This window comes from Moschus berezovskii, chromosome 1 (assembly GCF_049115385.1).
Source record: "Moschus berezovskii isolate FMDL1 chromosome 1, NW_MosBer_1.0, whole genome shotgun sequence".
NCBI lineage: Eukaryota > Metazoa > Chordata > Mammalia > Artiodactyla > Moschidae > Moschus > Moschus berezovskii.
In genome coordinates, this window is record NC_142460.1 from 62,964,667 (window position 1) to 63,036,755 (window position 72,089).

Sequence of the window (72,089 nt, forward strand, 5' to 3'; positions counted from 1 at the left end):
CTTCGCATCAGGTGACCAAAGTATTGGAGTTTCAGCTTCAACATTAATCCTTCCAATGAAGACCCAGGACTGATCTCCTTTAGGATGGACTGGTTGGATCTCCTTGCCGTCCAAGGGACTCTCAAGAGTCTTCTCCAGCACCACAGTTCAAAAGCATCAATTCTTCGCTGTTCAGCTTTCTTTATAGTACAACTCTCACATCCATACATGACCACTGAAAAAATCACAGCATTGACTAAGCATACAAGATGTTAGTATCTAATAAGTTCCTTTAAACAACTTCATATTTTAATTATTTGTGTCACACCTAAAAAATTAGAGCAGAAAACAAGAATGAAAAAATTTTACAGGCGTATATGTTGTTCAATGTGACTCTATAAATACAATCAGTTGTAAAATAGTGCAGGCCCTGTGAACAGGACTTGATTATGATATCTTTGCTATTTCTACAGCCATGTAGCCTGGAAACTCAAACCAAATTTAACTTTGTATGGAGGTGGGTTCGTATTTGGAGTGAACAGAAGTAATTCCCAGGAATTTTGCTAGCAATCAAAAGGCCTATTATTCCACATTATCTGAGGTATGGTAAATTTCACTTCTTGTGGGGATAAACTCCATACCACACAGAGAAATAAAGAGAAATGAGAAAACAATGAGGAAAAAATGGTATGGGAGCTAAGACAATGAAGATAGAGCTACAGTGTTAAAAGATCCTCTTACCTTAATATGTTTCTTAGAGAAAGGGAAAGAGGTGAGTTGCCTCTTAACTGTATATGATTCTTCTATATGTCCTTTCTAGGTATGTCTGTATGTTATAGATCAACCTGAGAAACTTCACTAATTCAGAAAGCTAAGAGATTAGACTGATAATTTAAATTGGATAGACATAAAGAATAAGAGAAATGGCAGAACAGGAGAAAAATTGTCAAAAACTTCTTGCAAACAAAAATCCAGGAATGAACAGCTTCACTGGGAAGTTTTACCAAACATACAAAGAACTTATTTCAAAAGATGGAAAGGGAGAAAACATTCACAAATTTATTATGTTAATGTTTACCACCATTAAATTGATACTCAAACCAAAGACATTATTTAAAAAAAATTACAGTGCAATAACTTTGAATGATGTAGATGCAAATCAAACTCAACACTACCGAAAAGTATCATACACCATAATGAAGCTGGATTCATTCCAGGGTCAAGGATAATTCAACATATGCAAATCAAAAAACACCATATCAACAAAAGGAAAGAAAAAAAACACATGATCATCTCAGTAGATTTAGAAAAAGACATTTGATAAAATTCAACATCCATTCATGAATTAGCTATCACCAAAGTAGATATAAAGGGAATATATCTCAATATCAGATCAGTTCAGTTCAGTCACTCAGTCTTGTCTGACCCTTTGTGACCCCATGAACCGCAGCACACCAGGCCTCCCTGTTCATCACCAACCCCCGGAGTCCACCCAAACCCATGTCCATTGTGTTAGTGATGTGCCATCTTCTTTCCCAGCATCAGGGTCTTTTCAAATCAGTCACCTCTCCTCATCAGGTGGCCAAAGTATTGTAGTTTCAGCTTCAACATCATCAGTCCCTCCAATGAACACCCAGGACTGATCTCCTTTAGGATGGACTGGTTGCATCTCCTTGCAATCCAAGGGACTCTCAAGAGTCTTCTCCAGCACCACAGTTCCAAAGCATCAAGTCTTCAGTGCTCAGCTTTCTTTATAGTCCAACTCTCACAACCATACGTGACTACTGGAAAAACCATGGCCTTGACTAGATGGACCTTTGTTGGCAAAGTAATGCCTCTGCTTTTTAATATGCTGTCTAGGTTGGCCATAGCTTTCTTTCCAAGGAGTAAGCATCTTTTAATCAAGGCTCCAATCACCATCTGCAGTGATTTTGGAACCCAGAAAAATAAAGTCAGCCACTGTTTCCACTGTTTCCCCATCTATTTGCCATTAGTGATGGGACCAGATGCCATGATCTTAGTTTTCTGAATGTTGAGCTTTAAGCCAACTTTTTCACTCTCCTCCTTTACTTTCTTCAAGAGGCTTTTTAGTTCTTCTTTACTTTCTGCCATAAGAGTAGTGTCATCTGCATATCTGTGGTTATTGATATTTCTCCCAGTAATCTTAATATACAAAAAGCCATTTACAACAAACCCACAACCAATACAATACTCAATGGTGAAGAGCTGAAATTTAGGAAAGAAACAAAGATGCTCACTCTTACCATTTCTATTCAATATCATATTGGAAGTCTTAGTCACAGAAACCAGACAAGAAAAAGAAATGAAAGGTATTCAAATTGTAAAGGGAAATATGAAACTGTCACTATTTGCAGATGAGATAATACTCTATATAAAGAAGTACCAAGACTCCATCCAAAACCTATTAGAACTAATAAATTAATTCAGCAAGGTATCAGGATACAAGATTAATATACAGAAATCAGTTGCATTTCTTTACACTAATAATGAAATATCAGAAAAGGAAAATAGAAAACAATTCCATTTAAAACTGCATCAAAAAATAACCAGGAATAAACTTAACCAAGCAAGTGAAAGACCTATATACAAAACTTTATAAAACTGAAAATGACGTAAAGAATTGGAAAGATATCTCATGCTCTTGGATTGGAAGAATTAATTATGCTAAAGTGGCCATAGTACACAAAGCAATCAGTGCATTTAGTGCAATCCCTATCAAAATATCCAGGATACTTTTCACAGATAGAACAAATAACCTAAAGTTTTTATGGAACAGTGAGACTCCAGATTGCCAAATTTGTCTTGGGGAAAACATAATAGCAAAGTTTTATATATATTTGGCTTTACTGACTATGCCAAAGCCTTTGACTGTGTGGATCACAATAAACTGTGGAAAATTCTGAAAGAGATGGGAATACCAGACCACCTGACCTGCCTCTTGAGGAACCTGTATGCAGGTCAGGAAGCAACAGTTAGAACTGGACGTGGAACGCTGGGCTGGAAGAAGCACCAGCTGGAATCAAGATTGCCGGGAGAAATATCAATAACCTCAGATATGCAGATGACATATCACCCTTATGGCAGAAAGTGAAGAGGAACTCAAAAGCCTCTTGATAAAAGTGAAAGAGGAGAGTGAAAAGGTTGGCTTGAAGCTCAATATTCAGAAAACGAAGATCATGGAATGTGGTCCCATCACTTCATGGGAAATAAATGGGGAAACAGTGGAAACAGTGTCAGACTTTATTTTTGGGGGCTCCAAAATCACTGCTGATGCTGATTGCAGCCATGAAATTAAAAGATGTTTATCCTTGGAAGGAAAGTTATGACCAACCTAGATAGTATATTAAAAAGCAGAGACATTACTCTGCCAACAAAGGTCCGTCTAGTCCAGGCTATGGTTTTTCCCGTGGTCATGTATGGATGTGAGAGTTGGACTGTGAAGAAAGCTGATTGCCGAAGAATTGATGCTTTTGAACTGTGGTGCTGGAGAAGACTCTTGAGAGTCCCTTGGACTGCAAGGAGATCCAACCAGTCCATTCTAAAGGAGTTCAATCCTGGGTGTTCATTGGAAGGACTGATGCTGAGGCTGAAGCTCCAATACTTTGGCCACGTCATGCGACGAGTTGACTCACTGGAAAAGACTCTGATGCTGGGATAGATTGGGGGCAGGAGGAGAAGGGGACGACAGAGAATGAGATAGCTGGATGGCATCACCGACTCTATGGACATGAGGTTGAGTGAATTCCGGGAGTTGGTGATGGACAGGGAGGCCTGGCGAGCTGTGATTCATGGGGTCACAAAGAGTCAGACATGACTGAGCGACTGAACTGAACTGAACTGATATATATACATATAACCGTTCTATATTTCAGACAATATGACAAAGCCACAGTAATCAAAAGAGAATGTTTTGAGCAAAAAAAGAAAAAAGACATATAGAACAATGGATCAGACTGCATATAAGTTATATGATTGATGAGTTATCAATCAATTTTTAATGAAAATCTATCCAGTCAACTAAATGACTCCTCTGTTCTTCACTGATTACCCACCTTCACATCAAATATGTCACAAAATTGGTTACTCTACATTGTGAATTCTTTTGCATTCTCTTCACTCTCCTCTCAGAGTCATTTTAGCCAGGACCAGGTGGCTAGTGGTAAAGAACCCACTTGCCAATGCAGAAAACATAAGAGCAGGTTCAGTCCCCAAGTCGGGAACATCCCCTGGAGGAGGAGAAGGCAACCCGTTCCAGTATTCTTGCCTTGAGAATCCCATGGACAGAGGAGCCTGGTGGGCTACAGTCCATTGGGTCACAGTCAGACACAACTAAAGCAACTTAGCACACATGCAGGCATATTTCATCCAAATAGTTCTCATCTGTTATAGAGGTAATAAGAGGGTATTCTGATATGCATGATTTATTCAACTCTCATTCCCATTTACTCATTTTGAAAATTCTTTGTGTCTTTATTTCTGGTTTACTCCATTTCATTTCAGGTAACACTCAGTGAGGACATGGAAAAGGAAACTGCAACGTTGCTGACAGAATTCATTCTCACAGGACTCACATATCAGCCAGAAGGGAAAATTCCCCTGTTCTTTCTGTTCTTGGTGATCTATCTCCTCACCATCATGGGAAAATTTGGCCTGATTGCTCTCATCTGCAATAATCCTCACCTTCACAACCCCATGTACTTATTCCTTGAGAATTTGGCCGTGGTGAATGCCTGGATATCATCCATAGTGACACCCCAGTTGCTGGTCAGTTTCTTTGCAAAGAGCAAAATGATGTCTCTCACTGAATGTAAGATATGATTATTTTCCTTTGGAACCAGCATAACCACTGAATGCTTTTTGCTGGCAACAGTGGCATATGATTGCTATGTGGCCATTTGCAAACCATTTTATCCAGTTATTATGACCAATAGACTGTGCATTCAGCTATTAGTTTCATCAATTTTAGGTGGCCTTTTCCATGCCATACTTCATAATATAACTTCTATTAAGATTGACCTTCTGTAATTCTAACATAATACATTACTTTTACTGTGAATTCGTACCACTCTTTAAGATTTCCTGTACTGACCCTTCCGTTAATTTTCTGATGGTATTTATTTTCTCTTGGTCAATACAGGTGTTCAGCATTCTTACTATTCTCATCTCTTATATGCTTATTCTTTTTACAGTCTTAAAAAAGAAGTTGGTACAAGGCGTAAATAAGGCCTCTCCACAAGTGGGGCTCACCTCCTATCTGTTTATTTATACTGTGGGCCTCATCTTGTCATGTGTATATACTCTAGGTCTGCAAAAGCAGATGATCGAAATATGATGGACTCTCTGTTTTACATGATCATAATTCCTTTCTTAAATCCGAACATCTATAGCTTGAGAAATAATAAAGTCACAGATTCACTGGCAAAAGTGTTGAAGAGGAATGCTTAGATTTCATATTCATATCAGTTTACTTTTTACCAAAATAGTCATAGAGTGTGCAGATTAGATGTTACTACTGTTGACCAGGGTTCAAAGTTTTTGCAGTTATCATTACCCTAGTGTTTTAAAGAATTAAGCTGAGAGTACTAATAAGCATCTGAAACTCTGTGTACATGTTACTCAAAAAAGTAGATAAAATTCTAATCAAGTGTTCATGTTATACCAAAAAAAATTAAAGATGAAAACAAATTAAAATCTTCTGCACATATCTTCTCAATATGGCTTCATAAATGCATTAAGCACTATGATAGTGTATTCACTCTGAAAAGGATTGAAATATGATGTCTTTGATATTAAGAAACCTGCACAGCCTTAAGAATCATATCATGTTTAACTCCCCAGTAGTGACAGGCCAGTGTTTGAATAAGCAGAGGGCAAATTTCAGGAATTCTGCTAGCCATCAAAAAGTCTTCCATTTCACTCTATGTGGGACATAGTAAATTTCACTTTTTTGTAGAGTTTCAACTCTCTGAGCCCCAATTGTGCCCAGTTGTTCAATTGTGTCTCACTCTTTGAAACCTTATGGATTGTAGCCTACCAGGCTCCTCTGTACATGGGATTTCCCAGGCAAGAATACTGAGTGGGTTGCCATTTCTTCCAACCCAAGGAATGAGCCTGGATCTTCTGCATTGGCAGGCAGGTTCTTTACCACTGAGCCACCTGGGAAGCCGTGCAACTCTCTAATCACACAAAAAAGGTGACAGAAATGAGTAATTAATAAAAATGAAAAATGAGAAAGGAGTTAAAGCAGGGAAAATCAGGTCAAACTGCAAGAGGATAGTCTTAGCTCAACGTGTGTCTATGTCTAACAAGAAGAGGGAGGGTGTCTCTCACTATCTTTCCTCTTGAATGATTCTGTCCAGTTTGAGGGTATGTTGTAAGGTAATCTGAAAAGCTTTACTGATTGAGAAAGCTAAACAATGAGACTGAAGATTTAACTGGGATGGGCATAGAAAGGGAAAAAAAGAAGTGGCAGAATACGAAGGAAATGGTCTCAACTTTCATACAATTTTGAGAAATACGAAACTATTCAGAAAAAAAGAAATAATATGTATAGATTATTAGCATGTGTTGTTAACAAGAGGCTTCAAGCGCATATTACCAAAGTACAAATAACATTAAAATGATCTATCAGAGTTCAATGAGTAGCTGGGAAAGACCTGAAAATGAGCAAAACTTTGCATGATTTGTGCCCCTACAATCCTTAAATGTTAGCTTTTGTCACAATCCATACTCTAAGAATAATGAGTGATTCATCTTCAGGTCGATCCCTGACCTTCCAGTCTCACCACTGATTCCATACACATTCCTACTAACTCCACTGATGCCCTCACTCTAAAACTACTCACATCTGTCATTTTCAACATTCTTGATACTTCTACTATTTGCTTATGTTCCAAACATTGTTGTCAGATTATTTGTTATGAAAAGAACTCTGATTAATATTTCTCTTCAATAATTTTTAATGAATTGTATTGCTATCAGACTATGTATATATATTGTATACCCATCTAGAAATCTCTATATGCATATGTATATGTTTATTTGTTTACATGTATCAATGTATTGAATAATTTATAAACATATCCATCCCTAACTATAACTTACCCTGCATTTGTTCATGCTGGCATTATATGGGGTCTTTCCCCATGAAAATCTTGATTTAACTCCAAATTCTCTTCTTCCACAATTCTCCTAATGGACCCAATGCTATAACCAAAATGAATTACTGAAACTCTTCTGGACAAATCTTCATCTCAGGTACATGTTTTTTTTCATACAGGTCTCTCAACTGGAACATTCTCCCCAAGTATGTCTATCTTCATTTGAAATTATAACAGTCCTTCCTTCAAGGTCTATCTTAAATGTTATATTTTCCACAACACATTTGCAGAACACCTCAAAGAGAAAAAGAATGCTCCCTCATTTTGAAACACTGAATAGTTTATTTATACTCTTAGGCCATGGATAACATTGTGTAATTCTTATTTTGGGCCTATAAGCTATATCTAGGTTACAGTTTAGAAATCTCGCTATTCTCTCATTCATTCCTATGTGGTGCTTAGCACAGTTGCTTACACACATGAGGTCCTAAATAGATATTTATGCAATATATGTAAACTTGAAATGATTCTGACAGCACAAATATTTCAAATGAAGTATGAATGCATCACTTACTTTTCAGTCTGGCAATGAGCCCACAGATATTACTAGGCCCGGGATGGCTACTCTATGTCAATGTACCATCATGTGTTTCTTTCAAGATGATCACAAGCATCACACACCTAAAGTGAATTAATCTTATTCTTCTTAGAAAGAGGATCAGCTCCAGTGATAGCGTATGACAAAATATCAGGGTGAAGCTCTTTATTTAGACATTTGGGTTAAAGATACAAGCCATATAAATATTTACGACAAATAACATTGATACATATTTTTGGAGGTACAGGTCACAAGATTAGAACAGGTGATCTGTTTTCCTTTTGTTTTTTTTTTTTTTCTTATGACTTTGCTTCTTGTTCTTTTTTTTTGTAATTAATTTATTTTTTATTGGAGGCAAATTGTTTTACAATATTATATTGGTTGGTTTTGCCATATATTGACATGAATTCACCCCGGGTTTACATAAGTTCCCCCTCCTGAAACCCCCTCACCTCCCTCCTCCCTTTATCCTCCCTCTGGGTCATCCCTGCACGCCAGCCCCGGCATACACACCGAGGAAACCAAAATTGAAAGAGACACATGTACTCCAATATTCATTGCAGCACTGTTTACAATAGCCAGGACATGGAAGCAACCTAGATGTCCATCTGGAGACGAATGGATAAGAAAGCTTTGGTACATATACACAATGGAGTATTATTCAGCCATTGAAAAGAATACATTTGAATCAGTTCTAATGAGGTGGATGAAACTGAAGCCTATTATACAGAGTGAAGTAAGCCAGAAAGAAAAACACCAATACAGTATACTAATGCATATATATGGAATTTAGGAAGATGCAAATGATAACCCTGTATACGAGACAGCAAAAGAGACACAGATGTATAGAACAGTCCTTTTGTTTCTTGAGGGACATCACCAAACCCCAGAAAGCAAGTGAAAGGATAACAGTCATGATGCTTTCATTATTTTTCACTAGGATAGATCTATAATACATTCATTTTGTTGCTGTATAATATTCCCATTGTTCTGATTTTTTCCTGTAATTTAAAGTTTTGCTTTTTCATACACATATAGTTATGACCCAAAGACTACACTGCTAATATAAGCAAATGATATATGTGTTTTATAATCATAAAGGTTTGTTTCCCTAATTGGCCTTTTGTTTGAATGAAAAGGTTGACAACAAGCTATGAGTATATGAGCATGGTTTGTTACCTGTCAAGTCCTTCTTTAGGTTGGGTGGGTATGAAGAAGGCACTGGGGGTCTCTCAGAAACTCAGGCTTCCTATGTAGCCTTCTGTTGAACATGTCTAATCTAGAGATTCTACTGCTCTGATGTGTCTTTCAAAAAAGATCTTAATTATTTTATGCTTTCCAGAAATTCACCAAATCTCCTCACTGGTGTTTTCCCATTCTCACTTCTATTAAACATGTTTTTCATTTTTGTATATCATATATGTCATTTCAGTACCATGTTGGAAAAGATGTCAAGCATGAACTTGAACAAAGTTCACATTTTAGAAGATATTCTGCAGATTCCTTCAATAAAGAAACATGTATATTATTTAATGGTATTTAGATGCAACGAACTGTCACATTGCTTATCACAATGCTAAGTTCATCCAATTGTCTGGAACACTACTTTTACTGGATTAAACTACACATTGGAGATTCTAATAACAGAAAACATAAATACTCTTTATTATGAAGCTGTATTGATTTTCTGAACCTAGAGATTTAAAAGACTCCACAGTTCCTCTCTCTTTATGTACATTTATAAACATTTTTTCTCATAATTTTACAGTATTTTATGCTGTTGAGAAGTTTTACAATATTATCCTATACAGTGTTCAAATAGGGTTTCCCAGGCTGTCCAGTGGTTAAGACTCCACCTTGCAACGCAGGGGATACCAGTTCAATCTCTGGTCTGGGAAGATCCCACATATGTGTTTTTTTGGAATTCCCTTCCTTTTCTATGATCCAGCGTATGTTGGCAATTTGATCTCTGGTTCCTTGGACTTTTCTAAACCAAGCTTGGACATGTGGAAGTTCTCAGTTCATGAACTGCTGAAGTCTAGCTTGAAGGATTTTGAGCATAACCTTACTAGCATGGGAGATGAGTATAACTGTCCATTAGCCTAAACATTCTTTAGTACTGCTCTTCTTGGGAATTGGGATGAGGACTGACCTTTTGTAGTCCTGTGGCCACTTCTGGGTGTTAAATTTGCTGACATATTAAGTGCAGCACTGTAATAGTATCATCTTTTAGGATTTTAAATAGCTGGAATTCTGTCACCTCCACTAGCTTTATTGGCAGCAGTGATTCCTAAGGCCCACTTGACTTCACACTCCAGAATGTCTGGCTCTGGGTGAGTGACCACACCATTGTGGTTATCTGGGTCATTAAGATCTATTCTGTATTTTTTTTTTATCTCTTCAAGAAGAGATCTTTCTAGTCTTTTCCATTCTGTTGTTTTCCTCTATTTCTTTGCACTGTTCATTGAAGAAGGCCTTCTTGTCTCTCCTGGTTATTCTCTGGAACTCTGCATTTAGTTGAGTGTAGCTTTCCCTTTCTCCCTTGCTTTTGGCTTCTCTTTCCTCAGTTATTTGTAAAGCTTCCTCAGAAAACCACTTTGGCTTCTTGCATTTTTCTTTGGGATGTCTTTGCTCACTGACTCCTGTACAATATTATGAACCCCTGTCCATAGTTCTTCAGGCACTCTGTTTACTAGACCTAATCTCTTGAATCTATTTGTCACCTCCACTGTGTATTTAGAGAGGATTTGATTTAAGTCATAGCTGCCTGGCCTAGTGGTTTTCCCCACTGTCTTTAGTTTAAACCTGAATTTTGCTACAAAGAGCCCCACAGTCAGCTCCAGGTCTTGTTTTTTTTCTGACTGCATACAGCTTCTCCATTTTCAGCTACAAAGAATGTGATCAATTTGATTTCAGTTTTGACCATTTGGTGATGTCCATACTTAAAGTCATCTCTTGCGTTGTTGAAAAAGGGTGTTCACTATGATCAGTGGGTTCTCTTGGTAGAATTCTGTTAGCCTTTGCCTTGCTTCATTTTGTACTCCAAGGCCAAATCTGCCTGTTAATCCAGGTATCTCTTTACTTCCTACTTTTGCATTCCAATCCCCTAAGAATAGGACATACATCTTTTCTCGGTGTGAATTCTAGGAAGTCTTATAGATCTTCAAGTGTACCCACTGTCAACTTGGCACCCATAAACACTTTTTTAAAACTGTAATTAAACTTCAAATAAGGATAACAGTAAGGCATAATTCTACCAAAAACGATGCAATTGTGCTGTGTACAATCAAAAATGCATCAAAAAGGGGCTTCCCTGGCAGTCCAGTGGTTAAGAATCTGCCGCCCAATGCAAGGGACATGGGTTCAATATCCCTTTTCAGGAAGACTCCATGTGCCACGAGACAACTAAGCCTGTGTGCCACAACTACTAAGCCTGTGCTCTAGAGACTGCGACCCACAACTACTGAAGCCAGTGCACTCTGGTGCCTGAGCTGCACAACAAGAGAAGTCACCACAATAAAAAGCTCATGCACCTCAAGGAAGAGTATTCCCTGTTTGCCGCAACTAGAGAAAGCCTGCACAGAAAGTCTCCAGCAATGAAGACCCAGTGCAGCCAAAAATAAGTAAATAAAATAAGAAAATAAATTATTTTAAAAGGCCACGACTGAGTGACTGAACTGAACTGAACTGAAGGGGGAAAATATTTACTCTTTAATATCTGGTAACTTAAATATAATGATGTTAATTTGACAATGATTAATCATAAGATATTTACTCAATACATCTTATGATAAGGGAATAATAGTGTAAGGAAAAGTAAGACATTTGTTGTACACAAGCACACACACATATACCACTTATCAAAGTAAGGGAGAAATACTCAAGGCATTTTGTAACTGGTAACTGATCTCATGGTATTTATAATTACCTTCTTCCACTTCCAAATCCATTTTCCCTTTACTTTCATAAAGTACTGCAGTTAGTCACTATTCTTTATCTGGTGGGGTGACCCAAATCATCATTCTCAAAAAGTCTAGAAAATTCGAAGTTCTGCTCAATTAAAACAAAAATTATTGGGGGCGTCCTTGATGGCTCAGCTGTAAAGAAGACATCTGCCAATGAAGGAAATGAGGGCTCAATCCCTGGGTTGGGAAGATCCCTCAGAAAAGAAAATGGCAACCTTCTCCAGTATTCTTACTTGGGAAATCCCATGGACAGAGGAATCTGGTCGGCTACAGTCCATGGGGTTGCAAAAGAGTCAGACATGACTTAGCAATACAACAATAACAGTAGCTAATTTACAATATTATGTTAGTGTCTGCAGTACAGCAAACTGAGTTAGTTATACATATATCCACTCTTTTAAAGATTATTTTCCAGTATAGGTCATTACAGAGTATTGAATAGTTCTCTGTGCTATACAGTTGGTCCTTATTAGTTATCTGTTTCATACCATATGGTAGTATGTATGTGTCAATCCCAATCTTCCAATTTATTCCTTTCCTCTTACCCTCTAGTAACTATAAGCTTTTTTCTCAATCTGTAAATCTATTTCTGTTTTATAGATAAATTAATGTGTGGGCTTTTTCAAGATTCTACATATAAGTGATATAATTGTCCTTCTCTGTCTGACTTACTTTATTCAGGATGACAATCTCGAGATCTATTCATGTTGCTTAAGTTTGCCATTGAAATAAGTTTCAGAGACTAGTACTTTTAAGAGATGCTCGGAGGGATTTTCTTTTTTCAGACACGATTTTCTTTATCCCGTTATGGAGCAGTAGTCCAATTTCCTTTGGTAGTCAGGATCAGTCACTTCTGGTGACTTAGACTTCCTTGCCTGATGATTCAGAGGAATGAGGAGCCCAAAGTGGCCCAGTAGCTCTCTTAAGATCCTACTCAATGGAATCACTGCTGTGTGTGCTGGTGGAAGTATTCTTCCCTCTGGCTATAAGGGCTCTCAACCTCTGAGCATAGTATCTTGGAAAATGAAGTTAATTTGTCTAGTGGATCTCTAGGTGTACTACTGAGTGGTGCCATTTCCATTTCTACTTCTTGATTTTTGACCTATGAATCCTAGCTATCTGAGAAACAGTACTGTGTATTAGATGCTGATTTAAAAAGCGCACAGCCTTCTGAAGGACCTTGATCACCTATGGTACTGTCCCTCCAGGAAGGACTGTAACTGCATTATAAAAGGCCATTCTGACATTCTCTCAATCTAACAGCTTCAGAAAGAAGGGGAACCGGGTAAAACAAGAGAGCTCAACAGTAACAGGGCCACCACCACATTTCATTTGCTGTTGAAGTAAGATGATCAGTAGATAAGTAATCTTGTAAGTCCACAGATAGTTGTTTTGGCAGAAACATTGTCTGCAGGGAAAGAAAATTAGTAGCTAGAGTCAGTATCTATTCTAGTAAGGACAAAACACTGAACCTTCCACAGTGGAAAATTGCCCGGCATAATCAGTCTGTCACCAGGAAGCTAGCAGATCACCTCGATAAACAGTACACTATCAAGGACTCGTTATTGGTCTCTGCTGGCAGACTGGGCACTAAGACGTGGCCATGGCCAGGCTGGCCATGGTGAGTAGAAGGCCATGTTGCTGATCCCACAAGTAAACTTTATTCCTGCTACCATGGTCCCCTTTGAGTACATTTGGTGATGACCAGGGTGGCTGAAGAAAAATGTTGACTGGTATCCGTGACTGGGTCATCCTGTCCACTTAATTATTAAAGTCCTCCACTGCTAAAGTCATCCTTCAGTGAGCATTCACATCGGACACAAATATCTTTATGATTTTTCCCATCTAGAGGGAAATATCCACAAATTCTTCCTCAGATATCCTTGCCATCAATTTTCCAGTATTATTGCTTCAAAGTCCCTTACCATCCAGCCAAACTATTGGTTAAAGCCCACGAATCACTATATAATCACATACCTGGCCATTTATCTTTACGGGCAAGTAAGTTATCAGGTATCCAAGGTCTGTCCATTGGGAAGATAGTCCATCACACTGTCTGCCAGGGAAGTCACAGAGCGGGAGTAGTGCTAGAATAGTCTACTTTGGGATGGTGTCTGCATATGATACAGAACCAATGGTAAACCAGAACCAGATCCAGGTCTTCTATTCCTCTGTTAATTATGGACAACCCCCACCCTTCCTATTAGGCCACAAATGCAGGCTGAAATAGAGAATCTAGTGCAGCAGGCATGGGAACCATGGGCATTTGGGTTGCTTCTTCATAGACATGACTGGTACCTTCAAGGCTTGCTCAAGCTAGAACATGTACATATCACTTGCATTTAATAATGATGTGACAGTGTACTCCCAATTTAATGGCCTGGCAATCATACAACACCCAATTCAGGAAAGGTAGCTCAGATGCCATGTAAAACTGATGACCCATGGTTAAGCATTCAGTCTCTAATAAGGCACAGTTCAGTTTAGTTCAGTTCAGTCGCTCAGTCGTGTCTGACTCTTTGTGACCCCATGAATCACAGCACGCCAGGCCTCCCTGTCCATCACCAACTCCCGGAGTTCACTCAAACTCATGTCCATCAAGTTGGTGATGCCACCCAGCCATCTCATCCTCTGTCATCCCCTTCTCCTCCCACCCCCAATTACCTCCCAGCATCAGAGTCTTTTCCAATGAGTCAACTATTCGCATGAGGTGGCCAAAGTATTGGAGTTTCAGCTTTAGCATCAGTCCTTCCAATGAACACCCGGGACTGATCTCCTTTAGAATGGACTGGTTGGATCTCCTTGCAGTCCAAGGGACTCTCAAGAGTCTTCTCCAGCACCACAGTTCAAAAGCATCAATTCGGCGCTCAGCTTTCTTCACAGTCCAATTCTCACATCCATACATGACCACTGGAAAAACCATAGCCTTGACTAGACGGACTTTTGTTGGCAAAGTAATGTCACTGCTTTTTAATATGCTATCTAGGTTGATCATAACTTTCCTTCCAAGGAGTAAGCCTCTTTTAATTTCATGACTGCAATCACCATCTGCAGTGATTTTGGAGCCCAAAAATATAAAGTCTGACACTGTTTCCACTGTTTCCCCATCTATTTCCTATGAAGTGATGGGACCAGATGCCATGATCTTAGTTTTCTGAATGTTGAGATTTAGCCAACTTTTTCACTCTCCTCTTCTACTTTAATCAAGAGGCTTTTTAGTTCCTCTTCATTTTCTGCCATAAGGGCACAGGGCAAGCTAATAGCTGTTCTTCACATGCTGCTGTTCAGTCATTTCATCACATCCAACTCTTTGCAACCCTATGGCCTGCAGCATGTCAGGTTTGCCTGTCCTTCACTGTATCCAGGAGTTTGTTTAAACTCATGTCCATTGAGTTAATGATGCCAGCTAACCATCTCACCCTGTCACCCCATTTTTCTCATGCCTTCAATCTTTCCCAGCATCAGGGTCTTTTTTAATGTGTCAGCACTTCGCATCAGGTGCCCAAAGTATTGGAGCTTCAACTTCAGCATCAGTCCTTCCAATGAATATTCAAGGTTGATTTCTTTTAGGATTAACTGGTTTGATTGACTTGCTGGCCAAGGGAATCTCAAGAGCCCTCTCTAGCATTAAATTTTGAAAGCATTTAATCAGTTCTTTGGTGCTCAGCCTTCTTTATGGTCCAACTCTCATGTCTGTACATGACTACTGGAAAAACCATAGCTTTGACTATACAATGGTTCTATGACGATCTACAAGATCTTCTAAAACTAACACAATAAAAGCTGTCCTTTTCATCATAGGGGACTGGATTGCAAAAATAGGAAGTCAAGAGATATCTGGAGTTACAGGCAAATTTGGCCATTGAGTACAAAATGAAGCAGGGGAAAGGTTAACAGAGTTTTGCCAAGAGAATGCATTGGTTGTAGCAAACAGCTTCTTCCCACAACACAAGAGATAACTCTACACATGGACATCATCAGATGGTTAATACTAAAATCAGATTGATTATATTCTTGGCAGCCAAAGACAGAGAAGCTCTATACAGTCAGAAAAAACAAAACTGGCATCTGACTGTGGCTCAGATCATTAACTCCTTCCTTATTGCCAAATTCAGATTTAAATCGAAGAAAGTAGGGAAAACCACTAGACCATTCAAGTATGACCTAAATCAAATCCCTTATAATTATACAGTAGAAGTTACAAATAGATTCAAAGGATTGGATCTGACAAGCAGAGTACCTGAAGAACTATGGACGGAGGTTCATGACATTGTACAGGAGGCAGTGATCAAGACCATGCTCAAGAAAATGAAATGCAAAAAGACAAATGGTTGTCTGAGGAGGCCTTAAATAGCTGAGAAAAGAAGAGAAGCAAAAGGCAAAGAGAAAAGGAAACATTTACCCATTTGATTGCAGAGTTCCAAAGAACAGCAAGGAGAGAAAAGAAAGCCTTCCTCAGTGATCAATTCAAAGAAATAGAAACAAACAAACAAAAAAATAGAATGGGAGAGACTAGAGTTCTCTTCAAGAAAATTAGAGATATCAAAGGAAAATTTCATGCAAAGATGGGCACAATAAAGGACAAAAACAGTATGGACCTAAGAAACATAAAATATTAAGAAGAGGTGGCAAGAATATAGAGAAGAACTATACAGAAAATATCTTCATGACCCAGATAACCATGATGGTGTGATCACTCACCTAGAGCCAGATATCCTGGAATGTGAAGTCAAGTGGGCCTTAGGAAGCATCACCACAAATGAAAATAGTGGAGGTGATGGGATTCCAGTTGAGCTATTTCAAATCCTGAAAGATGATGCTGTGAAAGTGCTGCACTCGATATGCCAGCAAATTTGGAAAACTCAGCAGAGGCCACAGGACTCTAAAAGGTCAGTTTTCATTCCAAGCCCCAAAAAGGCAATGCCAAAGAATGTTCAAACTACTGCACACAATCGCACTCATCTCTCACATTAGCAAAGGAACACTCCAATTCTCCAAGCAAGGTTACAAGAGTATATGAACAATGACTTCCATTTGTTCAAGCTGGATTTAGAAAAGGCAGAGGAACCACAGATCAAATTGCCAACATCCGTTGGATCCTTGAAAAAGCAAGAGAGTTCCAGAAAAACATCTATTCTGCATTATTGACTATGCCAAAGCCTTTGACTGTGTGGATCACAATAAACTGTGGAAAATTCTTAAAGAGATAGGCATACTAGATCATCTTACCTGCCTCCTGAGAAATCTGTATGCAGGTCAAGAAGCAACAGTTAGAACTGGACATGAAACAATGGACTGGTTCCAAATTGGGAAAGGTGTACATCAAGGCTGTGTATTGTCACCGTGCTTATTAAAGTTATATGCAGAGTACATCATGAGAAATGCTGGGCTGAATGAAACACAAGCTGGAATCAAGACTGCTGGGAGAAATATCAATAACCTCAGATATGCAGATGACACCACCCTTATGGCAGAAAGTGAAGAAGAACTAAAGAGCCTCTTGATGAAAGTGAATGAGCAGATGAAAAAGTTGGCTTAAAATTCAACATTCAGAAAGCTAAGATCATGGCATCCAGTCCCATCACTTCACATCAAACAGAGGCGAAAACAATGGAAAGTAGTGCGAGACTTTATATTTGGCGGGGGGGGGGCTCCAAAATCACTGCAGATGGTGACTGCAGCCATGAAATTAAAAGACACTTGCTCCTTGGAAGAAAAGCTATGACAAACCTAGAGAGCATATTAAAAAGTAGAGAATACTATGCTGACAAAGGTCTGCATTGTCATATTTATGATTTTTCCAATAGTCATATATGGATGTGAGAGTTGGACCATAAAGAAAGTTGAGCACCGAAGAATTGATGCCTTTGAATTGTGGTGTTGGAGAAGACTCTTGAGAGTCCCTTGGACTTCAAGGAGATCCAACCAGTTAGTCCTATAGGAAATCATTCCTGAATATTCATTGGAAGGACTGATGATAAAGCTGAAACTCCAATACTTTGGCTACCTGATGTGAAGAACTGACTCATTGGAAAGGACTCTGATGCTGGGAAAGATTGAAGGCAGGAGGAAAAAGGGGTGACAGAGTATGAGATGGTTGGATGGCATCACTGACTTGATGGACATGAGTTTGAGCAAGCTCTGGGAGTTGGTGATGGACAGGGAAGCCTGGTCTGCTGCAGTCCAAGGGGTCACAAAATGTCAAACACGACTGAGCGACTAAACTGAACTGAAATTTGCTATATAGACCTTTGTTGGCAATGTAATTTCTCTGCTTTCAATACACTCTCTAGCTTCGTCATAGCTTTTCTTCTAAGGAGCAAGCATCTTCTAACTTTATGGCTGCAATCACCATCCGCAGTGATTTTAGAGTCCAAGAAAATGAAATCTGTTACTGTTTCCATTTTTTCCCCATCTATTTGCCATGAAGTTATGGTTCCTCCCATGGAGAGTATTTATCTGCAACAGATCTGAGGCCTTTGTTCCAAACCTAAGGTTTAGCACTTATCTTGACCTGCCAAAGGCTCCAAAGATCATCCGTATCTTCCCCTACCACTTCAATCACCTGTTTCTGCTGGATCATATAGTCCAAGTGGCACCACAGCTTGGAGAGAAGGCTAGACCTTTTTATCGGGGACCAGCCTCGATATGGCCCAGGGTATCCTCGGGATGAACAGCGTCGGCGTCAGAGAGAGAGAGAGAAAGAGAGAGAGAGAGAGAGAGAGACGGGGCTGATGATTCCTTGGTTTACACGGGAAACCAATAAAACCCCAGCACGGGGTTTGCTCTGTTTACGTAGGCCGCAGGCGCCCTCTCGAATCACTGGAAGTAACCCACCAGGGCACCCCCTCGAGTGGGTCTTAGAAGCCCAGGCAGATAAGTAAACTCAGAGGGCCCAGCGCTCCAAGGATCTCAACCAGAAAAAGGAGAATAGAGAAAAGGACGGAAAAAGAGAAAGAACGACACGGGGAGACCAAGCTTCAGTGAGCAAGGCCCAAAACTTTATTTTCCAGTGCTGCTTTTATACCCTAAGTTGTGCACATAAAAAATAGAGAAAGAGAGGTATAGAGTCACGCCAAAATCACGCGGGGTCAGCAGTCTTGACCCTTATCAGGATCAGGGCTCATTTTTGTATGTCTTATGATATACAAAAGTTTTGGGTGGTTTACATCATCTTCTGGCCAGGTGGCCTGCTAACAGTTTATGGCCCTCTCTCCTAACAAAGGTTAGTTAGCTAGAAAAAGTCTTATATTCTTTTAAGATGATTTTCCTAAAGTCAGGTGCTAGACACATGACAAAGTTACATTCCTATAAGGCACAGGTGTAGTGAGCTATAAGAAAGGAATTTATTAACTTAAGATCTGAAGTGGTTAAATCAAAGGCTACTACTTATATTCTCTATATGTGATTAATGTATTTCCAAGGATACAATAGATAGAGGAAACTTTGCAGCAAGCATTGATTCAACAATGAAATCTTTTTTAGTACTATTCTAATGATTTTAACTTCTTCAACAGATTCCTGTATTTTAGAATATTAGGCTTTCTGTCCTTGCATGGCTGGGAGGCTATAAACAGTCACATTCGTAGTTGTAAGAGCCCGGACAAACTTGTCATGCAAGTTAGAAAGCTATCAGAGGGGCTTGGATTGGAACACTCCTATTAAGCAAAGGAGAACTTCTAAACTACAGCTCTGAATTAATGTTTTCAGAGAAAGGTGGTTGGGGGAAGCCCCCGTAAGTATGAGAGGACTTGATAAGAGGCGTAAGATAGTAAGGCAGACTCTGGTTTTCTTTGGAGTAGGTGCTCAGGTAAGTCCAGGGGGTTCTTCGAGTCCTTATTAGCCTTTGCCCGTCAGGCCTCTTCCCCAATTGACCTTTGCCACGGGTAGGATTTCCCTCGCTGGCTCCCGGCACCTTTTGCAAATCCTTCACCTGTTCCGAGCCATGTCCAAATCAAGCAGTTTTTCTGGTCCCTTGGTAAAGTGGTTGTCTTAATGTACTCAATAAGGATAATGTTCCTTCTAAAATCAATAGTAGCCTACTAAGGGTTCTGTTTCCTTTTCCTTGCAGGATGGGCTAGATGCAACAATGCATCTATATCTATGAAGGTATAATTCCACATGACCCACATAACTGAATCTCAAGAACTTCACTAAGTTAAGTGGACCCTGAAAGGTTTTGGATTTATTTCTCATCTTCTAGCAGGCAAATGTATACCAATAAGTCTAAAGCAGTTGTTATTTCTTGCTCCCTAGGTCCAGTCAGCATAATGGACCAGTGGGATATCTTGTAGAAAGAAAAGAAATAAAAATCCCTAGAGAAAAAAATTGTAAATCATGTATGTGGATTTATCTCTGGGCTTTCTATTTTGTTCCATTGATCTATATTTCTGTCTTTATGCCAGTACCATACTGTCTTGATGACTGTGGCTTTGTAGTAGAGCCTGAAGTCTGGCAGGTTAATTCCCCCAGTTCCATTCTTCTTCCTCAAGATTGCTTTGGCTATTCGAGGTTTTTTCTATTTCCATACAAATTGTGAGATTATTTGTTCTAGTTATGTGAAAAATATCGTTGGTAGCTTGATAGGGATTGCATTGAATGTATATGGACACCTTATCTTTGACAAAGGAGGCAAGAATATAAAATGGAGAAAAGACAGTCTCTTTAACAAGTGGTGCTGGGAAAACTGGTCAGCCACTTGTAAAAGAATGAAACTAGAACACTTCCTAACATCATACACCAAAATAAACTCAAAATGGATTAGAGAGCTAAATGTAAGACCAGATTCTATAAAACTCCTAGAAGGGAACGTAGGCAAAACACTCTCTGACAGAAATCACAGCAGGATCCTCCAAGACCCACCTCCCAGAATATTGGAAATAAAAGCAAAAATAAACAAATGGGACTTAATTAAAATCAAAAGCTTCTGCAGAGCAAAGGAAACTATAAGCAAGGTGAAAAGAAAGCCTTCAGAATGGGAGAAAATAATAGCAAATGAAGCAACTGATAAAGGATTAATCTCCAAAATATACAAGCAGCTCCTGCAGCTCAATTCCAGAAAAATAAAGGACCCAATCAAAAAATGGGCCAAAGAACTAAACAGACATTTCTCCAAAGAAGACAAACAGATGGCTAACAAACACATGAAAAAATGCTCAATATCCCTCATAATCAGAGAAATGCAAATCAAAACCACAATGAGATACCATTTCACACCAGTCAGAATGGCTGCTATCCAAAAGTCTACATGCAGTAAATGCTGGAGAGGGTGTGGAGAGAAGGGAACCCTCTTACACTGTTGGTGGGAACGCAAACTAGTACAGCCACTATGGAGAACAGTGTGGAGATTCCTCAAAAAACTGGAAATAGAACTGCCATATGATCCAGCAATCGCACTCCTGGGCATACACACCGAGGAAACCAGAATTGAAAGAGACACATGTACTCCAATGTTCATAGCATCACTGTTTATAATAGCCAGGACATGGAAGCAACCAAGATGTCCATCTGCAGACGAATGGATAAGAAAGCTTTGGTACATATACACAATGGAGTATTCAGTTCCGTTCAGTTCAGTTGCTCAGTCGTGTCCGACTCTTTGCGATCCCATGAATCACAGCACGCCAGGTCTCCCTGTCCATCACCAACTCCCGGAGTTCACTCAAACTCATGTCCATCGAGTCGGTGATGCCATCCATCCATCTCATTCTCTGTTGTCCCCGTCTCCTCCCACCCCCAATCCCTCCTAGCATCAGACTCTTTTCCAGTGAGTCAACTCGTCGCATGAGGTGGCCAAAGTATTGGAGTTTCAGCTTTAGCATCAGTCCTTCCAATGAACACCCAGGATTGATCTCCTCTAAAATGGACTGGTTGGATCTCCTTGCAGTCCAAGGGACTCTCAAGAGTCTTCTCCAGCACCACAGTTCAAAAGCATCAATTCTTCGGCAATCAGCTTTCTTCACAGTCCAACTCTCACATCCATACATGACCACGGGAAAAACCATAGCCTTGACTAGATGGACCTTGGTTGGCAAAGTAATGTCTCTGCTTTTTAACATGCTATCTAGGTTAGTCATAACTTTCCTTCCAAGGAGTAAGCGTCTTTTAATTTCATGGCTGCAATCAGCATCTGCAGTGATTTTTGAGCCCCCCAAAATAAAGTCTGACACTGTTTCCACTGTTTCCCCATCTATTTCCCATGAAGTGATGGGACCAGCTGCCATGATCTTCGTTTTCTGAATGTTGAGCTTCAAGCCAACCTTTTCACTCTCCTCTTTCACTTTCATCAAGAGGCTTTTGAGTTCCTCTTCACTTTCTGCCATAAGGGTAGTGTCATCTGCATATCTGAGGTTATTGATATTTCTCCCAGCAATCTTGATTCCAGCTGGTGCTTCTTCCAGCCCAGCATTCCTCATGATGTACTCTGCATATAAGTTAAATAAGCAGGGTGACAATATACAGCCTTGACGCACTCCTTTTCCTGTTTGGAACCAGTCTGTTGTTCCATGGTCAGTTCTGACTGTTGCTTCCTGACCTGCATACAGGTTTCTCAAGAGGCAGGTCAGGTGTTCTGGTATTCCCATCTCTTTCAGAATGTTCCACAGTTTATTGTGATCGACACAGTCAAAGGCTTTGGCATAGTCAATGAAGCAGAAATAGATGTTTTTCTGGAACTCTCTTGCTTTCTCCATGATCCAGCAGATGTTGTCAATTTGATCTCTGGTTCCTCTGCCTTTTCTAAAACCAACTTGAACATCTGGAAGTTCACGGTTCACATGTTGCTGAAGCCTGGCTTGGAGAATTTGGAGCATGACTTTACTAGCATGTGAGATGAGTGCAATGGAGTATTACTCAGCCATTAAAAAGAATGCATTTGAATCAGTTCTAATGAGGTGCATGAAACTGGAGTCTATTATACAGAGTGAAGTAAGCCAGAAAGAAAAACACCAATACAGTATACTAACGCATATATATGGAATTTAGAAAGATGGAAATGATAACCCTGTATGCGAGACAGCAAAAGACACACAGATGTATAGAACAGTCTTTGGGACTCTGTGGGAGAGGGTGAGGGTGGGATGATTTGGGACAATGGCATTGAAACATGTATATTGTCATATTTGAAAAGACTCACCAGTTCAGGGTCAATGCATGTTACAGGATGCTCGGAGCTGGTGTGCAGGGATGACCCAGAGGGAGGACAAAGGGAGGAGGGAGGTGGGAGGGGGGTTCAGGAGGGGGAATTCATGTACACCCGGGGCGAATTCATGTCAATGTATGGCAAAACCAACCAATATAATATTGTAAAATAATTAGCCTCCAATAAAAAAAAATAAAATAAATTTTAAAAAATCATGTGTGATAAAAGCCTTGTATACTGAATATACGAAAAATTCTCAAAACCTAGTAATAAGAAAACATATAGCTCCATTAAAAAGGACAAATGTTTAAACAGACAGGTCACTAAACTAAATGTATATATGTCAAATAAGAACACAAAAACATGTTCCATACCATTGTTCTTGGGGATATGTACTGAAGACCACAATGAGATACCATGACCCAACTATTAATTAAAATTGAAAAGACTATTCCTATTGGAAGTAGTGATACAGACTTTTGTACTAATAACTAGGCAACAAAAAGATTTTAAAGGTAATTACATGAAATTGAAGAGGGCTGTGTGTTTTAGTCAGGTGTGGGTTAGGTTGAAGCTACCAATGCACATTATACTGCTTACTCCATCCTCTTATATTGCTGAGTTCTCACAGTGACTTCTCCTTTATCTATGAGTTTTTCACCTCTTTTTAAGGTTTCACTGGCACAATTCTAAGAAATACTATAATTGATTAATGAATCTACCAAAATATATGCTTCTTTTTTCCCCTAGCTGCCAATCAAGTCCCAAGTCAAGGTTAAACATTTTCTGTTCTTCAGATATCAAATTACAATATTACTATTTTCATATTATGTTCTTTTGACATAAATAATGTTATTTTTCTAAATGAATTCTGTATGCCAAGTACTCTGTTAATAATTAGAGGCAAATCTGAACATGTAACCATCCTGTTCAAAATCCCTCAATAGTTTTCCTTTGAGATAAAGATAAAAGTCCCCAGCCTAGTCTCCCATGCTGTGAGTCAACCCATGCTGGCCTGCAGTGTCCATTCTGGCTCCTCTTGGCTTCCCTCTTTTGCATGTCAGCTCCATCTGCCTTTTTTTCCCCCATTCCCCCCCACCCCATCCTCAGCTTCACTAATGGTCTAGTTCTCTGATAAGCTAGGCCTGCCAATGATGGAAAACCCTGAAGATGCTAAATGTCTAGAGGCACCACCTTGGTAGAAATGAAGACCCTCAGGACCCAGCCCTGACCTATTGAAACAGAATATGCATTTTCAGAAAATCACCAGGAGATTCACAGGGATTAAAGTTGGAGAAGCACTGATCTAGGCCACTTCCCACTGTGATCCTTTGTTTTGTTTTATCTTTGCTCCTTCCCCTGACCTATGTCTAATAAAATTTTTCTCCAAAAATTTCACTGTAGAGTGGGGAGTTATTTGCAGATCTGGAATGTGAGCTATCGTTTGCACGAGGAGGACAACTTTCTTATAGTTGGCTCCTAAAGGGAGTCTAGAATTTTGTCCTCATTGAATTCATGTATAATCAGCTCAGAAAACGAGGAGGACAACTTTCTTATAGTTGGCTCCTAAAGGGAGTCTAGAATTTTGTCCTCATTGAATTCATGTATAATCAGCTCAGAAAAGACCATACTAATCAAAGCACTCAGAGCATCAAAATTTGTGGATGAATTGAAGTTTGCATAAACATGCCAGAAGTGTCATCTATTGTGGAAGGTAGTGACATAAAATACAATTTCAATTGTTAAAACTAGAATTGTCTACAATGACTTGATGTTTATGATTTTAGAGTCTGTAATGACTCACTGGAAAAGACTAATGCTGGGAAAGGTTGGGGGCGGGAGGAGAAGGGGACGACCGAGAATGAAATGGCTGGATGGCATCACCGACTCTGTGGACATGAGTTTGAGTGAACTCCGGGAGTTGGTGATGGACAGGGAGACCTGGCGTGCTGTGATTCATGGGGTCGCGGAGAGTCGGACACGACTGAGCGACTGAACTGAACTGAACTGAATGCCCTGTGGAGCAACCTGGACTTTTCCTACAGGTTCAAATCTATAATGCCCAGAGGAACAACTTAGTTTTGTCCTAAAGGGAATCAATGCATGATGTTAGGAAGTTTTAGTGCTTCATTCCTTCCTCTTCTGTTTAAAAAGAACACTTTCACATAATTGGTTGACTCTTCTGTTCAAAGCTAATTTACATAAACAAAATTTTCCTGACCTTGGGAAATGAATGTGCAAGGAATCGTGGCCTGTGTCATTATCATTCCAGTGATGTTGCATTATTTTCTACTTAAAAAGCCTACCTCTTTGAAAGGATCACCACAATTTCTTACAAGATATGGGTAAAAGAGAAATAACTTCTGTAAGGTACATTATTGTTAGGTAAAACAGTCAGAATACTGTAAAATCTATAATTTTAGATTGATTTACTAGATGCCAAAAAAGCATGTGAAAAAAATTAACAATTAGTGAAATATCTATATATCATATTTTTGTGACTAAATCTAGATAAGCAAAATAACTAAGACTGAATTGTCCGTCAAAGATAATTCATTATCTTTCTAACATAATTATAAAGACTTCATAAGTTTTGGTGAACTAGAATCTTAAAGAATTTAAGATTTTAAGAATTTTAAGAATTTAAGGCTTTAAATATAAGTCACATGCTTCCTACATAAGAAATTTTTCTGGGTATTCTGATTAAAAGTTTAATTCTTCTTAATAAATCACAGTTGCTGACTAAACTTTTAAGGTAAGTCACTTACATATTAATTTCTCTATTCTCTCACCTACTTCTGAGAATGCTTTTATTCAGTATTTTAATATATATTGTAAGAAATATGCATAAAATGTTCTCCTGTTGCTCCTTCCAAGTTTATACTTAATAAAGACCCACACACATATTGAATTTGAGCATTTTCAATTATCCTTTAATTTGGAATTGCAAGGAAGGGAGTCTATTCCAAATTAAATACACCTGACAACTAGAATTACTGGCATTGGTTGTTTATATCACTTGAATTAGGCTCCAGTCTCTGGCTCAATTTTATTTTACTAGAAAAACTGGTGGAGAAGAAAGTGCTCTCAAATAAACGCAGTAGGATTTCTAGAGAAAATCTGCTCTTATCACTCTAATAAGACATATAAATCAATTTTTAATTAATTATGGAAAGAACTTTCCAGCAATGCTAACATATTTAAAAACAGTCAAAGTTTCTAAGGTAAAATTTAAAATTAAATCCTCTGTGTCACACACAGTTCCCTAGGAAGATAATCTTTGAATTTTGAAGAAAAGAATACAGAAAGAGTCCCAGTGTTGACAGCATTTAATGAAAACCAGGGTTAAGACAAATATTACCTGCAAATTTTCCCCATATTTCCTTCTTGGTGTTTATCTGATACTACCTGTCTTCATTGTCTTGTCTTTCCTACAGATTTCTGTCCGTTTCTCTGTTCTGCTTTTTATATTTCTCCACTTGTTATTTTTAATAACTCACCCAATTGCTCCTTTCTACTTCTACCCTTTCTCTTCTTGGTGCCTTCCTCTCTTCAGAAAGTGTGAAAGAAAGTGAAAGTGTTAGTCCCTCAGTCGTGTCTGACTCTTTGCAATCCCACGTACTGTAGACCTCCAGGCTCCTCTGTCCATGGAGTTTTCCAGGCAAAAATACTGGAATGGGTTGCCATTCCCTTCTCCAGGGGATCTTCCCAACCCAGGGATTGAACCCAGGTTTACTGCACTGCAGGCAGATTCTTTACCATCTGAGCCACCAGGGAAGGTTGAGAAAATATGTATCTAAACACTTTAGAAAATATGTATTTAAATATGCTACAGGAAAATAAAAAGCTTTTGTCTCTAGGAAGTAGAAAAATTATAATTGTTATCCATTTTTTTCTTGGTGTTCTCAAAAACATTCTCCTTATGTGTGATGCTTCCCGTTCATTTCTTACTATTCTCTGGCCTCAACTCTATCATAAATTGGAAATTCCTCACTAAAGACACTGAAAATCTCTCATTTCCCAGGTTCAGTGATTGTTCACATCTTGTTCTACGCGAGCATTCATTTTGCCAATCAGCGTTGCACTTCATTATGTCCTTGAGTCGTTTTTCTCTTTATGTTTACAACACTCAACTCTCCAGTTCTTCCTTCTGCTTCTCTGATTACCCTGCTCAGTATATCTTTTTGGTCTTTCCCTTATCTCTCTTTGGCTAAAGCTAGGGCACTTGTTTGTAACAGAAAATTAGTTAGCTGAATGGAAATTGACTATTACATAGAAATTCCAGGGAAATTGGAGGAATCTGCTGATAAATGGGCAGGAACAGAAGAAAACAATACAATGAGACAGCAGCCCAAATCAAATCTCCACACTTGCTCAGTAGGAGCTCCTATCACAGCTGCTGAATTGTAGAAGCCACAGCTCACACTGACAATGCGGCTGGTGCAGATGCAAGAAGTATTTCCTAGGGTCTTGATATGGCTGCCTTGGCTGACTTTGCAACCCAAATTCGTTTTTTTTTTTCCTGTCCCTTTGCTCCAAGCTCAATGTTACAAATCCAGTGTTAGTACGTTTGACTATTCAAGCCTAGAGCAAGTCCCCTTACTCTAGCTGCAAGGGGATGGAAAAGTGAGTTTCTGGCTCCTTTGACTTCTAAAGTAAGTGGTAGCCTTTGCCTGATACCAAGACTCATGTAGTAGAAAAGAGGATCATTTTCAGCTATCTAAAATGATATGTATCTATTTCAAAACTTCTTTAATAAAATTTGGTGAAGTTTTTTTTTTCCTATACCCTCCTCTTTTTTCCTTACACACACTTTCTAATGGTTAGCTCATTCATAAGTATGCCTTCAGTTACCCAAATACTCCGAAGTCATTGATTATATTAAGAGCTAACAAACTCATACTACTAAGCCATCCCACCTGGATATTCAGAAGATGCTTTCTCCACAAAGTGGCCCAAACATCTGAATTCTCAAATTCAGTTGTGATGACCATCTATCCAACTCTGTCTCCTTTCTTCTTCACTGACCACCTCCTTCACATCTAAGTTACTGAGTCTTAGTGACTCTACTTTCGGATTTATTTCTATCTTTTTTTCCCTCCTTATCATGGGTGACCCCATGGACTGTAGCCCCCCAGCTCCTCTGTGGGATTTCCCAAACAAGAATACTGGAATGGGTGTGCTAGGAGTAAATTACACCAGAGAGACTAGAGCTTCACATGAATTTGAATCAACTGGAGGGAATTTTTGAAATGCAGATTGTTGAGTTTCATTCTTGCCCTCTCGAACATACATTTACAATAATACTGCATAATCTATATTTTGTACCAATATTTTACCAATTTTGATGTGTATTCTGATTTGAGAACAATTCGATAAGAGTATTAGCTCCCTAATTAGTATTCCTGACACTAGTTTCCCTTCCCTACAGAGTATTTCTACACTACCAAATATTTATTTTAAAAAATATAATGTGGCTCCTTGTATTAAAAGTTCCCAGTGCATGCCTGCTGTCTGACAAAGTTCAATATCTTTCACATGGCATCCAAATCATTTTGTAATAGTTCAAATTTCTTTTCCCTGGAATCTCATCCATATCCTAGACAGAATGCCCCTCACACATTCAGTTATCTCCATAAATTTAGCTAATGTTTAGAGTCTTTTACTTTTTTTAAATTTTTTATTGGAGGCTAATTATTTTAAAATATTATATTGGTTTGTTTTGCCATACATTGACATGAATCCGCCCCGGGTGTACATGAGTTCAATCTTTTCATTCTCCCACATTTTTAATGCAATAATTGCATTTTCCACTACACCAATTTCCAAAATTAGTTTCCATTGCTATTTGTTGTTGTTGTTTAGTCTTTATGTCGTGTCCAACACTTTGTGACCCCATGGACTGTAGCCTGCCAGGCTTCTCTGTGGGATTACCCAAGTAAGAATACTAGAGTGGGTATGCTGCTGCTACTGCTGCTAAGTCACTTCAGTCGTGTCCGACTGTGTGACCCCATAGACGGCAGCCCACCAGGCTCCCCCATCCCTGGGATTCTCCAGGCAAGAACACTGGAGTGGGTTGCCATTTCCTTCTCCAATGTGTGAAAGTGAAGTCGCTCAGTCATGTCCGACCCTTAGCGACCCCACGGACTGCAGCCTACAAGGCTCCTCCATCCATGGGATTTTCTAGGCAAGAGTACTGGAGTGGCTTGCCATTGCCTTCTCCGAGAGTGGGCATGGACTGTACCACCCCAGCCTTTTTCATGGGGATTCTCCAGGTAAGAATACTGGAGTGGTAATACTAGCTCAGATATTAAAGAATCCACCAGCAATGTGGGAGACCTGGGTTCAATCCCTGAGTTGGGAAGGTCCCCTGGAGGTGGGCACGGCAACCCACTCCAGTATTCTTACCTGGAGAATCCCCATGAAAAAGCCTGGGGTGATACAGTCCATGGGGTCATTTACATCTGCTTACATCTTACATTTACTGCATTTCATTTCAGGGAGCATGGATACTAAAAATGCAACACTGCTGTCAACGTTTGTTCTCACCGGACTTCCCTATCAACTGGAGTGGCAAATCCCCCTATTCTTGTTCTTCTTGGTAATATACCTCATCACAACTGTGGGAAACCTTGGACTAATTTATCTTATCTACAATGACCCTCACCTTCACATCCCCATGTACTTATTCCTTGGGAGTTTAGCCTTTGTGGATTCTTGGATATCATCCACAGTGACCCCAAAGATGTTAGTCAATTTTTTTGCCAGGAGTAAAATGATATCTCTCTCTGAATGCATGTTACAACTTCTTTCCTTTGCATTTGGTGGAACCACGGAATGCTTTTTGCTTGCAACAATGGCATATGATCGTTATGTGGCCATATGCAAACCATTACTGTATCCAGTGATTATGACCAACAGACTATGCATCCAGCTGTTAGTCTCATCATTTGTAGCAGGGCTTATTCATTCCATGATTCATGTAGGTGCTTTATTCAGGTTAACCTTCTGTAAGTCTAACATAATACATCACTTTTTCTGTGACATCATGCCATTGTTTAGGATTTCTTGTACTGACCCTTCAATTAATGTCCTAATGGTATTTATTTTCTCTGGGTCAATACATGTGCTTAGCATTATGACTATTCTTGTCTCTTATACACTTGTTCTATACACAGTTTTGAAAAATAAGTCTGTACAAGGCATAAGAAAGGCCTTCTTCACCTGTGGAGCCCACCTCCTATCTGTCTCTTTATACTATGGGCCTCTTCTCTTCATGTATGTGCACCCTGTATCCACTCAGGCAGATGATCAAGATATGATGGACTCTCTATTTTACACTATCATAATTCCCTTGTTAAATCCAATCATCTACAGCCTGAGAAATAAGAAAGTCATAGATTCACTGACAAAAGTATTAAAGAAAAATGCTTAGATCTCATACTATTATCAGTTCTTTTTTTTACTGATATAGTCACAAAATTGTGCAGATTACGTGTGGTTCAGATTGGGTTAGGGTTCAAGGTTTTTTTCAGTTATAATTACTCTAGTGTTTTGTTGTTAGTACTAACATACTCCTTAAGATATTCATGTATACTGTTCAAAAAACAAGGAATTCTCAACAATTTTCATGTCACATTAGAATAATTGAAGCAGGAAACAAAATATTTTACATACTTGTGTATTCTATAATGTAGATTTATAAAATGATTAGGCACTGAAATAGTAATGTTCCTTTAATAGGATTTGACTCTGTTGTCTTTGATAGTAATATAGCTGCACAGCCTGGAGACTTAACTGCATATAAATCCACAATGGATGCAATGTTTGTGTTTGAATGAAATGACGCAAATCACAAGAATTCTGCTGCAGACCAAAAGGTCTTTCAGTCCACTTTATTTGGGACATGGTGAATTCCCCCATCACCATGGGGATTCAACAGTCATATATCAGAGAGAAATAAAAAGGGAAAAGCAAAGAAGGAAAAATGAGAAGCAAGTTAAGGCAGTGAAGGGAGAGTCAAATTTTAAGAGGATGCTCTTAGTCCAGTCATTGTCCATGAGCAACAGGAAGAGGGAATTGGCTCTCACTGCCTATGATGTCACTTTCCAGTTGAGCCTGTATTTTGTAGGATAATCTGAAAACCTTCACTAATTAGAAAGCTAGATGAGACTGCAGAATTTAATTGGGATGGGCTTAAAGAAAAAGAAAAGTGGCAGAATAGGAAGGAAATGGTCAATCTTGCTAGATTTTTTAAAGGGGAACTTTTAAAATAAATCAGTAATATATAAGCCTTTCTGGCATGCAGTGTTTACATGATTTTGAATTCATATTACAAAAATTCAAATAATGTTAACTTGATATAATGTCATAGTGCCAGTGGGTGGCTGGAAAAGACAAAAAAAAAAAATGAGCAAGATTTTGGATATTTTGTGTCCTCAAGTCCTTTAACACTAGTTTTCATCTCACTCTATACTCTAAGTACAATGAGAGACCTATCTTTGGGTCCACTCCTGCCTCTCCTTTTACAACACTGAAACTCCATACACCTACTTACTGATGCACTGAGGACTTTATCCTACAAGCTATCTGCCTCTGTGTTTTGCAAAACTCTCCTTTTATCGCGTTGGTACTCAAAAGTCTTAAACATAGTTGCCAGGTTATTCTTCATAGACAGAACTATGATTAAATCATATCCCTTTTCAATAACTTTTAAAGGATTGACACTGTTGATAAATAATGTACAAATACAGTATTTGTACTTAGCTCTGTAGATGCAGTCATGCATATATTTATTTGTTCATGTGTATGTACAGATTACATGAAATACATATACATACATTCATAGACATCTGTATCTATATCCACACCTCCCTGTATTACATCTTTCTAACTTACTATATCATTATTGCATATCTTTCTATCTCTACCTCAACCTCCATTTCTATCCTCCTGATTACTCCCTGATTTTCTCACCATCTATTATATGGTCCTTTCAAATAATACCTTGATTTAACTCAGAAGTCACTGACCCCGCAATTCTTCTAAGGGACCTTGTCTTATACCCAAAATGAGTTGCAGAAAGCTTTCCAGACACCCTGAAGTAACACAGATACATGCATTTGCTAATACAAGTCTGTCCACAGAGAATATACACTGTCTATTGACAACACATTCATCTTTATTTACAACTCAAAGGGTGTCCTTTCTCCAAAGCTTTTCTCATATATTATAGCATTCATAATGCATTCCCATATTATACTGAAGAAGATAGTAATGTTTAGTCAGTTCATTCCTATTTCTTGGGTCACATTTGCTCTTCTGTTCAGTTCAGTTCAGTTCATTTCAGTCGCTCAGTCGTGTCCGACTCTCCGCGACCCCATGAATCACAGCACGCCAGGCCTCCCTGTCTATCACCAATTCCCAGAGTTCACTCAAACTCATGTCCATACAGTCGGTGATGCCATCCAGCCATCTCATTCTCTGTCGTCCCCTTCTTCTCCCACCCCCAACCTTTCCCAGCATCAGAGTCTTTTCCAGTGAGTCAACTCGTCGCATGAGGTGGCCAAAGTATTGCAGTTTCAGCTTCAGCATCAGTCCCTCCAATGAACACCCAGGATCAATCTCCCTTAGAATGGACTGGTTGGATCTCCTTGCGGCCAAAAAGTTTGGGTTTTTCAATAACACCTTAGAGACAAACCCAAACAAACTTTTTGGCCAACCCAATATAATACTTATCTGGGGATCACAAGCTTTTTTAAAAAAAAATATAAATTAGATGCCTTAATCTCTATCTTTTGCAGCAATGAGCATAACTTTGCAACACTGCAGCTTACACACATGAGGTCTGGAATAAGTATCTGTGAAATATTTATAAAATTGAGCTGAATCTGAGAGCTGAACACATAGAGTGCAGTAAGAATATATCACTCATTTTTAATCTTGCAATGAGCCCCAGGAGACATTGGGGTTTGCATGGCTACAATACACAGCTCACCTTAAGGTTCTTTTATGATAATTGCAAGCATTATACACCTAAAGTTACCTATTCTTGTTCTTTTTATGATGATAATTGGATCCTGGGATAGACTATAACATATATCAAGGAGAAGCTATTCAATTGGATGCTTGGTTTAAACACCTGTTTAGTTTAAACATTTGTTCAAAATATACAAGCATTCAAAATATAATTATCCTATAGTTTGAAGGTCCACTTCACAAGGCTAGACTGGGGCATCTGCCCTTCTTTTGTTCCCATGAGGGATATTCCCAAGTCCTTGGAAAGAGAATAGAAATGGATCATAATTTAGCTGCTTTTACTTTTTTCCTTAGAAGATCTATGTTATTGCATATATCTATATTTTTAAAAAATTTGTTGTTGTATAACAGTCTCAGTATGTATACTGATCATTCATTATTACAATCCCAAAACTAGATTGATAATACAAAAGTTATTATCTTCTGCCATCACAATGATCTGGTTCTCTAATTGACCTTCCTTTGAATCAGTAGTCTGATGTCACACTATGGCCATATGAACAAAGTCTGTCACTTGTCAAGACTTACCTTGGGTTGGGTGAGTATGGAACAGACAGTTGGGGTCCTCTCAGAAGCTCAGAATTCCTGTGAAGACTTCTTTTTTATATGCCTAATCTATAGATTCCTCTGCTAGGGCTTATCTTTTAGTGCAATCTCAAATGTTTTACTTTATGCCTTCTACAAATTCACCAAAATCCCTAGTTCATAGATGTGATCTAATTCTCACTTTTGTTATAGACATTTCTCATCTTTGAACTTCATTTCTGTCACTTTAGTAGCATGTTGAACTCCCCAGGTTGGTAGGTGCCCAATATGCTACTGCATAAGCATGGAGAAATAACTCCAGAAAGAAAGAAGAGGCTGAACTAAAGTGAAAACAATGCCCAGGTGTAGATGTGACTGGTGATGGAAGTAAAGACCGATGCTGTAAAGGACAATATTGCATAGGAACCTGGAAGGTTAGGTTCATGAATCGAGATAAATTGAAAGTGGTCAAATAGAAGATGGCAAGAGTGAACATCAACAATATAGGAATCAGTGAACTAAAATGGACCAGAATGGGAGAATTTAATTCAGATGACCATTATATCTACTACTCTAGGCAAAATTTCCTTAGAAGAAATGGAATAACTCTCATAGTCAATAAAGGAGTCCAAAATACAATACTTGGGTGCAGTCTCAAAAATGACACAATGATCTGTTTGTTTCCAAGGAAAACCATTCAATATCACAGTAATCCAAGTCTATGCCCCAACCACTAATGCCAAAGAAGTTGAAGTAGACTGGTTCAATGATGACCTACAGACCTTCTGGAACTAACACGAAAAAAGATGTCCTTTTCATCATAGGGGACAGGAAGTCAAGAGTTACCTGGAGTAACAGGCAAATTTGGCCTACAAAATGAAGCAGGGCAAAAGCTAACAGCTTTGTCAAGATAATGCACTAGTCATAGAAACACCCTCTTCCAACAACACAAGAGATGACTTTACACATAGACATCACTGGATGCTCAATATCAAAATCAGATTGATTATACTATTAGCAGTCAAAGATGGAGAAGCTCTATACAGTCAGAAAAAAACAAGACCAGGAGCTGACTGTGGCTAACCATGAGTCCCTTATTGAAACATTCAGACTTAAATTGAAAAAAGTACAGAAAACCACTAGACCATTTAGGTGTGACCTAAATAAAATCCCTTATGATTATACAGTGGAAGTGACAAATAGATGCAAGGGATTAGATCTGATAGACAGAGTGCCTGAAGAACTATGAATGGATGTTCATGACATTGTACAGGAGACAGTGATCAAGACCATCCCTAAGAACAAGAAATGCAAAAAGGCAAAATGGCTGTCTGAGGAGGCCTTACAAATAGCTGTGAAAAGAAGAGAAGGGAAAAGCAAAGGAGAAAAGGAAAGAGATAAGCATCTGAATGCAGAGTTCCAAAGAATAGCAAGGAGAGATAAGAAAGCCTTCCTCAGTGATCAGTGCAAAGATATAGAGGAAAATAATAGAATGGGAAAGACTAGAAATCTCTTCAAGAAAATTAGAGGTACCAAAGGAACATTTCATGCAAAGATGGGCATAAAAGGACAGAAACAGTATGGATCTAACAGAAGCAGAAGATATTTTTAAAAGGTGGCATAATACACAGAAGAACTATACAAAAAACTTCTTAATGACCCAGATAATCACGATGGTCTGATCACTCACCTAGAGCCAAACATCCTGGAATGCGAAGTTAAGTGGGCCTTAGGAAGCATCACTAAGAACAAAGCTAGTGGATGTGATAGAATTCCAGTAGAACTATTTCAAATCCTAAAAGACAATGCTATGAAAGTGCTGCTCTCAATATGCCAACAAATTTGGAAAACTCAGCAGTGGCCACAGGACTGGAAAAGATCAGTTTTCATTCCAATCCCAAAGAAAAGCAATGCCAAAGAATGTTTAAACTACCACACAGTTACACTCACCTCACATGCTAGCAAATTAATACTCAAAATTCCCCAAGCGAGGCTTCAACAATACCTGAACTGAGAACTTCCAGATGTTTAAACTGGATTTAGAAAAGGCAGAGGAACCAGAGATCAAATTGCCAACATCCGGTGGATCATAGACAAAAGCAAGAGAGTTCCAGAAAAACGTCTACTTCTGCTTTATTGACTGTGCCCAAGCCTTTGTGTGGATCACAGCAAACTGTGGGAAATTCTTAAAGAGATGGGAATACCAGATTGTCTTACCTGCCTCTTGAGAAATCTGTATGGTTAAGAAGTAACAGAACTGGACACGGAACAACAGACTGGTGTCAAATTGGGAAAAGAGTATGTCAAGGCTGTATATTGTCACCCTGCTTATTTAACTTATATGCAGAGTATATTTAACTTATATACAGAGAACATCATGTGAAATGCTGGGCTGGATGAAGCACAAACTGGAATCAAGATTGCTGGGAGAAATATCAATAACCTCAAATATGCATGAGGTCTCCCCTTATGGCAGAAAGCAAAGAGGAACTGTGGAACCTCTTGATAAAAGTGAAAGAGAAGAGTGAAAAAACTGGCTTAAAACTCAACATTCAAGAAACTAAGGTCATGGCATCTGGTCCCATCACTTGATGGCAAATAGATAGGGAAACAATGGAAACAGTGACAGACTATTTTCTTGGGCTCCGAAATCACTGCAGATGGTGACTCTAGCCATGAAATTAAAAGACGCTTGCTCCTTGGATGAAAAGCTATGATAAATCTAGACAGCATATTAAAAATCAGAGACATTACTTTGCCAACAAAGATATGTCTAGTCAAAGCTATGGTTTTTCCAGTAGTCATGTATGGATGTTAGACTTGGACCATAAAAAAAGGTGAGAGCTGAAGAACTGATGCTCTTGAACTGTGGTGTTGGCCAAGACTCTTGAGAGTCCCTTAGACTGCAAGATCAAACCTGGCAATCCTAAAGGAAATCAGTCCTGAGTGTTCATTGGAAGGACTGATTCTGAAGCTGAAGCTCCAAGCCATTGGCCACCTTATGTGAAGAACTGCCTCACTGGAAAAGACCCTGTGAAGGCAGGAGGAGAAGGGAACAACAGAGAATGAGATGGTTGGATGGTATTACCGACTCGATGGATGTGAGTTTGAGCAAGTTTTGGGAGTTGGAGATGGGACAAGGTAAGCCTGGCATGTCATGACTTGACTGAGACATGACTGAGAGACTGACCCAAACTTAGTAGCATGCTGGAAAAGAGGTAAATATACACTTCTGCTAAAATCACATTTTGGACAAGATATCCTGTTGATTCCTTTATAAAAGAAATGCAAAATTACATATGTATTACTTAATGATTACTTAAGAGTAAAGCATGATATTATATTGTTAAGTTCACTTGGTTGTCAGGAACAATGGTGATGTTTGATTAAATCATTCCATGGAAATACTAATAATATACATGAAATAATGATAGCTTACAGTGAACAATGTTGGATTCGTGATCTCCTAAGAAGAAGATTTAGTTCTGGGACCAGGGACCAGTCTGATCACTCAAGAGCTTTTGTATAGCAGAATTTTATTAAAGTACAAAAAGGGACAGAGAAAGTTTCTGATATAGACACCAGAATGGGGATGGAGAGTGCCCCCCTCCCTAGTCTTAGCAAGGGAACTATATACTTTTTCCATTGGGTAATACAGTAAATCAAAAGAATGTCTGAAGGTTGTAAAGGCCTTACCAGACCTACTCCCACTAATGACAGGAGTAGTCGGAAGGTTCTTAAGAAGGAGAAACATGTCCTTGAGCAAGATGAGTTGTTTTGTTATATAATCATTAGCTCTGGGCTTAAAGAAAAATATGTTTGTCCTCTCCTCCTCCTTGAGAGCCCTAGAACCCTTTCCTTTCCTTGGGGACCCCAGACTTCTTATCAACCTACCTAAGAATTGACTTTCTCAATACTCTATATTATGAAGATGCATTGCTTTTCTTAATCTGGAGATTTACAAGGATTCGTAGCTCCTCTCTCTTTATATACATGTATATTCATACTTTTTTTTCACCATTTCATAATACTTTCTACTATTCAGAAGATTGCTCACAAAATTATTCAGCAATGCATTAAAAGAAACAAAAGATCCAACTCATTAGAACTGATTTCAATGCATTCTTTTTAATGGCTGAGTAATACTCCACTGTGTATATGTACCAAAGCTTTCTTATCCATTCATCTGCAGATGGACATCTAGGTTGCTTCCCTGTCCTGGCTATTATAAACAGTGCTGCTGTGAACATTGGAGTACATGTGTCTCTTTCAATTCTGGTTTCCTCGGTGTGTATGCCCAGGAGTGCAATTGCTGGATCATATGGCAGTTCTATTTCCAGTTTTTTAAGGAATCTCCACACTGTTTTCCATAGAGGCTATACTACTGGAGCCTATTATACAGAGTGAAGTAAGCCAGAAAGAAAAACACCAATACAGTGTACTAACGCATATATATGGAATTTAGAAAGATGCAAATGATAACCCTGTATACGAGACAGCAAAAGAAACACAGGTGTATAGAACAGTCTTTGGGACTCTGTGGGAGAGGGCGAGGGTGGGATGATTTGGGAGAATGGCATTGAAACATGAATACTTTCATATGTGAAACGAATCGCCAGTCCAGGTTCGATGCATGACACAGAATGCTTGGGGCTGGTTCACTGGGATGACCCAGAGGGATGATATGGGGAGGGAGGAGGGAGGGGGGTTCGGGAGGGGGAACTCATGTACACCGGGGGAGGATTCATGTCAATGTATGGCAAAACCAACCAATATAATATTGTAAAATAATTAGCCTCCAATAAAAAAAACAAAAAACAAAGAAACAAAAGAGTTAGAATTTAGGTAAAATCAAAGAAACACAAATTAAAACTAGTACTATATTTCTAAAGTCTTGTTTAACAGTATGGAAGAGTCTTATTGAGTGTAGTACACTCAATACACATCACTGTACACATTGATACCTATACCTCAGTAATCCCAGTTCTAGATTGTTTTAGTTCTTTAAAAAACATTTTCAAAATTTGTTGGCTTGGAAATACTTAGGAATATTATTAAAACACAGATTGACAGGCTCCACCAATAGAGTTTTTGATTTATTAATGTTAATGCTGTTGGTTTATAAACATGCTTCCTGAAACAATGTTTTGGACTGAATTTTTAGTTTCCTTAAAATTCATATGCTAAAGTCCTAAGGCGGCACTATTTGGAGTGGGATCCTTGGGAAGTAATTAGGGTTAGACTAGATCTGATAGAGTGCATGATGAACTCTGGACACAGGTTCATGACATTGTACAGGAGACAGGGACCAAGACCATCTCCATGGAAAATAAATGCAAAAAAGCAAAATGGCTGTCTGCGGAGGCCTTACAAATAGCTGTGAAAAGAAGAGAAGTGAAAAGCAAAGGAGAAAAGGAAAGATATAAGCATCTGAATGCAGAATTCCAAAGAATAGCAAGGAGAGATAAGAAAGCCGTCCTCAGCGATCAATGCAAAGAAATAGAGGAAAACAACAGAATAGGAAAAACAAGAGATCTTTTCAAGAAAATTAGAGATATCAAGGAAACATTTCATGCAAAGATGGGCTCGATAAAGGACAGAAATGGTATGCACCTAACAGAAGCAGAAGATATTAAGAAGAGGTGGCAGGAATACACAGAAGAACTATACAAAAAAGATCTTCATGATGAAGATAATCACGATTGCATGATCACTCACCTGGAGCCAGACATACTGGAATGTGAAGTCAAGTGGGCCTTAGAGAGCGTCACTATGAACAAAGCTAGTGGAGGTGATGGAATTCCAGTTGAGCTATTTCAAATCCTGAAAGATGATGCTGTGAAAGTGCTGCACTCAATATGCCAGCAAATTTGGAAAACTCAGCAGTGGCCACAAGACTGGAAAAGTTCAGTCTGCATTCCAATCCAAAAGGAAGGGAATGCCAAAGAATGCTCAAACTACTGCACAATTGCACTCATCTCACATGCTGGTAAAGTCATGCTCAAAATCCTCCAAGCCAGGCTTCAGCAATATGTGAACCGTGAGCTTCCAGATGTTCAAGCAGGTTTTAGAAAAGGTAGAAGAACCAGAGATCAAAGTGCCAACATCTGCTGGAGAAAGCAAAAGAGTTCCAGAAAAACATCTATTTCTGCTTCATTGACTATGCCAAAGTCTTTGACAGTGTGGATCACAATAAACTGTGGAAAATTCTGAAAGAGAGGGGAATACCAGACCACCTGACCTGCCTCTTGAGAAACCTGTATGCAGGTCAGGAAGCAACAGTTAGAACTGGACATGGAACAACAGACTAGTTCCAAATAGGAAAAGGGGTAAGTCAAGGTTGTATGTTGTCACCCTGCTTATTTAGCTGATATGCAGATTACATCATGAGGAACGCTGGGCTGGAAGAAGCACAAGCTGGAATCAAGATTGCTGGGAGAAATATGAATAACCTCAGATATGCAGATGACACCACCCTTATGGCAGAAAGTGAAGAGGAACTCAAAAGCCTCTTGATGAAAGTGAAAGAGGAGAGTGAAAAGGTTGGCTTGAAGCTCAACATTCAGAAAACAAAGATCATGGCATCTGGTCCCATCACTTCATGGCAAACAGATGGGGAAACAGTGGAAACAGTGTCAGACTTTATTTTTGGGGGCTCCAAAATTACTGCAGATGCTGATTGCAGCCATGAAATTAAAACATGCTTACTCCTTGGAAGGAAAGTTATGACCAACCTAGATAGCATATTAAAAAGCACAGACATCACTTTGCCAACCAAGGTGCATCTAGTCAAGGCTATGGTTTTTCCCATGGTCATGTATGGATGTGAGAGTTGGACTGTGAAGAAAGCTGATCGCCGAAGAATTGATGCTTTTGAACTGTGGTGCTGGAGAAGACTCTTGAGAGTCCCTTGGACTGCAAGGAGATCCAACCAGTCCATTCTAAAGGAGTTCAATCCTGGGTGTTCACTGGAAGGACTGATGCTAAAGCTGAAACTCCAATACTTTGACCACCTCATGTGACGAGTTGACTCACTGGAAAACACTCTGATGCTGGGAAAGGTTGGGGGCTGGAGGAGCAGGGGACGACAGAGAATGAGATGGCTGGATGGCATCACCGACTCGATGGACATGAGTTTGAGTGAACTCCGGGAGTTGGTGATGGACAGGGAGGCCTGGCGTGCTGCGGTTCATGGGGTCGCAAAGAGTCGGACACGACTGAGCGACTGAACTGAACTGAACTGTGGCATCATAAGGGTGAGATATTCATGATAGGATTAGTGTAGTTATAAGAAGAGAAAGAGATATATAGTGTGCCTTGCCCTTGCTCTGTCATACTCTCTCTCTCCATCCCCTCGTCTGACCTTTCTCCATGAGTACTCACCCATGAAAGGCCATGTGAGCACAGTGAGAAGGCAGTGGTCTATGAGTTAAAAAGTGCCTTCTGGTCAGATACAGTATCACTGGCACCTTGCTTTTGAAATTTTCATCCTTCAGAATTGTAAAAAATAAAGGTTTGTGTTTAAGCCACACAGTGTATGATATTTTGTTACAGCAGCTGAATAGAATAGGATAACCACAGTTTTAAAATAATCAGTGAAGCAAAATTGTTATAATATCTAAATATTTAGAGTCCAAAGAGAAGTGTTTATATTCCCTACTTCTACTTCTATGTAAATATTCTAAAAGCTTTCACCTTTTGTATTATACTCTGCTTTTTCTCCTGTTTTGTACATGTACATGCAGACATCAACATAACATTTCTTTCAAAGGATGAGGAATTGTGGAACTTTTCTACATTTTCCTTGGGAACAATGATTGAAAGTGATAATAATCAAAATTCCATTGCATAATTTCAATAAGGTTAATTAATGGGAAGAAAATCTTTCCATGAGAAAAACACTAATTGCCAACTTTTGTACCACTTTTGTACCATCATTCTCAAAGAAAGTTTCATATATAACATGTTCCACTTGCTATAATGATGTGATGTTTATCCCCTCTGTGGAAGTACCCTCTATTTTAGACTTGCTACTGCTACTGCTGCTAAGTCACTTCAGTCGTGTCCGACTCTGTGTGACCCCATAGATGGAAGTCCACCAGGCTCCCCCGTCCCTGGGATTCTCCAGGCAAGTACACTGGAGTGGGTTGCCATTTCCTTCTCCAATTTTAGACTTATCTGATAGCAATAAAAGATAATCTTCTCATATTTCCTTTATTTTTCAAGAAAAATAAAGAGATTCATAGGGTTTACAGTGAGTGTTAAAAAGGCTTCAAAAATGTCTAAAATGTAAGACTGAACCAAAAAAGTAAGACTTAACTATACACTGCTTACACAAAACCAACCTTGAATATAAAGACCCCAAGAAGTCCCAAATAAGTTAAAAGTAAAAGGACAGGAAAACATCATGAAATTATCCAGAAAAAAAAAAAGATTTTGTTGATGGCAACTAAACTGACATACTGACAGTATAGAATATTCTGCCCAACAGAAGCAGAAAACAGTATTTTAAAGCACATAAACATAGCTATAAATGTATGATGTTATTGAGTTGTTTATGTTTATTATATGTGCTTTCATGTTTATTTGAAATATACCAATCCACTCCACTCTCTTTGAGGAATAAAACTGGAGATATTTTTAAAGCATGCAAGGACATTTTTGTTATGTCAATTCCTTAAGAAAGAATTGCAAATTCATTATCCTCACTGAATAAAGAATTACTGACAAAGCCAAATGATTTCAGTTCATTTTCAGTTCAGTCGCTCAGTCGTGACCAACTCTTTGTGACCCCATGAATCACAGCACGCCAGGCCTCCCTGTCCATCACCAACTCCCGGAGTTTACACAAACTCATGTCCATCGGGTAGGTGATGCCATCCAGCCATCTCATTCTCTGTCGTCCCCTTCTCCTCATGCCCCCAAATCTTCCCCAGCATCAGAGTCTTTTCCAGTGAGGCCACACTTCGCATGAGGTGGCCAAAGTATTGGAGTTTCAGCTTTAGCATCAGTCCTTCCAATGAACACCCAGGATTGAACTCCTTTAGAATGGACTGGTTGGATCTCCTTGCAGTCCAAGGGACTCTCAAGAGTCTTATCCAGCACCACAGTTCAAAAGCATCAATTCTTTGGCGATCAGCCTTCTTCACAGTCCAACTCTCACACCCATACATGACCACTGGAAAAACCATAGTCTTGACTAGATGGACCTTTGTTGGCAAAGTAGTGTCTCTGCTTTTTAATATGCTATCTAGGTTGGTCATAACTTTCCTTCCAAGGAGTAAGTGTCTTAATTTCATGGCTGCAATCAGCATCCACACTAATTTTGGAGCCCAAAAAAATAAAGTCTGACACTGTCTCCACCATTTACCCATCTTTTTGTCATGAAGTGATGGGACTAGATGCCATGATCTTTCTTTTCTGAATGTTGAGCTTCAAGCCAAACTTTTCACTCTCCTCTTTCACTTTCATCAAGAGCCTTTTGAGTTCCTCTTCACTTTCTGCCATAAGGGTGGTGTCATCTGCATATCTGAGGTTATTGATATTTCTCCCGGCAATCTTGATTCCAGCTTGTGCTTCTTCCAGCCCAGCGTTCCTCATGATGTACTCTGTATATCAGTTAAATAAGCAGGGTAACAATATACAGCCTTGTCGTACTCCTTTTCCTATTTGGAACCAGTCTGTTGTTCCATGGTCAGTTCTAACTGTTGCTTCCTCACCTGCATACAGGTTTTTCAAAAGGCAGGTCAGCTGGTCTGCTTTGTACCTCCCCAAATAATTTGTTTTTTCTTAGGGACCAATGTTTTCAAACAAGAGAGTAAAGTTCTTATACTCTTGTGTTTCTTTCTTCTCCCTTCTCTTCTCTCCCCTCCCTTTCCCTCTTTGCTTTTTTTTTTTTCTTTTTCTCCATAGCAAATTGATACAAAACTAACAAATTACATAATATAAACTTATTGACAACTAGCATTATATATATAATGAATTAGGTTTTTTTTCAACTTGACAGGTTCATACAACATTTGGAAAGCAATATAGGGCAGATGCTATTTTCTCTCTCAGGGCAAGTGAATGAGCAGACTCAAGATGACAGTAGGGAAGCAGATACCTTCTATGTTCCAATGTCTAGTAATCAGTTTTTGGGGAGTAGGAACCTAGAGCTGCAATAGCAGTTGACAGTGGTGTTACCAGGAACTTTTTAAAATTTAGTTTTTAATTGAAGGATAATTGTTTTACAGAATTTTGTTGTTTTCTGTCAAACCTCAACATGAATCAGCCATAGGTGTACATATATCCCCGCCCTTTTTAACCTCAATCCCCTCCGCACCAACCCCCCCCAATTGCCACCAGGTTGATACAAAGTCCCTGTTTGATTTTCTGAGACATACAGCAAATTCCCATTGGCTATCTATATACGGAATCTAGAAAAATGGTACTGAAGAATTGATCTGCAGGGCAGCAATGAGGAAACAGACATAGAGAATAGACTTATGGACATAGGGAGAGTGGAGGAGCGGGTGAGATAAATGGAGAGAGTGACATGGAAACTTACATTACCATATGTAAAATAGATAGCAGGATTGCTTTGACCTCTTGATGCAGCAAAGAGTTGCAACCTTGAAAATAAAGCCTAATGATTTTTAAAGCACCTAATTCCTTGCCTTTTTCTTGACATTTGTGTAGTGGTTCAAGTTTCTTTCATCAAAGTGTGACAGAGGAGAAAAATGAAACCTCTTACACTGTTGTTAGTAATGTAAATTGGTATATCCACTATGGAAATCAGTATGGAGATTCCTTAAAAAAACAAAAATAGAGCTATCATATGACCCAGCAATCCCATTCCTGGGTATATGTCTGAAAAAAAGGAAAACACTAATTTGAAAAGATACATGCACCACAAAGTTCATAGCAACACTATTTACCATAGTCAAACATAGAAACAACCCAAACAACAACAGATGATGGGCTTAAGAAAATGTGGTATACAGAAACAATAAAATCTTACTCACCTAATAAATGAATGAAAAAGTGCCATTTACAGCAACACGGATAGACCTAGAGATTCTTATACCATAGTCAGACAGAGAAAAACAAATATCATATGATATCACATATGCAGAATCTAAAAATTAATACAAATAAGTCTATATATAAAATAGAAAGAGACCCATACACACAAAAGCAAACTTATTGTTACTAAAGGGCAAAGAGAAGAAAGAAGGGGTAAATTAGGAGTATGTAATTAACAGGAACAAACTATTATACATGATTTAGATAAACCACAAGATTTTTTGTACGGCACAGGTAACTTTTTCTTTTTTTTTTTAATTATTTTATTTTTTATTTTATTGGGCTATTTTCAATATCTTATAGTAATCCACCATGAGAAATAATCTGAAATATATATATATATATATAACTGAATCATTTGACTGTACACCTAAAACTAACATTATACTGTAAATCAACAACACATCAATTTAAATGACTACTGCTTAGAGTGAATTTCTATAACTTTATAACTTTAGAAGGGTCTTATATTATTAAAGCTAATATCTCTTATTTGGAAATATATAAATGTTCAATTCAGTTCAGTTTAGTCACTCAGTCGAGTCCGACTATCTGCGACCCCATGAATCACAGCATGCCAGGCCTCCCTGTCCACCACCAACTCCTGGAGTTCACTCAAACTCATGTCCATCGAGTCGGTGATGCCATCCAGCCATCTCTTTCTCTGTCGTCCCCTTCTCCTCCTGCCCCCAACCTTCCCCAGCATCAGAGTCTTTTCCAGTGAGTCAACTCGTCGCATGAGGTGGCCAAAGGATTGCAGTTTTAGCTTTAGCATCAGTCCTTCCAATGAACACCCAGGATTGATCTCCTTTAGAATGGACTGGTTGGATCTCCTTGCAGTCCAAGGGACTCTCAAGAGTCTTCTCCAGAACCACAGTTCAAAAGCATCAATTCTTTGGCGATCAGCCTTCTTCACAGTCCAACTCTCACATCCATACATGACTGCTGGAAAAACAATAGCCTTGACTAGATGCACCTTGGTTGGCAAAGTAATGTCTCTGCTTTTTAATATACTATCTAGGTTGGTCATAACTTTCCTTCCAAAGAGTAAGCGTCTTTTAATTTCATGGTTGCAATCAGCATCTGCAGTGATTTTGGAGCCCAAAAAAATAAAGTCTGACACTGTCTCCACTGTTTTTCCATCTATTTCCCATGAAGTGATGGGACCAGATACCATGATCTTTCTTTTCTGAATGTTGAGCTTCAAGGAAGGCTTTTCACTCTCCTCTTTCACTTTCATCAAGAGCCTTTTGAGTTCCTCTTCACTTTCTGCCATAAGGGTGGTGTCATCTGCATATCTGAGGTTATTGATATTTCTCCCGGCAATCTTGATTCCAGCTTGTGCTTCTTCCAGCCCAGCGTTCCTCATGATGTACTCTGCATATCAGTTAAATAAGCAGGGTGACAATATACAGCCTTGTTGTACTCCTTTTCCTATTTGGAACCAGTCTGTTGTTCCATGGTCAGTTCTAACTGTTGCTTCCTCACCTGCATACAGGTTTTTCAAAAGGCAGGTCAGCTGGTCTGCTTTGTACCTCCCCAAATAATTTGTTTTTTCTTAGGGACCAATGTTTTCAAACAAGAGAGTAAAGTTCTTATACTCTTGTGTTTCTTTCTTCTCCCTTCTCTTCTCTCCCCTCCCTTTCCCTCTTTGCTTTTTTTTTCTTTTTCTCCATAGCAAATTGATACAAAACTAACATATTACATAATATAAACTTATTGACAACTAGCATTATATATATATAATGAATTTTTTTTTTCAACTTGACAGGTTCATACAACATTTGGAAAGCAATATAGGGCAGATGCTATTTTCTCTCTCAGGGCAAGTGAATGAGCAGACTCAAGATGACAGTAGGGAAGCAGATACCTTCTATGTTCCAATGTCTAGTAATCAGTTTTGGGGAGTGGGAACCTAGAGCTGCAATAGCAGTTGACAGTGGTGTTACCAGGAACTTTTTAAAATTTAGTTTTTAATTGAAGGATAATTATTTTACAGAATTTTGTTGTTTTCTGTCAAACCTCAACATGAATCAGCCATAGGTGTACATATATCCCCTCCCTTTTGACCTCAATCCCTTTCGCACCACACCCACCCCAACTGCCTCCAGGTTGATACAAAGTCCCTGTTTGAGTTTCCTGAGACATACAGCAAATTCCCATTGGCTATCTATATACGGAATCTAGAAAAATGGTACTGAAGAATTGATCTGCAGGGCAGCAATGAGGAAACAGACATAGAGAATAGACTTATGGACATAGGGAGAGTGGAGGAGCGGGTGAGATAAATGGAGAGAGTGACATGGAAACTTACATTACCATATGTAAAATAGATAGCAGGATTGTTTTGACCTCTTGATGCAGCAAAGAGTTGTGACCTTGAAAATAAAGCCTAATGATTTTTAAAGCACCTAATTCCTTGCCTTTTTCTTGACATTTGTGTAGTGGTTCAAGAAAAGTGTGACAGAGGAGAAAAGTGAAACCTCTTACACTGTTGTTAGCAATGTAAACTGGTATATCCACTATGGAAAACAAAATAGAGCTATCATATGACCCAGCAATCCCATTCCTGGGTATATGTCTGAAAAAAAGGAAAACACTAATTTGAAAAGATACATGCACCACAAAGTTCATAGCAACACTATTTACCATAGTCAAACATAGAAACAACCCAAACAACAACAGATGATGGGCTTAAGAAAATGTGGTATACAGAAACAATAAAATCTTACTCACCTAATAAATGAATGAAAAAGTGCCATTACAGCAACATGGATAGACCTAGTAATTCTCATACCATAGTCAGACAGAGAAAAACAAATATCATATGATATCACATGTGTAGAATCTAAAAATTAATACAAATAAGTCTATATATAAAACAGAAAGAGACCCATAGACACAGAAAGCAAACTTATTGTTACCAAAGTGCAAAGAGAAGAAAGAAGGGGTAAATTAGGAGTATGTAATTAACAGGAACAAACTACTATACATGATTTAGATGAACCACAAGGAGTTTTTGTATGGCACAGGTAACTTTTTTTAAAAATTAATTTATTTTTTAATTTAATTGGGCTATTTTCAATATGTTATAATAATCCACCATGAGAAATAATCTGAAATATATACATATATATAATTGAATCATTTGACTGTACACCTAAAACTAACATTATACTGTAAATCAACAACACATCAATTTAAATGACTACAGCTTAGAGTGAATTTCAATAACTTTATAACTTTAGAAGGGTCTTATATTATTAAAGCTAATATCTCTTATTTGGAAATATATAAATGTTCAATTCAGTACAGTTCAGTCACTCAGTCGTGTCCAACTCTCTGCGACCCCATGAATCACAGCATGCCAAGCCTCCCTGTCTATCACCAACTCCCGGAGTTCACTCAAACTCATGTCCATAGAGTCAGTGATGCCATCCAGCCATCTCATTCTCTTGTCCCCTTCTCCTACTGACCCCAACCTTCCCCAGCATCAGAGTCTTTTCCAGTGAGTCAACTCGTCGCATGAGGTGGCCAAAGGATTGCAGTTTCAGCTTTAGCATCAGTCCTTCCAATGAACACCCAGGATTGATCTCCTCTAGAATGGACTGGTTGGATCTCCTTGCAGTCCAAGGGACTCTCAAGAGTCTTCTCCAGCACCACAGTTCAAAAGCATCAATTCTTCTGCGATCAGCATTCTTCACAGGCCAACTCTCACATCCATACATGACCACTGGAAAAACCATAGCCTTGACTAGACGCACCTTGGTTGGCAAAGTAATGTCTCTGCTTTTTAATATGCTATCTAGGTTGGTCATAACTTTCATTCCAAGGGGTAAGCGTCTTTTAATTTCATGGCTGCAGTCATCATCTGCAGTGATTTTGGAGCCCAAAAAAATAAAGTCTGACACTGTCTCCACTGTTTTTCCATCTATTTCCCATGAAGTGATGGGACCAGATGCCATGATCTTTGTTTTCTGAATGTTGAGCTTCAAGGAAGGCTTTTCACTCTCCTCTTTCACTTTCATCAAGAGCCTTTTGAGTTCCTCTTCACTTTCTGCCATAAGGGTGGTGTCATCTGCATATCTGAGGTTATTGATATTTCTCAATCTTGATTCCAGCTTGTGCTTCTTCCTGCCCAGCGTTCCTCATGATGTACTCTGCACATCAGTTAAATAAGCAGGGTGACAATATACAGCCTTGACGTACTCCTTTTCCTATTTAGAACCAGTCTGTTGTTCCATGGTCAGTTCTGACTGTTGCTTCCTGACCTGCATACAGGTTTCTCAAGAGGCAGGTCAGGTTGTCTGGTATTCCCATCCCTTTCACAATTTTCACAGTTTATTGTGATCCATGAAGTCAAAGGCTTTTGCATAATCAATGAAGCAGAAATAGATGTTTTTTTTGGAACTCTCTTGCTTTCTCCATGATCCAGTGGATGTTGGCAATTTGATCTCTGCTGCCTCTGCTTTGTCTAAAACCTGCTTGAACATCTGGGAGTTCATGTTTCACATATTGCTGAAGCCTGCTGTATGTGTGTATAATACATATATATGTAAATATAATTAGCACAAAGTTTAATCATAAATACAGGTATGTAAAATTACAAACTTAGCTATCTAAATAGTTTCTATGGTTCAACAAATTAGAAAGATATCTGAAAATACTGAACACTTCATAGGGAAGAAAACTTTCAATGGAAACTCAAGCTTCCTAATGTTCAAGCACAAACTAGAGAAATTAACTGTGAACTTCCAGATGTTCAAGCTGGATTTAGAAAAGGCAGAGGAACCACAGACCAAGTTGCCAACATCCACTAGATCTACGAAAAAGCAAGAGAGTTTCCAAAAAAATTCTACTTATGCTTTATCGACTATGCCAAAGCCTTTGACTGTGTGGATCACAACAAAGTGTGGAAAATTCTTAAATGGATGGGACTACCAGACCACCTGACTTGCCTTATGAGAAATCTGTATGCAGGTCAAGTAGCAACATTAGAACTGGACATGGAACAACTGACTGGTTCCAAATAGGGAAAGGAGAACATCAAAGCTGTATATTGTTCCCTACCTATTTAACTTACACACAGAGTAAATTACGAGAAATGCTGGGCTGGATGAATCACAAGCTGGAATCAAGATTGCCAGGAAAAATATCAATAACCTCAGATATGCAGATGATACCACCCTTATGACCGAAAGTGAAGAAGAACTAAAGAGCCTCTTAATGAAAGTGAAAGAGGAGAGTGAAAAAGTTGGCTTAAAACCCAACATTCAGTAAACTAAAATCATGGCATCCAGTCCCATTACTTCATGGCAAATAGATGGGAAAACAGTGGAAACAGTGACAGACTTTATTTGGGGGGAGCTCCAAAATCATTACAGATGGTGACTGCAGCCATGAAATTAAAAGACACTTGCTCTTTGGAAGAAAAGTTATGACCAACATAGGGAGCAAAATAAAAAGCAAAAACATTACTTTGCCAACAAACATCCTCTAGTCAAAGCTACGGTTTTTCCAGTAGTCATATATGGATGTGAGACTTGGACTATAAAGAAAGCTGAGTGCCGAAGAACTGATGCTTTTGAACTGTGGTGCTGGAGAAGACTCTTGAGAGTCCTTTGGACTTCAAGGAGATCCAACCAGTCCATTCTGAAGGAGATCATTCCCGAATACTCATTGGAAAGAGTGATGCTGAAGCTGAAACTCCAATAGTTTGGAAGAACTCACTCCTTGGAAAAGACCCTGATGCTGGGAAAGATTGAAAGTAGGAGGAGAAGGGGGCGACAGAGGATAAGATAGTTGGATAGTATCATCGACTCAATGGACATGAGTTTGAGTAAACTGTGGGAGTTGGAGAGTTGGACACAACTGAGCAAGTGAACTGAAATGAAGCAGAAAATTGTGTTGTTTTTCAGTCGCTGTCATGTCTGACACTTGCAACCCCATGAAGAAAATGACAGCAGTTTAAAATTGATTTTTATCCTATAATTTTTTAAGTTTATAAAACGATAGAAAGATAACTAGACTTACAGGTTGAATACATAGACACAGTAAGTTTTACAATTTAGGGAAAGTCTAAATCTGAATATTCCTAAATGGGAAATATAGCAGTATCCTTTAAGAACCAATGTGAGGGTTAAAGAAGATAAAGTGCCTTTTAAACAGAAAAATACTTTGCACTTTTATACTTTATTTCTTCTCATTCTTCAGAAAAGTTAAAATCTGCACAAATTTTACAGTCCCTATAGAGTGATCTGTTCTGGTCTCTTGAGTCTATGACACCTTTTAATTCATTCTGAGTCTGATTCAGCTAAATGGTAAAAGAGGAAATTTGTCTTACATAAGCATGAACCTCCTTTTGAGAAACTAGGGTAAAAGCTTCCATTTTATATTTTGTACAAAAGAATATTACATATATACCAAAATAATAAAAAGGAAAAATATTCTTCACATTTAATTATACTCAAATTTCATGATAATAAAGGCACACTTAGATGAAGTTTCACTGAAACTTGAAACTTGTTTCATTTTAATGATGTACATAAGGAATATCATAAATAAATTTTTCTTCATCTCAAAGACATTGTTGGTGCTTATTATTCTTCTGAAATTATTACTCTAATTTCTGATGTATTATACTGATTATAAAATAGAAACAACCAAATAAAATGTATCACAATACTAAATATTTTAATAAACGGTTTAGAAAAGTTTACAAAAATTATGTCTGAAAAATGAAAATATGCTAATTCTGAAAGACAAAATAAACTTTGAGTTGTACGCCATTACACTATCATTTATAAGGGAACTAAGATAAAAGTGATTTCTTAACAAGAATGCACATTCTTGCCACTTATATTCAATGTAGTTTTGAAAGTCCTAGCGATAGTAATAGGAGAATAAACACAATTAAAAGGAATCCAAATTGGAAAGGAAGAAGCAAAACTGTCAATGTTTGCAGATGACATGATACTGTACACAGAAAATCCTAAAAATAACACTAGAAAACTACTAGAATTCATCAAAGAATTCAGTAAAGTAGCAAGATAAAAATTAGTATACAGAAATCTGTTTCATTTCTATACACTAAAAATTATCTATCAGAAAGAGAAATCACAGAAATTATTCCATTTACAATCAAATAAAAAACAATAAAATACATAGGAATAAACTTATTTAAGGAGGCAAAAGACCTGTTTTCTGAAAACTATAAGATGCTGATGGAAGAAGTTGAAGATAACACAAACAGATGGAAAAATAAACTGTTCTTGGATCTGAAGAATCAATGTTCTTAAAATAATCATATTACTCAAGGCAATCTACAGATTCAATGCAACTCCTATTGATGGTATTTTTAACAGAAATGAAACAAATAATTTAAAATGTAAATATTAACATCCAAAACAATCTTGAGGATAAAGAACAGAGCTGGAAGAATCACGCTTCCTACCTTCAGACCATACTACAAAACTACAGTAATCAAAAAAGTATAGTATAGGCACAAAAACACACACATAAATCAATGGAACAGAATAGAAATCCCAGAAAGAAATCAACACACTTATGATCAATTAGTCTACCACAGAGGAGGCAAGAGCATACAATGGATCAAAGACAGTCTCTTCAATAAGTGGTTCTGGGAAAACTGGAGAGCTACATGTAAAAGAATGAAATTAGAATTCTAATATTATAGTAGGTTTAAGTATAAAACAACGATTCTACATTTTTATTGATTATATTCTATACAGAGTGATTAAAGTATATTGGTTATATTCCCTACACTGTACATTACATCCTTAAATCTTATTCATTTTATATCTAATAATTTTTACTTCTTAAATCTCATTTTATGAGACTCCAATAATACACGCCCTGTAATTTTCTATGTCCTTCAATGACAAAGGAGGATCCTGTGTATGGCAAATGCCCTGTGTATCACAAGCCTTCACAGACATTACCTTGTTAGATGTGAAGAGCCACACACCTCATGCAGCCCCCTGAAAAATAATCTGCTTTAAACAATATTTACAGGAGATTCAGAGGCATTAAAGTTTTTGAAGCACTGACCCAGTCACCTCCCATTGAGATCTTTGTCTTTGTTTTCCCTTGTTCCTTCAGTGATTTTTGCTTAGTAAGACTGTTCATCAAATTTAAGGTTAAAGAGGCAAGTTTCCTATAGGTCTGGAAGGTGAGCTGCACTTCGCATGAGGAAGACAACTATTGGCTCCTGAAGGGACTCTACAATGGTGGCCTCATTAAAATCATGATTAGCTCAGGCAAGACAGTACTAATCAAAGTACACAAAGTAACATTTTACAGATAAAATAGGGTTTGCACAAACATTCCAGAAACATCATACCTGGTGGAAAGTAGTGACATAAAATACAATTATCAACTGTTAAAACTGGAACTGTCTGCAATAACTTGATGTTTATGATTTCACAGGCTATAATGCCTTCTGGAGCAACCTGGACTTCTCCTTAATGCTCAAATCTACAATGCCCAGAGGAACAGCTTGGTTTTGTCCTAAAGGGAATTCTTGGGCACTACTGAGGGAATTTTAGTTCTTCACTCCTTCCTCTTTGGACAAAAGCACACAGTTACACAACTAGTTGACTCGTGGCTTTGAAGCAAATTTATATTAACAGCATTTTCCTGTATTTGGAAAATAAAGCCTCCAAAATGAATCAGTGTGCAAAGAACTGCAACCTGTGTTATTGCCATTCCTGTACTGTTGTATTTTTTTCTATTTGAGAATGTTTAACATTTTGAAGCATTTTTAAAATTTCTTACAAGATGGGTAAGAGAAAATACTTTTGTAATATTTACTATTCTTTACATATAACGTTAAAATTCTAAGGAATTCACAATAATTTTAGGTTGGGTTTACAAGATGCTAATAAAGTCAGGTGAATATGGAAAACAAATAGTGAATAATATATGTATTTTATTTTAATGACTATATTCTAAACAAGCAAAATGATTGTAAGCCTGGATTACTGCCCAAACACAGAAAATGTTTTATTATCTGTGAACATAATTATAACGACATCATGAGATAAATTTTTACGAATTGAAAATTAAACAACTTAAACAGTATTTAAATATCATTTCATAATGATTAGTAGCTAAGAATTCTCTCAAGTTATTCTTAATGAAAAATACATTTTTTGTAATTGATGAAATTCTTTGAATAAAATTTCTAAGTCACTAAAATTTTAACCCCTTTATCCTTCACATAATTCTGACAATACTTTATTTGAATATTTTATATACATGTATCAGGAAATATATAGAAAATGCTCTTCCACTGCTATTTCCAGCATTTCTGAATTAAGGATACACATACATATTTGAGTTTGATAATTTTCAATTATTTAGTGACTTAGGTTTGCATAGAAGGAAGCCCATTCAAAAAAAAATTAACTGCAAATACTGTTGCTGACTATTTATGTAGCCTAAAGGATGTGAGAGTTGGACTGTGAAGAAGGCTGATCGCCAAAGAATTGATGCTTTTGAACTGTGGTGCTGGAGAAGACTCTTGAGAGTCCCTTGGACTGCAAGGAGATCCAACCCATCCATTCTAAAGGAGATCAATCCTGGGTGTTCATTGGAAAGACTGATGCTAAAGCTGAAACTCCAAATACTTTGGCTACCTCATGTGACGAGTTGACTCACTGGAAAAGAGTCTGATGCTGGGAGGGATTGGGGGTGGGAGGAGACGGGGACGACAGAGAATGAAATGGCTGGATGGCATCACCGACTCAATGGACATGAGTTTGAGTGAACTCCGGGAGTTGGTGATGGACAGGGAGGCCTGGCATGCTGTGATTCATGGGGTCACAAAGAGTCGGACACGACTGAGCGACTGAACTGAACTGAACTCAACTGAAACTAAGTGTCAGTATTTTGCTCAATTTTATTCTGCTAAAAATAATCTGGTGGAGAAAAGTGTGTTGTGTAAAACCAGGAGGACTTCTAGAGAAATTCATTTCTAACCAATGTAATAACAAAGATAAACCAACTCAAATATGGAAAGAACTTTATAAACAAAAATAATATACTTACAGGCATCACAAAGTTTCTAAGGTAAAATATAAGATGAAAATCTATTTCATATAAAAATTTCATACAAAAATGAAATTTTGAATAAAAGAATAAAAGGAAAAGGAAGGATTCCCATGGTTGACAATTCTTAATGAAAACCAGAAATAAGGTAAACATTTAATGCCTACATCTTAGACTTTCCCTTTGTACCATCTTCAGTCTTCCTCCTACACATCCTTACTTCTCTTCTGTGGCTTGTCTTATGCATCAATGCTTACACTTATGCGTCTATGCCTATTTCTCTTCTTCTATCTTGTGAATTTTTCACCCACCCAAATTTATCTTTCCAATTCTCCTGCTTCTTTACTCTTCTTGATGTCTTCCTCTCCTTTTCTTGAAAACTTAAAAAAAAATTATCTACAGGAAAAAAAAAATTTATATCTGCTACAGTGAGTAGAACAATAGATTGTTCTCCAGATCTTGGATTCTCTATTTCATCCTTGTCACTATTTTGCCACGTGTTCTTTTCATTATTCTCTGGTATCAACTCTATCAAATAATGGAAACTACTCTCACTAAAGTCATTAAAAAATCTCTTAATTTTCTTACTCAATGACATTTATTCACTCTATGTCTTATCGGTTCATTTATTTTGTCAACTGAACTACACTTCTTTGATCTTCTTGAGTATCTTTCGTCTCTTTATGTTCATAACCCTCATATCTCCAGTTTCCCCTTGATTTTCTGATCATTCTGCTCTTCTGGTCTTTCCCTGTCTTTCATCACTGCCAAACAGGGCTACTGGTTCCAGCATGAAATGCTTTCTTGAATAGAAATTTTCTTTAACACAGAAATGCTAGTTAAGATTAGAGGAACCAGCTGGAAAAATGGCAGCAACAGAAGGAAGAAAGGCAGCCAGTCAACAACAAAAATCATGTCCCAATATTAGCTCTTCGAGAGCTGCTGTCACTGGTGCTGGCTTTGATGCCACTGCTCGTACTGACAATGACACTGGTGTGGGTGAAGGATGAATTTTCTGAAGTCTTCCATTGCTCCCGTGGCCACCTTAGCAAAGAAAACTCTTTTTTGTCCTTGTCCCTTTGTCACTCTCTCTCTCTCTAAATTTCAAATCCACTGTAGGTGGGTTTGACTTGCCAAATTTATATCATGTCCCCTCACTCTAGGTGCAAGAAGAATGGAAAAATCAGTTTCTGATTCTCTGGGATTCCAAAGTAGGTGGTAGATACCTGCCACCGGTGGCAGGAGGGTGGAAAAGAGGGTCAGATATTGGCTGTCCAAAAAAAATGACAAAAGTCCTGTATAACCTCTTTAATATACTTTCTTATGTTTCATTTTCACTCTCCTTCTTCACTTGGTGCACATTCTCTAATAAAGATGTCATATACCGGTATGCTCTAAGCTACCCTCAATCACTCCCAAGACATTTATTTCTAATAAACTCAAGGAAAACTCATACCACAAAGTATATCACTTAGATGTTCAGAGATCACTGTCTTCACAAACTGGCCACTGCATATGAGTTATCAACCCATTTTCAGTGAAAATCTACTCAAGCACCAAGAGACACCCTCTCTATTCTTCACTTACCACCATCTTCACATTCAGTATAGGTGACTCTACACTCTGAATTTTTTTGTATCTACGTCTTCACCCTTTTCATCACTCTGAATATCACTTCAACCATGGACTAGGTACTTCATATGTATTTTAATCACTTGAAAAGTAAGTTTAAAACACAGATCATTAGACTTCATTCTGAACCACTACATCAATTTTTACAGTAAAATTTTATCATTTATATTTTGCACAAAAAGTTCCTTAGAAAATATTGATCTGGTGTAATCTGGTTTGGAAATAAGTGGACAATAGCAACAGCTTCCTGACTTTTATTCCTGATTTTACTTTTTCATTTCTGCACCCAATTTCTATAGAAACATACATTTATTTTAAAAACTCTTACAGTGCCACTCCCATCTCTTATTTTCAGTGCATGTTTACTACCTGATGAATAGTGTTCAAGATCCTTCACGTGACATTCAATTTATTACCCAAGTCCATCAAGCTTCTTTTCCCTGAACCTATAGCCATGTTTCAGACAGAATTTCCCTATTATACTCAATTCTATGCTCAAACATTTATCACATATTTAGAATTTTTCATTTTTCTGAATGTGTTCACTGCTTCACATTTTTTGAATTGTATTTTTATTTTTATTCCAACCAAAGAGACCTCATTCATTTCAAAGATAATAATAAACCTAAGAGGGCATTCTGATATGCATGGTTTATTTAGACTCTCTCCCACATATCTTCATGTTTTAAATTCCTTGTGACTTTTTAAAAAAATCATTTTCTCCATTTCATTTCAGGTAACACTCAGTGAGGGCATGGAAAAGGAAAATGCAACATTGCTGACAGAATTTATTCTCACAGGACTCATATATCAACCAGAATGGCAAATTCCCCTGTTCCTGCTGTTTTTGCTGATATATCTTATCACCATCGTGGGAAATCTTGGTCTGATTGCTCTCATCTGCAATGATCCTCACCTTCACAGTCCCATGTACTTATTCCTTGGGAACCTGGCTTTTGTGGATGCCTGGATATCATCCACAGTGACGCCCCAGTTGCTGGTCAATTTCTTTGCAAAGAGCAAAATGATGTCTCTCACTGAATGCAAGATACAATTTTTTTCCTTTGCAGTCAGTGTAACCACAGAATGTTTTCTGCTGGCAACAATGGCATATGATCGCTATGTGGCCATATGCAAACCATTACTTTACCCAGTTATTATGACCCAAAGACTATGCATCCAGCTATTAATTTTATCATTTTCAGGTGGCCTTTTTCATGCCATACTTCATAATGCTTTTTTACTGAGATTGACCTTCTGTAATTCTAACATAATACATCACTTTTACTGTGACATTGTACCATTATTTAAGATTTCCTGTACTGATCCTTCCATTAATTTTCTGATGGTATTTATTTTCTCTGGGTCAATACAGGTGTTCACCATTCTTACTGTTCTTGTCTCTTATACACTTATTCTTCTTACAGTCTTAAAAAAGAGGTCTGCACAAGGCATAAGGAAGGCCTTCTCCACCTGTGGAGCCCATCTCCTCTCTGTCTGTTTATACTATGGGCCTCTTCTCTTTATGTACGTGCGCCCTGGATCTGCACAAACAGATGATCAAGATATGATGGACTCTCTGTTTTACATGGTTATAGTTCCTCTGTTAAATCCAATCATCTACAGTTTGAGAAATAAGAAAGTCATAGATTCACTGGCAAAAGTGTTAAAGAGAATTGCTTAGATCTCATATTAATATACTTACTCCTTTATTAAAAGTCAAAAATTTGTGTAGATTAGATGTTACTCTATATTGATTAATGCCCAAAGGTTTCACACTAATCATTGCCCTAGAGCTTTAATGATTTAAACTGAGAGTATTAATAAGCATCTTAAAATGTTTATATATTACTGAAACATATAGAAAAAATTTTTCTTCAAGTATTTAAGTCATACTAGAATAATTTAAGAGGAAAACAAAATATTTTACACAAATGTTCTCAATGTAGCTTCCGTTCTGTTCCGTTCCGTTCCGTCGCTCAGTCGTGTCCGACTCTTTGCGACCCCGTGGACTGTAGCCTACCAGGCTTCTCTGTCCATGGGATTCTCCAGGCAAGAATACTGGAGTGGGTTACCATTTCCTTCTCTAGGGGATCTTCAATGTAGCTTCACAAACACATTAAATACCATAGTGGTGTATTCAACTTTGAAAATAATTTGAATATGATGTTTTTGATAACAATAGAGCTGTGCATCCTGAGACTCAAATCACATTTAACTTCACAGTGGAGGCAGGTTTGTATTTGAATGAACAGAGGCAAATATCAAGAATTCTGCTAGCCACCAAAATGTCTTTCATGCCACTATATTTGGGACATGGTTAATTTCACTTTTTGTAGGGTTTCAATTGTCATATCTCACAGAGAAACTAACAGAAATGGTAAGGCAATTTAAAAATTTCAGAAAGGAGTTAAAGTAGGGAAAGTCAGGCAAAACTGTATAAGAATGTTCTTCACCAAAGTCTAGTCTTCACTAACTAGTAGAGGGAAGATTCCTCTCAGGGTCTATGGTATCTTGAAAAGTCCAGTTGTGTTTGTATGTAATAGGGTAATCTGAGAAGTTTAACTGATTCACAAAGCTAAGGGATGAAATTGTAGATTTAACTGGGATGAGCATAGAGAGGAAAAGGGAAGTGGCATGATAAGAAGGAAATAGTCTCAACCTTCCTACAATTTTAAAATAATGAAACTGATCAGAAAAAAAGAAGAAATATGTAGAGATTATTAGAATGTGTTGTAGAACAAACTGCTTAAAATGCATAGTTTTGTTTTTGTTTAGTTGCTAAGTCCAATTCGTTGCGATCCCATGGACCATAGTCCCCCAGACCCCTCTATCCAAGGTATTTCCCAGGCAAGAATTACTGGAATGGGTTGGCATTTCCTTCTCCAGGGAATCTTCCAGACTCTTGGATCTAGCCCACATCTTCTGCAATGGCAGGCAGATTCTTTACCATTTTGGGAAGCCCCAAAATGTATATTGTCACCCTACTTATTTAACTTATATGCAGAGTACATCATGAGGAATGCTGGGCTGGAAGAAGCACAAGCTGGAATCAAGATTGCCGGGAGAAATATCAATAACCTCAGATATGCAGATGACACCACCCTTATGGCAGAAAGTGAAGAGGAACTCAAAAGCCTCTTGATGAAAGTGAAAGAGGAGAGTGAAAAGGTTGGCTTGAAGCTCAACATTCAGAAAACAAAGATCATGGCATCTGGTCCCATCACTTTATGGGAAATAGATGGGGAAACAGTGGAAACAGTGTCAGACTTTATTTTTTGGGGCTCCAAAATCACTGCGGATGCTGATTGCAGCCATGATATTAAAAGACGCTTACTCCCTGTAAGGAAAGTTATGACCAACCTTGATAGTATATTAAAAAGCAAAGACATTACTTTGCCAACAAAATTCCATCTAGTCAAGGCTATGGTTTTTCCAGTGGTCATGTATGGATGTGAGAGTTGGACTGTGAAGAAAGCTGAGTGCCGAAGAATTGATGCTTTTGAACTGTGGTGTTGGAGAAGACTCTTGATAGTCCCTTATACTGCAAGGAGATCTAACCAGTCCATTCTAAAGGAGATCAATCCTGGGTGTTCATTGGAAGGACTGATGCTAAAGCTGAAACTGCAACCCTTTGGCCACCTCATGCAAAGAGTTGACTCACTGAAAAAGATTCTGATGCTAGGAGGGATTGGGGGCAGGAGGAGAAGGGGACGACAGAGAAAGAGATGGCCAGATGGCATCACCAACTCAATGGACATGGGTTTGAATGAACTCCGGGAGTTGGTGATGGACAGGGAGGCCTGGCGTGCTGTGATTCATGGGGTCACAAAGAGTCGGACACGAATGATCAAATGAACTGAACTGAACTGAATCTATGGATTCTTCTGTTCTGATGTATCTTTCAGAAAAATTCTATTTTATGCCTTGCAGAAATTCAACACATCTCTTCATTGATGTGTTCCTATTCTCACCTCTGTTACAATTTTTTTTTCATTTTTGCATATCATATATGTCATTTCAGTAGCACGTTGGAAAAGATGTAAAGTATGAACTTGCACAAAGCCCACATTTTAGAAGATATTCTGCAGAATTCTTCAAAAAGATCCTATGAAATTACATGTGTACTCTTTAATGGTATTTAGATACAATGTATAATATCACAATGTTAAGGTTATTCAGCTGCTGATATTGGATAAAACTATCTGTTGGAAATGCTAAAACACCATTGAAATACCCTTTATTTTGAAGCTGTATTAATTTGTTTAATCTAGAGAGAAAAAAGAATCCATCATTCCTCTCTATTTATATACATATTAAACTTTTTTTCCTCATCAATTTACAATACTTTGTACTGTTGAGAAGTTGTTGAGATTGTACTAGTCTGTGTTAAAAGAATCAACACTTAGGAGTCAGGTAAAAACAAACACCATCAAACCTAGAACAGTAATTATTAGTGTGAATTGTGAACTAAGCCAGCATCTCATTACCTCATCTCAAGGTAAGGTAAGCCATAATTGGTGGCATTATAACATTTCATTTGCTGTGAAGTGAATTCCTTGATCAGATAAATGCACACAATATGAACTGCCATCAGAGTGGATAAGGAATCTTGTAATTCCATAGATGGTTGTTTCGGCAGAAGCACTGCCAACAAGGAAGAATCTTTATCTAGAGCAAGCCTCTATTCTAATAATAACAAAACACCCTTCCGTGATGGATAATTGTCCAATGCAATCAACATGCCAGCCGGGGGCTGGCTGATCACCTAAATGAGTGATGCAGTATCAGGGACTCTGTGTTGGTCTCTGTGCTAATAGAAAAGGCACTCAAAATGACCTTAGAATAGTTGGCCATAGTGAGTGGAAGTCCATGTTGCTGAGACTATACATAATTTCCATTCCTGACACTATGGCACCTTTTTTCAAAAGCCTATTTTGTGATGATGGGGTCGCTATAGAAAGAGCTTGACTGGTATCTGAGAATGGGTCATCATATCCACTTAATTATTAACATCCTCCATTGCAAATCATCCTTTACTGAGCAGTCACACAGGACACAAGTATCAATGAGTTTATAGGGATCTATCCACATATTTCTTCCATATTTCCTTAGCATCAATCTTCTAGTAATACTGCTTCAAAATCCCTGACCATCAGCCAAACCATTCTCTAAAACCCTTGAGCCATTATATCATCATCGATCAGGCCATTTCTCTTTCTAGGAAAGTGAACAACCAGGTGAACTGCTTAAAGTTCTGTCCTTTGGGAGGATTTTCCCTCACTGTGCTCCTCCAGAGATGTCACTGAGAGTGGTAATGGTGCTATAGTTGTCCACTCTCAGATAGTGTGTGCCTATTTTGCAGAACCATCTGTAAACCAGGTCCAGGCAATCTCTTTCTTTGTCTATTGACTATTGACAACACTCATGCCACACTCCATTAGGCCACAATTCAAAATGGGATACAGGCTTTGCCTCAAACCTAAGGTCTACACACTTTTTTATCCCTATAGAGGCCTGTCAAAAGATTCCAAACAGCATCCTTATCTTCCACTACACTCCAAGCAGCATTTTTTTTTTCCTGCTGGATCATATGACCCAAGTAGCACAACAGGTTGAACAGCAGCCTAGTCCTTTTACAAATACTTCTCCTGCTCTGAACTATACTCAAAAGCAGAAGTTTTTCTGGTTCCTTGCAACCAGTGAGGATGATGCTGCCTCCAAAATCCACAGTGGCCCACTAAGTGTTCTGTGTCTGTTTTGGTTGCAGGATGGGCCAGATGCAACAATTTATCCATCACCTGTGAAGGTGTACCTCTACATGACCCACACAAGTGATCTCCAAGGAATTTCACTAAGTTAAATGGGCCTTGAAATTTTTTTGAATTTATTTCTCATCTACTAGTATGCAAATGTCCACCAATAAGTATAAAGTAGTTGCTATTTCTTGCTCACTAGGTCCAATCAGCATAATGGACCAGTATAATATCTTGTGGGAAGAAAATAAATCATGATCCTTAAGGAAATATTTGTAAATCTTACATGTGATAAAAGACTTGTATCCAGGATATATAAAAACTTCTCAAAACCCCAAAATAAGAAAATATGTAACTCCATTAAAATGGATAAAAGGTTTAAACAGACATTTTTAGTAAACTAGATATAAGTGAGTGAGTGAAGTTGCTCAGTCGTGTTCAACTCTTTGTGACCCCGTGAGCTGTAGCCTACCAGGCTTCTCCATCCTTGGAATTCTCCAGGCAAGAACACTGGAGTGGGTATTTCCTTCTCCAGGGGATCTTCCCGACCCAGGGATCAAACCTGGGTCTCCTGCATTGGAGGCAGACGCTTTAACCTCTGAGCCACCAGGGAAGCCCATTTGTCAAATAAGAACACAAAAACGTGCTCAATATAATTTGTCATTGGGAAAATGCAAATGAAGACCACAGTGTGATACCATGACCCACCGTTAAAAAGGCTAAAATTGAAAAAGACTACTCACACTGATTGCAACCCTTTGTACTTATATACAGGCAACAAAATGAGTTAAAAGATAATTACACAAAATTGAAGGGGATAATATAGGTTATGTTGAAGCTAATGATATACATTATAATGTTTACTTCATCCTTCTGTTGAGTTTTCACGGTGATTTCTCTCCAATCTGTCTTGGTTTTTCTTCTCTTATTTAGCTTTCACTAGGACATAGGATAAATGATTAATGAATCTACAAAAAATATGCCATTTGCTTTTCCCTTAGCTATCAATCTAGTTCCAGGTGTAAATTAAACATTTTTGACTATTCAGATATCAAAACATGAAATATTTTCATATCATACTATTTTATCATATATAATGTCATTTTTTAAATTTACATTCAATAGCAACTTCTCTGTTAATAGCTAAAGTCAAATCAGAACATGTGACCATCATGTTCAAAATCCATCAGTAATTTTCCTTTTAGTTCGGGTAAAGAGCAAACTCCCTGACCTCGTCTCCAGATCCTCTGTGATCCCACCAATGCTGGCCTCCCTTTCCCTTCTAGCTCCTCTTTGTTTCTCTCTTTGCATTCCAGCTCCATTTGTTATTCTTCATTTCTTTAATAATCTAGCTCACTGATAAGCTAGGTCTGTTAATTATGGAATATCCTAAGGATGGCAAATATCCAGAGTCAGAACCTTGATAGAAATGAAGACCCTCAGGCCTTATTCTTCACCTACTAAAATAGAATCTACATTTTAGAAAAATTTTCAGGAGATTCACAAGGATTAAAGTTGGAGATGCAATGATCTAGGCCACCCCCTACTGTGGTCCTCTGGTTTTCTTTTTCCTTTACTCCTCCCACCAAATGTTGCCTAGTAAGATTTTTGATCAGTTTTTAGCTTAAGGTGGAAAGTTACTTGCAGGTCTGGAATTTGAGTTAAATTTGATAAGGAGGATAATTTTCTTGGGGTCAGTTCCTGAAAGGAATCTGGAACTTTGGTCCAAGTAAATTCAAGATGATTAGCTCAGAAAAAACATATTGATCAAGGCACTCAGAGCATCAAAATTTACAGATAAACTGAAGTTTACATAAATAGGAGTGTCATCTATGGTGGAAAATCGTGTAATTTCAATACTTAAAACTAGAACTGCCAACAATGACCTGATATTATGATTTTCCACAGGGAAAAACCTGGACTTCTACATGTTCAAATCTATATACCCAAAGGAAAAGCTTAGTTTTGTCCTAAAGGGAATCCTTGTATGTTATCTGGGAATTTTAGTTCTTCACTTCTTCCTGTTCTGGCAAAAACAAACAGTTATACAACTTGCCGACTATTGTATTCAAAGCAAATTTATTTAAACAACATTTTCTGGAACTTGGGAAATAAAGCCTCCAAAATGAATGGGTATGCAAGGACTTGCTACATGTGTTACTGTCATTCCAGTGCTGTATTATTATTTTCTACTTAGAAATCCTAACTCTTTGAAAGGATTTCCACAATTTCTTACAAGATATGGGTAAGAGAAAACTGAATTCTATAAGATTCATTATTCATTTTATAAAGTAGTCAAAATACCGTATAATTTATAATAATTTTAGATTGTTTGCAGGATGCAAAAAAACCTGACAGTGGAAAATGTAAAACAATGAATACATTATCTGTATATGTTTTTCAGTGAGTAAATCTGAATAAGCAAAATACCTGTAAGATTGAATTATTCCCTTTGACAATAATCTATTATCTTTCTAACAAAATTTAAATGACTTTATAAGTTTTGGTGAACTAGAATGTTAAATAATTAAACTGGATTTAAACATCAGGTTATATATGTTCTACATAAAAAATTTTTGAGTTTATTCTGATTAAAGATCCATTATTTTTCATTAATTACAATCTCTTAATAAACTTTTAAGGTAAGTTACTTATATTATCTCCTCTATTCTTTCACTTACTTGTGACAATAATTTCACTGAATATATTATACATGTACATGTATACTTGATAAGCATATATTCAAGAAATATATAGAAAATATCTCTCTTCTGGTCTTGCCAGGTTTATGATTTTAAAAAAGACCCACACACATATTATTTGAGAATCTTCAATTATTAGTGATTTGGGACTACATGGAAAAGAGTCTCTTTCAAATAAAAAAATACCTAACAGCTGGAATTACTGGCACTGGTTATTTGGGTTCCAAATAACCCAAGGCTGGAATTGGGCTCCAGCCTTTGGCTCAATTTTTGCTAATAGAAGAAAGTGCTCTCAAGTAAAACCCAGCAGGTTTTTAGAGAAGTTCTAATTACTGTAATAATAAATAAAAATCAACTTTTAAATATTGAAAGAACTATCCAGCAATGCTAGTATATTTATAGACAGCCAAAGTTTCTGCTGCTGCTGCTAAGTCGCTTCAGTCGTGTCTGACTCTGTGCGACCCCATAGACGGCAGCCCACCAGGCTCCCCCGTCCCTGGGATTCTCCAGGCAAGAACACTGGAGTGGGTTGCCATTTCCTTCTCCAATGCAGGAAAGTGAAAAGTGAAAGTGAAGTCGCTCAGTCGTGTCCGACTCTTTGTGACCCCATGGACTGCAGCCTACCAGGCTCCTCAGTTTCTAGGGTAAAATTTAAATTAAAATTCTCTGTCACACAAATTCCCTAGGAAGATAAACTTGGAATTTTAAAGAAAAGAGTAAGAAACGATTCCCAGTGTTGACAATATTTAATGAAAACCAGTTAAGACAAATATTTACCTGCAAATGTTCCCCTTATTTCCTTTTCAGTGTTTATGTGATCTCACTGGAAAAGACTCTGATGCTGGGAAAGGTTGGGGGCGGGAGAAGGGGACGACGGAGAATGAGATGGCTGGATGGCATCACCGACTCTGTGGACATGAGTTTGAGTGAACTCCGGGAGTTGGTGATGGACAGGGAGGCCTGGCGTGCTGTGATTCATGGGGTCGCGGAGAGTCGGACACGACTGAGCGACTGAACTGAACTGAACTGAACTGACCTCTGTCTTTACTGGCTCGTCTTTTCTACACTTATCTTTCCACATCTCTGCTATATTTTATCTATTCCTCACTCTCCTTTTTTTTTTTTTTTCATCTACCCAAATTTCTCCTTTCCACTCCTCCTGCTTGTTTTCTCTCCTTGATGCCTTCCTCTCCCCTCTCGAAAATTTTTACTTAAGTGCTCTACAAGGGAAGAAAAAAACACTTTTTCCTATGAGCAGTAGATAAATTCCAATTGTTCTCCATTTTTTTCTTACTCAAAAACACGCTCCTTTATTCTGTGTACCCTTATTCTGTTCCCATTTATTTCTTAACTATTCTCTGTTCTTGACACTATTACAAAATGGAAACCAATCTCAGTAAAAACACTAAAAACCTCTCATTTCATTTTTCAGTGTCCTTTATTCACTCCTTGTCCACCAGAGCATTCATTTTTCCACTCGGTACAGCACTTCATTATGTCTTTGAGGGTCTTTTCTCTTTTTATGTCCACATAATTCAATTCTCCAGCTCCTCTTCTGCTTCTCTGATGACTCTATTTAGAATATTTTTCTGGTCTCTCCCCTATCTCTCTTGGTTAGAGCCAGGGCACTTGTTAGGATTCCCAGGGGTACTAATGGTAAAGAACCCACCTGCCAATGCAGGAAACATAAGAGATGTGGGTTCAATCCCTGGGTAGGGAAGATTGCCTGGAAGAGGGCATGCAACCCACTTCAGGATTCTTGCCTGGAGAATCCCATGGACAGGGGAGCCTGGTGGGCTACAGTCCATAGGGTCGCAAAGAGTCAGACAAGACTGAAGTGACTTAGCAAACATGCACAGGGCACTTGTTTGCAACAGAAAGTTAGTTAGTTGAATGGAAATTGACTATTACATAGAAAGTCCAGGGAGATTGGAAAAATCAGCTGAAAATGGGCAGGAATAGAAAAAAGCAACACAGTGAGCTCCGCCACAGCTCACACAGACAATGTTGGTGCAGATTCAGGAAGCATTTCCCAGGGTCTTGATATGGCTGCCTTGGCTGATTTAGCAACCAAAATTCTCTTTTCTTCCTGTCCCTTTCTTTTCTCCATATTACAAATTCAGTGTTGGTGCACTTGACTGGTCAAACCTACATCAAGTCCTCTTACTCAAGGAGCAAAAGGAACGGGAAAGAGTTCCTGGTTCTTTTGATTTCTAGAGTAAGAATGACATGTATTCACTTTGAAGCCTCTTTAACAAAATTTCCTCAAGTTTCAAGCCACACCCTCCTTCTTTTTACCTTATACATACTTTCTAATGGTTAGGTTATCCATAAGTATGCCTTCGGCTACCCAAATACTTTCAAGTCATTGTTTATATTATGCTCTAACAAACTCATACTACTAAGCTATCCCACGTGGATAATCTCTATAACAAGTGACCAAAGCATCTGAGTTCTCAAATTCAATTTTGATGACCATCTGCCCATCACCAAGTGTCCTCTCTCTCCTTCACTGACCACTCCTTCCAAACCTGTCACTGAGCCCTAGTGACTCTATATTCTGATTTATCCTGGTCTGCTCTTTGCCTTTTGCATCAATCCTAATAACATATTACACACTGACTAATAACTTCACATGCATTTGAGTCAACTAGAGAGCATTCTGGAAATACAGATTATTAGACTTCATTCCTATTCCCACTGAATCAGTATCTACAATAATACCTCATAATCTATATTTTGTACAAAAATTTCCCCCAGATAATTCTGATGTGTATTCTGGTTTGGAAAACACCAGACAAGAGTATCAGCTTTCTAATTATTGTTCTTAATTCTGCTTTCCCCTCTCTGCAGAGTATTTTTTTACATTGCCAAACATTTAATTTAAAAAATATCTTGCCATGAATTTCCTAGTCCTAAAACTTTTCAGTGCATACCTACTGCCCAAGAAATAAAGTTCAAGATCCTTCAAATGGCATTAAAATCACTCTATAATTCAAACTTCTTTCCCCTAAACCCTCATCCAAGTTCCAGATGCAGAATGTTTCTAACACACACAAGTATCCTCACAAATTTAGCTCATTTTACAATGTCTGTCCTTTCTTCTAAGTCTTTTAATTCCTGCACATTTTTTGAACTGAAATACTTCCATTTTCTATTATGCCAGTTCCTCAGATTATTTTTCATTGTCATGATAGTAGTGAATAAAATTAAGGGCATTCTGACAAATGCATGGTTTTATTTCAACTACTTATTCCGATATTCTTTTTATATAATCTTAATGAATGTTCCTTTTACATTTACTGCATTTCATTTCAGGGGCTATCCAGTAACAACATGGATACTAAAAATGCAACATCACTGACAGAATTTGTTCTCACAGGACTTACATATCAGCCAGATTGGCATCTTCACCTGTTCCTGATGTTCCTGATAATATACCTCATCACCACTGTGGGAAACCTTGGACTAATCGCTCTCATCTATAATGACCCTCACCTTCACATCCCCATGTACTTATTCCTTGGGAGTTTAGCCTTTGTGGATGCTTGGATCTCATCCACTGTGACTCCCAAGATGCTCGTCAACTTCCTGGCCAAGAGGAAGATGATCTCTCTCTCTGAATGCATAACACAGTTGTTTTCCTTTGCATTCAGTGCAACCACAGAATGTTTTCTCTTGGCAACAATGGCGTTTGATCGGTATGTGGCCATATGCAAACCATTACTTTATTCAGTGATTATGACCAATAGATTATGCATCCGACTATCAGTCTTATCATTTGTAGGTGGTCTTATTCATTCCATAATTCATATAGGTTTTTTATTCAGATTAACCTTCTGTAAGTCTAACATAATACACCACTTTTATTGTGACATCATACCATTGTTTAAGATTTCTTGTACCGACCCTTCAATCAATGTTCTGATGGTATTTATTTTCTCAGGGTCAATACAAGTGTTCACCATTCTTACTGTTCTTATCTCTTATATACTTGTTTTCTTTACAATCTTAAAAAATAAATCCATACAAGGCATAAGGAAGGCCTTCTCCACCTGTGGAGCCCACCTCCTATCTGTCTCTTTATATTATGGGCCTCTTCTCTTCAGGTATGTGCACCCTGGTTCTGCACAAACAGATGCTCAAGATATGATGGACTCTCTATTTTACACTGTTATAATCCCTTTGTTAAATCCAATCATCTATAGCCTGAGAAATAAGAAAGTCATAGACTCACTGAAAAAAGTGTTAAAGAGAAATGTTTAGATTTCATAATGTTATCTGTAGTCTTTTTTTTTTTTTATTAAAATCATCACATGGTTGTAAAGATTAGACATGTTTTGGTAGTGTTCCAAGCTTCTTGTATTTATAACTGCCTTTGTTTTTTTAAGGTGTTATGACTTAAAGTGTTAGCACTAATATACCCCTTAAAATATTTGTATATGTTGTTCAAAAATACAAAGAACTTTAAACAGGTATCTATGTCATGCTATAATAATTGAAGCAGAATACAAATTAAAACACTCTAATGCTTAAATGTTCTTCAATACAGCTTTATAAAGTCATTAAGCTTTGAAATAGTATAGTTCCTCTGAACAGCATTATGTTGATTTAGACAGGAATACAGGTGTGCAGCCTGTAGACTCATATCTCATTTAACTCCATAGTGGAAGCAGGTTTGTGTTTGAACAGAGGCAAATCCCAGGAATTCTACTGCCATCCAAAGGTCTTCCATCCACTCTATTTGGGACATGATGCATTTCACTTCCTGTGGGGATTCAATACTCAAATCACAGAGAGAAACAGAAATTGGGACAGCAATGAGGAAAAAATGAGAATGGAACTAAAACAGTGAAGGTCAAACTAAATTGTAAAAGGATGCCCCCTTAGCTTAGTGTATTTTTTGAATAATGAAGAGGGTTGTCTCTCATTGTATATATTTCCTTGAAAGGTAATTTCCAGCTGTGTTTGTATGTTGTGGGATAACCTTAAAAGTTTCACTAATGTACACCTGGGGCAGATTCATGTCAATGTATGGCAAAACCAACACAATAATGTAAAGTAATTAGCCTCCAACTAAAATAAATTAATTTTAAAAAGTTTCACTAATTCAGAAAGTTACGAGATGAAATTTCAGAATAATTGGGATGACATAGAGAAGAAAAGTGATGTAATAGAAAGGAAATGGTCAATCTTGCTAGATTTTTAAAAAATGAAGTTACTAGGAAGATAAAGAAATTATTAATATATAAAACATTTCTAACATCAGTCAGAATGGCTGCTATCCAAAAGTCTACAAACAATAAATACTGGAGAGGATGTGGAAAAAAAGGAACCCTCTTACACTGTTGGTGGGAATGCAAACTAGTACAGCCACTATGGAGAACAGTGTGGAGATTCCTTAAAAAAAATGGAAATAGAACTGCCATACAACCCAGCAATCAAACTGCTGGGCATACACACCAAGGAAACCAGAACTGAAAGAGACACATGTACCCTAGTGTTCATCACAGCACTGTTTATAATAGCCAGGACAGGGAAGCAACCTAGATGTCCATCGGCAGATGAATGGATAAGAAAGCTGTGGTACATATACACAATGGAATAATAATCAGCTATTAAAAAGAATGCATTTGAATCAGTTCTAATGAGGTGGATGAAACTGGAGCCTATTATACAGAGTGAAGTAAGCCAGAAAGAAAAACACCAATACAGTATACTAACGCATATATATGGAATTTAGAAAGATGGTTGGACCAGGAAATGGCAACCCACTCCAGTACTCTTGCCTGGGAAAATCCCATGGACAGAGGAGCCCGGCAGGCTACAGTCCATGGGGTTGCTAAGAGTCAGACATGACTGGGCAACTTCACTTTCAATTTTCACCTTCATGCATTGGAGAAGAAAATGGAAACCCACTTCAGTATTCTTGCCTGGAGAATCCCAGGGACAGGGGAGCCTGGTGGGCTGCTGTCTATGGGGTCGCACAGAGTCGGACATGACTGAAGTGACTTTGCAGCAGCAGCAGCAAGATGTTAACGATGACCCTATATGCGAGACAGCAAAAGAGACACAGATGTAACGAACAGTCTTTTGGACTCTGTGGGAGAAGGCAAGGGTGGGATGCTTTGAGAGGGTAGTGTTGAAATGTAAAAAACAAAACAAACAAAAAAAAAAACCCTAGAATGTGTTGTTTACATGATGGCTTCAGATATTACCAAAGTTCAAATAATGTTAAGATTATATGGTGTCATAGTGCCTAGTGAATGGCTTGGGAAGATACGAAAATTAGTAATGTTTTGGATGTTTTGTAACCTCAAAGTACTTAGTTGTCAGCTTTCATCTCACTTTAAGCTCTAGATACAATGAGTAATCCATCTTCACGTCTCTTGCCTTTTCTTCCTCAACACGGAAATTCCATACACTTTACTATTAACATTACTGAGATTCTTTACCCTAAAAATTATCCACCTTTGAGTACTTACTTATCTTCTATAATCTAAAGATACTCATGAGCCCTGACCATAGCCAACAGTTTATTCTTCATAAATAGAACAATACTTAAATCATATTCCATTTTGATAACTTTTAATGGATTGACATGCTAATAGATTATTTGCAAATATGGTGTATGTATGTATATACATATTTTTCTGTGTATATACACATCCGTCCTCCGTTCCGTCGCTCAGTTGTGTCCGACTCTTTGCGACCCCGTGGACTGTAGCCTACCAGGCTTCTCCGTCCATGGAATTCTCCAGGCAAGAATACTGGAGTGGGTTACCGTTTTCTTCTCCAGGGGATCTTCCTGACCCAGGGATCGAACCCGGGTCTCCCGCATTGGAGGCAGATGCTTTAACCTCTGAGCCACCAGGGAAGCCCGTATATATATACACATACATCTGATTATTTGTTCATGGGTATGTCCAGATTAAATGATATATATAAGTATATATCTATATAGGAGAAAAGGAAAGATATACCCACTTGAAGCAGAGTTCCAAAGAATAGCAAGGAGAGATAAGAAAGCCTTCCTCAGAGATCAATGCAAAGAAATAGAGGAAAACAACAGAATAGGAAAAACAAGAGATCTCTTCAAGAAAATTAGAGATTCCAAGGGGTGTTCATTGGAGGGACTGATGCTAAAGCTGAAACTGCAATACTTTGGCCACCTCATGCGACGAGTTGACTCACTGGAAAAGACTCTGATGCTGGGAAAGGTTGGGGGCGGGAGGAGAAGGGGACGACGAAGAATGAGATGGCTGGATGGCATCACCGACTCTGTGGACATGAGTTTGAGTGTACTCCGGGAGTTGGTGATGGACAGGGATGCCTGGCGTGCTGTGATTCATGGGGTCGCGGAGAGTCGGACACGACTGAGCGACTGAACTGAACTGAATTGAACTGAAGCGAACATTTCATGCAAAGATGGGCTCAATAAAGGACAGAAATGGTATGGACCTAACAGAAGCAGAAGATATTAAGAAGAGGTGGC

The 72,089-nt window shown here is 38.2% G+C and overlaps 3 protein-coding genes and 1 pseudogene across 3 annotated transcripts; all 4 read left to right on the top strand.

Annotated features, from left to right (window-relative positions):
- The first annotated feature begins 4,518 nt into the window (after positions 1 to 4,518).
- LOC129551357 (olfactory receptor 5H8-like) lies at positions 4,519 to 5,445 on the top strand (annotated as a pseudogene).
- Positions 5,446 to 29,131: 23,686 nt separating this feature from the next.
- Positions 29,132 to 30,238, top strand: LOC129542889 (olfactory receptor 5H2-like). The gene has a single exon (XM_055406055.2). The coding sequence runs from the start codon at positions 29,132 to 29,134 to the stop codon at positions 30,236 to 30,238; it is 1,107 nt and encodes a 368-aa protein (XP_055262030.2).
- Positions 30,239 to 56,872: 26,634 nt separating this feature from the next.
- On the top strand, positions 56,873 to 57,820 carry LOC129544364 (olfactory receptor 5H1-like). The gene has a single exon (XM_055407822.2). The coding sequence runs from the start codon at positions 56,891 to 56,893 to the stop codon at positions 57,818 to 57,820; it is 930 nt and encodes a 309-aa protein (XP_055263797.2). The 5' UTR covers positions 56,873 to 56,890.
- A 10,101-nt stretch (positions 57,821 to 67,921) lies between these two features.
- Positions 67,922 to 68,860, top strand: LOC129544433 (olfactory receptor 5H2-like). The gene has a single exon (XM_055407945.2). It carries the CDS (start codon positions 67,931 to 67,933, stop codon positions 68,858 to 68,860), a length of 930 nt encoding a protein of 309 aa, XP_055263920.2. The 5' UTR covers positions 67,922 to 67,930.
- The last annotated feature ends 3,229 nt before the right edge of the window (positions 68,861 to 72,089 follow it).

What these genes read in the sequence shown, in the direction of transcription:
- LOC129542889 (XM_055406055.2), top strand. Translation starts at nt 29,132, where the DNA reads ATGTGGGAGACCTGGGTTCAATCCCTGAGTTGGGAAGGTCCCCTGGAG.
- LOC129544364 (XM_055407822.2), top strand. Translation starts at nt 56,891, where the DNA reads ATGGAAAAGGAAAATGCAACATTGCTGACAGAATTTATTCTCACAGGA.
- LOC129544433 (XM_055407945.2), top strand. Translation starts at nt 67,931, where the DNA reads ATGGATACTAAAAATGCAACATCACTGACAGAATTTGTTCTCACAGGA.